The 72,089-nt window shown below is 39.2% G+C and overlaps 1 protein-coding gene across 4 annotated transcripts; it reads left to right on the top strand.

Annotated features, from left to right (window-relative positions):
* The first annotated feature begins 5,525 nt into the window (after positions 1-5,525).
* LOC114307942 (E3 ubiquitin-protein ligase COP1) lies at positions 5,526-56,597 on the top strand. 4 transcript variants are annotated; one of them, XR_003645291.2, is made up of 15 exons: positions 5,556-6,043; positions 45,346-45,423; positions 48,355-48,510; positions 49,400-49,762; positions 50,621-50,778; positions 50,936-51,001; positions 52,426-52,504; positions 53,124-53,279; positions 53,399-53,497; positions 54,311-54,415; positions 54,524-54,703; positions 55,127-55,237; positions 55,318-55,491; positions 55,971-56,052; positions 56,133-56,597. XR_003645291.2 is itself a non-coding variant. In XM_028253431.2 (14 exons), the coding sequence occupies exons 2-13, from the start codon at positions 45,410-45,412 to the stop codon at positions 55,486-55,488; spliced, it is 1,662 nt and encodes a 553-aa protein (XP_028109232.2). In that variant the 5' UTR covers positions 5,526-6,043; positions 45,346-45,409; the 3' UTR covers positions 55,489-55,491; positions 55,971-56,597. The 4 variants fall into 4 exon arrangements, 3 of the variants coding, with proteins under 3 accessions (XP_028109232.2, XP_028109228.2, XP_028109230.2); XM_028253431.2 differs by having other exon boundaries at positions 5,526-6,043; positions 48,351-48,510; positions 55,971-56,597; XM_028253427.2 differs by having other exon boundaries at positions 5,526-6,043; positions 55,971-56,597.
* The last annotated feature ends 15,492 nt before the right edge of the window (positions 56,598-72,089 follow it).

The following is a 72,089-nucleotide window of genomic DNA, read 5'->3' on the forward strand; positions in this document are numbered from 1 at the left end:
CTCATTAATTATCAATTTTATTTTCTAGGTTCTCTTTTACAAATGGTCCTTCATGCAGCCCCCAAGATGTAAACCTCTTCGAAACCCTTGTAGTGTGATATGCGATGAGATGGAAAGTGAGATAAAGAGGGAGAGCCTAGGTTATTGAATTTACATTATTAACTGCCATTGTCCATCTACAGATTTTCGTCACTGTCGTTGTTGATTTCCATCATTTTTGATCTATGAAAGAGAAGGGGAATGACGTAGAAAGAGGATGAAAGGAAATGGCACTATGAGGGAATGAGAGAGAGGTGACAATGAGGCTAGTAGGTGGTTGTGGAACAAGGGCAATAGATGGAAAATGAAGGGGAGTAATGGGAGGGGAAAAGAATAATTAAGTGTAAATTATTAGGTTGAGATGGATGGTTATGATGGTAGATAGAAATGGTTGTGATTAATGTGGTTAGGGTAACGTTGAGGTTCTCATGAAATTAATAGTATCAATCAGTTATTGTATGTGTTTGAAAAAAAATATCAAGTAATTATTGAGTGTTCTTGGAGTACGGTCACGTGGTATTTTAGGAGTGTTGGTGGAGAAGGAAAAATTCATGATTATTGTTGGGTAATTGAGAAACATGAGGAGATATAGTGTATGTTGATTAGGATTTACCTATGTTGGGTAGGAATTTTACATGGTGTAATTCTTTGGAAGGTGAAAGGTGGAGTAGAATTGATAGGTTTCTGTTGGATCCCACCTGGGTAGAAAATTTTAGTTTGAAGTTATGGGGATTACCTAGACTGGTGTCAGACCACTGTCCTCTGTTACTTATGGAAGATGAGAAAAACTGGGGCCCTAAGCCGTTTAGGTTTCTGAATGCTTGGACCCTGCACCCTAGCTTCTTGTCTGTTGTGCAAAAGTCCTGGGTGGATTCGCAGGTTCAGGGGTGGGCTGGGTACAGAGCTAAGGCCAAATTGTGTAGTCTCAAAGCTGAGTTGAGAAGGTGGAATTCTGAAGTGTTCGGTTGTGTGGAGGACCAACTCAAAAAGGCTGAAGTTGAGTTGCATGAGCTTGATCTGTTGGCAGAAATAAGGGCTTTAGATCCTCATGAAGTTGTTAGAAGAAGGGAGGTCAAAAACTTGGTGTGGTCATATAGAAAGAAATTGGATTGGATATGGTTCCAAAAATCTAGACTAAATTGGGCTCATAATGGTGATCGGAACACCAGGTTTTTTCACATTATGGCTAGCCAAAGGCAGAATAGGAACTTAGTGGACTCAGTGGTTGTGGACGGGGTTCGCGTTGAAGATCCAGCATTGGTAAAACAAGAAGTGCTGAGGTTCTTTACAAAGGCATTTTCGGAAGATTGGCCATCTCGCCCAAAATTGTCTGGTAGTTTTGTGCGGATTAATAGTGCTAAGGCGGTGGAGTCTCTTGATCCTGAGTTCACTCAGGAAGAAGTTTGGGAGGCTGTAAAAGACTGTAATGGGAATAAAGCACCGGGCCCGGATGGTTTCAACATGATGTGCATCCAGAAATGCTGGAAGGTTATGAAAAGTGACTTATTCCAGTTTATGCAGGAGTTTTACAAGAACAGTAAGCTGGTTTCTGGGTTAAATAGTTCCTTTATCACCTTGGTTCCGAAGCTTACTAGTCCCTCGGGTTTGTTAGATTTTAGACCAATTAGTTTGGTGGGTGTACTGTATAAAATCTTGGCTAAGGTACTCTCCAAAAGACTGAAAAGGGTGCTTCCAGATGTGATTGGAATAGTGCAGACTGCCTTCTTGGGGGGGAGGAATATCTTCGATGGGGTAATGATTGCTAATGAGGTGGTGGACTGGTGGAAGAAGTCTAAAGAGAAGGGTGTCATTTTCAAACTTGACTTTCAAAAAGCTTATGATTCGGTCAACTGGGATTTCCTGTTTTCCATGATGGCCAATCTCGGGTTTGGGGAGAGATGGCTGGGTTGGATGAAAACTTGTGTCACCACGGCTAGAATTTCAATTCTTGTTAATGGTTCTCCTACAGAAGAGTTCAGTCCACAGAAGGGGCTAAGGCAAGGTGATCCTCTCTCCCCCTTTTTGTTTAATATTGCAGCTGAGGGCCTCAATGTTTTGTTGGAAAGGGCCAAAGTTTTGGGCTTAATTAAGGGAGCTTCTATCGGGTCAGGAAATTTAAATCTGTCTCATCTCCAATTTGCCGATGACACTATTCTTTTTTGCGATGCTGAGTGGGAGGAGATAGTAAATGTTAAGAGGATTCTTAGATGCTTTGAGATTATGTCGGGCCTCAAAATAAATTTCCACAAAAGTGTGGTGTGCGGCGTTGGGATTAGTGGAGATATTGCTCAAGCGTTCGCTTCTAAGCTTTATTGTCTCAGTAAGAAGCTTCCTCTTTTGTACCTGGGCTTACCTCTAGGTGCTAACCCAAGAAGAAAGAAGACTTGGCAACCCGTGGTGGAGAAGGTAAAAGCTAAATTAGCCTTATGGAAGAGAAGGACGCTCTCTTTTGCTGGTCGGCTAACTCTCATCAGATCTGTCCTTGATAGTCTGCCTGGCTACTACCTCTCTCTCTTCAAATTACCTAAAGGGGTAGCTAAGGAAATTGATAAGTTGAGGGCAACATTTTTATGGGGTAGTTCAGAAGTCCGGAGGAAGATTCATTTGGTAAACTGGAAGTTAGTAACTCTTAGTAAAGAGCATGGAGGGTTAGGTATTAGAAGGGTGAGGGACTTTAATGATTTCTTGCTAACTAAGTGGTGGTGGAGATATGGGGTGGAAGATGAATCTCTGTGGAAGAAAGTAATTTTGAACAAGTATGGGGGAGTGGGTGGTAGATGGTTACCAGTGTTGGAAGGGACTGGCAAAGAATCTTTTGTTTGGAGTGATATCCTGAGTGTGTTAAGGGCTAATGCTGAGCTGTTTGAATTCTTTACGTCTAACTGCAAGCTTGTGATAGGAAATGGGTGTAGGATTCACTTCTGGCATGATAAGTGGCTGCTGAATGTTCAATTGAAGGTAGAGTTCCCAAGGCTGTTTAGATTATCTGTGGATAAAGACGGGAATCTGAGCTCTTTCATGCAGAGGAGGGATACCTCAGGAAATTGGAGGTTTCTATTTTCAAGATCACTTCTTGCTTGGGAGGAAGAGGAGGTTCAAAGGCTGCAAGACTTGACTGGAGATGCCCCCAGGATTAATGAGGAGCTGCCAGACTCTATCAGGTGGACTGCATCTCCTTCAGGTCAATTCACTGTGGCATCATTGGGGAAATGGTATGAGGTGATTCAAGGCCCAAAATTGCAGGTTCCCTATCTGCTATGGAGAGGTGTGGCCCCTCCAAAAGCTCAATTTTTGAGCTGGTTGGCTTGGAGGGGCAGGGTTAAAACCATTAGTCTGTTACAGAGGTTTAGGGCCTTAGGTAGTAATGTGGAGAATCTGTGCCTTTTTTGCAAGATGGAACCAGAGTCCGTGGATCATTTGTTCCTGCAGTGCTCGGAGATTTGGAAGGTCTGGTCATCTTTGCTTCAATGGTGGGGAGTATCTTGGGTCATTCCTGCTACAGTAGATGGTGTGCTGTCATGGTGGCTGGGAACAAAATTTAAGAAGTCAGTTGGGAGGATTTGGAGGCTTGTGCCAATTGCAATGTTATGGTCAGTATGGAGGTTAAGGAATGAGTGTATTTTTAAAGGAAATCAGCCCAATATGGAAGAACTTGGTGAAATAGTGAAAGTGAGGGTTGGGTTGTGGGCCAAATTTGGGCTGCCAGAGTTTCACTACTCAGTGCATGATGTAGTGGCTAATCTGAATCAGGTGACGTGTTGTCTATAGGGGTCTGCTGCTGGGCCGTAAGTGCTTCTGGGGTGTGTGTGCCTAGTTTGCTGCCCTCTGTGTAGCCTGCCAATCAGAGTTAGGATAGTCTGCCAATCTGGGAAGTCTGCTAATCTGTTCCTGCTGGTCTGCCAATCTGCGTCTGCTGGTCTGCTCAGGAATGCCAATCTGTGTCTGTGAGTTCTGGGAAGTTTGCTGGCAGATCTGTAGCTGGTATGTTGCTGGCAGCCCTGTTGCTGGGAAGACTCAAGGAGGTCTGCTCCTAGGTTGTTGCTTGTTGCTGGCAGATCTGGTTGTATCAGGTTTGATCATAGGAAGTCTGCCTCATGCTGTGTGCAGCCAGGTTGGAATCTAGGAAGTTTGCTGCTGGGTTGCTGCTGGTTGTTGCCCCTATGCTGCTGTTGGTCTGGCTGTAGGCTTCTTTGGGTGTGTCAAGCTGTTGTAGTGTACCTCTGTTCTGTGTTCTTCTCTTTTCGTTTCTATTTGCTTCCTTTATTGGTTTCTCACCAATTTAGGGTCCTGTGCGATCGGCTCTTCTATCTTTGTTGATGTAAGCTATGTTGTTTTTCTCTCTTCATCAATAAAGTTTTCTTTGGTTGATCAAAAAAATATAGTGTATGTTGATTAGTGAAGAGTATAAATAAATGGGGCTGGAGGAACATCTAATAATTTTTCAAAAATATCTCCATTTGTGTCTTTAAAGGAAAATAGATGAATAATTAAATTGCTATTAATTTAAAAATATTAAAATCTCATAATTTGATTTTCTTATAATTTTTTTTTTAAATGTAACAAGATTAGCATAGTTTTATAAAATAGAAAAAATTACAAATTAAGCGTTCTTTTAAAAAATCACAGCATATACATGTACATGAAAAAATTTATGATTTTAATAATTAAAATTTATAAATTTTATAATTAATTTTAATTTTTTTTTCAACCCTGTGCTGATTTGCTATTTTACCTATAGAATATCCCATTTTCCACTAACATATTATTATCAACTTTACAATTAATTTGAAACTTTTTTTTTCAACTTTACACTTGATTTGTTATTTTTCTTATAAAATATCCCATTTTCCACTAACATATTATTCCCAACATTATAATTAATTTGATTTTTTTTTTCAACTATACACTAATTTGTTATTTTCCTTATAAAATATTCCATTTTCACTAACATATTATTCCCGCTAAATTTTTTGAATAACAAATATTTTTTAATAATTACCAAATAAATTAATTTTCTTACTTCTAAAAAAAATATATATAATTTTGAACTTGTAAACCCCATTTAACTGAGTTGCACATACGTTAAATTCTCACAATGATTACATCAATGAAATCAACACTCTCATTTCTTTTTAACGAGAAAAAGGCCAATTATATTAGCGCTTCTTGAAATTTGGTCCAATTATATTATATTTTTAACGTTTTAGAAATTATATTTTTGCTTTTATAGTTTATAGTCTTATTTTATAAATTTCTTATTTATATAAAAGATAATAATTTTTAATAAAAAAATAGAAAAAAATTATATTAAAAAAAAATAAAGTAAAAGAAAGGAAAAAAATAAAAATAGTAAATCAAAGTAACAAAAAAAAAAAAAGAATATATGGATTCAAAATTTTTTTTAGAGAGTGTAATTTATCAAAAAAAAAAAAAAAGAAAAAGAAAAAAAGAAAAAGAAAAACCGAATCAAACGGAAACCCCCGCCTAACGTGGCCCGTTTCCACCCTCACGAATTTGTCTTCTCTCTCCTCAGCAGCCACCTCTCTCTCTCTCTCTGCCTAAACACACAGGCGTCTCTCTTTCTTCTTCCTTGACTTCACTCGTACGGAAAAACTCCCATCAACACAAATCTCAACCACCACACAACGCACACAGATATTTTTTATAGAGAGAGAAAGTGTGGTTTATAGAGAGAGAAACGAGAGAGATGGGAGACAGCTCAATGGGGGTGCTGGTGCCCTCCGTCAAGTCGGAACCGATGTCCTCCGACGCCGTCGCCGCTCCACTCCCTCCGCCGGAGACGACGGCGGCGGCGGCGGAGTTGGACAAGGACTTCTTGTGTCCGATATGCATGCAGATCATCAAGGACGCGTTTTTGACAGCTTGTGGACACAGCTTTTGTTACATGTGCATTGTGACTCACCTTCGGAACAAGAGCGATTGTCCTTGTTGCAGTCACTACCTCACCACCAACCATCTCTTCCCTAATTTCCTCCTCAATAAGGTGAATCAAATCTATTTCCTTGCATTTTTGTGGTATGACTATGCGTAAATCTTTTGAGTATGCATTGTTTGGTTGTTCGGAAAATGCGGAAATCATTTGATATGTGTTTTTTTGGGATCTTACTTTCTTCGTTACATTTCCTCTGTTTTCTCATAATCGATCGTTAAATATTTGTGTAAGACTGGTGCAGTTTAAATTTTGATTAACCTGGATTGTGTCATTGATTTTAGCAATATTAGCTTGCAATCGGTGTAAGGAATTTAAAAATGATGGTATTTAATAGGTCAATTATTCTATTATTTACCTTTTTTGGGGAAAAGATTCAGCAGATTTATTGAGTTGAAGTGGAACTCGTTAAAGTCCATGAATGTATCGATGTGGGTTTATACAAAGGGACCATATTTCAGTATTAATTTACTATCTTGGCATTTGGTGCCCTTACACGATAATTTTTTGTGCTTCGTCCCTTTGCATATAAGGATGGGAATGAGAATGGAACTTGGTACGTCCCATGCCCTAAATTGTGGTACGATAGGGATGGCTTGTATGGGTCGCATTATTAAAACGCTCTGTACTTTTATACTAAGAAACACGAACAGTTCTAATTTTCTAAACACGGGAGCAAATTTCTTTCAAACATACATCTAATAATTTTTTTTTTATTAATTTTCAAATTAATCATGTAACAACATATGTCTGGACATTATGACCCCGTTATTTTACATTTTGTATTTCCAAAACACTATCCTCTCTAGATTTTAATTTATTATGTTTGATTTTTTTTTCTTCTACAAAAAATGTAAAGGAAATAAATAAGAAAATATTTTGGGATTGCTTTAAATTGCTAAATTCACCGTTTTAAAATGAAGGTATACCGTGTTTCGGAATATGCATTCAAAATGGTAAATCACTTGGATATTAACGTTTTTTGGCAGGTTTAGAAAAAATCAGTGTAGGTGAAAATTACAGCCGAACATGATGTCGAAATTTCTCTAATGCATGTCCTTTTGTAAAATATTGCAACTATTTATGCTCACTAGAAGAGACAAAAAATCATCTTTGTCTCGTAGTTTGCAACCCAAAACAAAGCATTTCTCTTTCTCAAACAAACACATCCATGAAGAGATGCAAACTCATCTCGTTTCATTGTTGTTGCTTTTATTTTGTGTCACAACCCTATCCCAATCCAAACTAAGACAAAGCAGTGACCTCCCATTGGCCATTGACTATTGAAGGCCTTACTAAACAAACATGTAGTCATGTAGTATTTTGGGTATAATTTGATTAGGTTGTGGAATCCATCAATTTTCTTAAGATTATTATCCCACAAACATCTATTTAGAGCAAGTGCATAAGTAAATGAAATGAAACATTCATGAACTTTCATTATACCTACCTAGGCTCAAAACTATAAGATTTTACAAAGAGAAGAACAACTTGTTCTTCCCAAAGCAGAATGTGTACAAAGCTCTGAAACATCTAGCCTTCCATTCAATAGCTAGGCATACAAGCCTCCATGTCTGTTCACATATGCACATAACTTTAAACACAACAATCATGCTTTATCATCATCACCTACATATAAATGGAAGAGGGTTGAGCCAAAGCTCAAAGACTAGGATATCTCCATTTCAAATAATCATAAGTAAACCAAAAGTTTAGAAGCTTAATTTTCATTTGAAACATATCTTATGCAATTTTATTCCCAAACATAGTGATAATGCCCATCTAAAAGGTGTGAATCATAACATAACAAAACATAACCGGGCTGACTTTGATTATGTCAAAACTACAATCTAGTGGTAGAGCTCATCATAACAAAACTATTATGCTGTGTTTGGTTAGGGGATTTGTGGAGGGATTTGGAAAGGGAAAGGGAAAAGGTGTGTGAAACTATGTGAAATATAGGCATGATTTATTCACATTTCGCCTACTTTTTTCATTTCCCTTTCCAAATTTCTCTCCAAATCCCCCAACCAAACACAACATTAGTATATTGGGTTGAATAGATTTTACTCCCTTGTGGTTTAGCTGGCAAAACACATTACCTCCCTTTGGTCTTCAAATATACATATAACCTCCCTGTGGTCTGGGGTGAAGCGCAAAAGTAATGGATTGTGTCAAACTTAATTGTGTGTGGGTAACACGCACTAAATTATGTGCATGTGACCATATATGATTGAATAAATGACACTTTTGCCCCTTTTCCCTTATTTTCTTCATTTTCTTCTTCTCCTTCCTTCCACATCCTTCCCTTCACGGCTTCACTGCTGCACAGTTCACCCTCCATCTCCCCTCTGATCTCATGTCTTTCTCTTTCATTTCCTCCAACAACCCAAGCCTGCATTTGCGAAGACCACCCTTTCTCCTTATTATTACACACATTATACATAGGCACTTACACACACACAACCCCCAACTTTCTTAATCATGAACCCCAAAGGAGCCAATACCTGTCAATTGCACATGTATATGCACACTCAACACTGCTGGGGACCCCCAGCACCCCCACCTCCGTGTGGGGGGCTGTGAGAGCAAGCCTAAAAAAAAAAAAAAAAAAAAAAAAAAAAAAAAAAATATTTACACCAATCAAAAAACACTGGGGGTCTAAGTCTTTTTCCATGCACACTTGACAACTTTCTCTTCAACAATGATATGCAGATAAAAACGTAGAGAAACAAAGTTTTTTTTCTTCTTCTTCTTCTTCGAGAATGTAAACTAAACCCACAGGAACAAGTTTGAATGCTGCTGTTGTTCATATTTGTATAGTTAGAAATTCAAAATGTTTCTTGGTTTATTGGATTTAAGCTGTATATTGAAACCCAAAACCATCAAATCAAAAAATGTACCTTTTGCAGAAGTTCTAGAAAATGCCATTAGTGTCTATATGGATTTTTTCATAAGGAAAATAAGATGGGTTTGGGTTTGGGTTTGGGTTTGGGAAGTGTAATTTGTGTAACTTGCAATGGATTTGGGTTTCGTAAGAGTTTGGAAAGTGTTTGTGATGCTGTACAATTTCTAGTGAGAGAGGAAGAGAAGTTGTAGTGATTGTGGCATAAAGAAGAAAATTGGAGGAAAAAAATAAGGGCAGTATAGACTTTTTGTAAAATTCATTAATAGAGTTAAGCTTTACATTTTACCCCAGGTCACAGGGAGGTTAAGAGCGCATTTTTAAAGTTCAAGGAGATAATGTGTTTTTGGGCAAAATCACGAGGGGGTAAAGTGTAATTAACCCTCGTATATGTTAAGTCCCATAGTAGCCACTTGGACCAAAACCGTAGATGGCATCTTTATACATTAAACAGAATAGACATATGATATCCTTGAATGATAAAACATTTCATATTCGAAGAATATAGCATATATTTAAGTTCTAGAAATGTTTTGCTGAAAATAAACTAAAATATATCACTGCTTACCTCTTTTCTCCTTTAAGTTAGTTCCACAAAGTAGTTAAACCAACATGAGCATGAAAACACAATGCAATTGATGCTTCTTGCTCTATACTTGTAAAATCAAGTGTATATACTTGTTAATGACTTTTTCCTTTAAAACAAGTCTTTTTGGATAATCATTAGTTTCAGAAATCTCAGTTTCTAACTTATTTTTTTGGTTTGATTTTAAGTGCTGGAATTGAGTTGTGCAGGTCATAAAGTATTTAAAAAGAGCAACAAAAAAAAAAAAAAAAAAAAAAAAAAAGGAAAAAAAAAGAAAAAAAGAAAAAATTCTGGATACTACTTCTTGAGTTTGGGTGATGTCCGCTTAAGCGGACTGCTCTAGCTTTGACAAGTCAGTCCATTTTCGAATTTTTTGCATCTCTTTTGTTGTCCTAATTCAAAACCAACATTCTAAAGGTCTAAAATCATGTAATAAAGCACTCTAAATGAAAATGAAGAAAGCCCCATACTTCTCATTGAGCTTGCAAAACTTTAGGGCTTTTCCATTCAAAAGCTTGGATTAAATGAAAACATGTTTCAAAACTTAAGTTCTTTAATTCTTTCTTCAAAAACCATTTCAATCAAAATCAACCAATTAAAAGATTATGAAGTATAAGAACATGAATTTTAGCTCAATTTCAAGTTTGAACCAAGCTTAAGTCAAGAACTAAGAAGCACGGATACGGATATGAAAACGGATACGGATGCGGACATGGGACACGGCAATTTCAAAAAAATGGAGACATGGACACCAAGGAGACATGGCAATAAAATATATTTTTATTTGCTATTTACATTAATATTACATCCATAAATAATCAATATTAGCAAAAATTACTCTGTTTATATATATATATATATATTGCTGGAAATTTGTGATAATGTATATAATATGATAGTGGTGTTGGTGAAGGATAGTGGCATGTATAGAATATGATAGTGGTGTTGGTGGTAGATAGTGGCATGTATATAATATGATAGTGGTGTTGGTGAAGGATAGTGGCATGTATAGAATATGATAGTGGTGTTGGTGGTAGATAGTGGCATGTATATAATATGATAGTGGTGTTGGTGGTAATATATAATATGTAAGTGGCATATAATGGGTTATAATGATGTTTGTAATATCTCCTATATAAGGAGTGTCATTTGGTCTTGTAAGATAAGAAGTTTTGAATATAACAGAAATATATTCCTTCTTCCTCATATTTTCGGAGTTCTTCTTCCTCATATTTTCTAAGTTGGTATCAGAGCCACAAAAAACACAGCAGCCCTAAAACCGTCATAGCCATGTCGGAAGTCACGTCTGAAACCACTTCAATCCCTGCCGCTGCCATTCCGGTGAAAACGTCCAACTCTCACTCTGTCCAAATCACCACCATTCGCCTAAATGGTGATAATTTTCTCCGCTGGTCACAATCTGTCCGGATGTATATCCGTGGGCAAGGAAAGATCGGTTACATCACTGGTGACAAGAAGGCTCCTACTGTTAATGATCCGTTGTTCGACAGTTGGGACGCTGAAAACTCCATGGTTATGACATGGTTGGTCAATTCCATGGAGGAGGATATAAGCTCTAATTACATGTGCTATACTACTGCACAAGAATTGTGGGATAATGTTAGTCAGATGTATTCTGACCTAGGAAATCAATCTCAAGTTTTCGAATTAACTTTGAAGTTGGGAGAGATTCGTCAAGGAGATGATTCCGTCACCAAATATTTCAATTCGTTGAAAAGGTTGTGGCAGGATCTTGACATCTTCAACACATACGAATGGAAATCGGTTGACGACTGCAACCACCACAAGAAAACTGTGGAAGACAGCCGTATTTACAAGTTTCTTGCCGGCCTCAACATTGAGTTCGATGAAGTGCGAGGAAGAATTATTGGCAGACCTCCTCTCCCATCCATTGGCGAAGTATTTGCCGAAGTCAGAAGGGAAGAGAGCCGAAGGAGCGTCATGCTTAAGAAAAAAGGTACTGGTGAATCAATTGAAATTTCTGCTTTAATTAGCGATGCTGCGGCCAACAAGGCTGCAAATTACCAGCGCAGGTTTGATGATAAGCCACGGGTCTGGTGTGATTTTTGCAACAAGCCTCGCCATACACGCGAAACGTGTTGGAAGATCCATGGCAAACCTGTCAACTGGAAAAGCAGCAAACAAGGAGAGAAAAATCGTGGCTTTCCTACCGCTAATGAAGCCGATTCAGGTCCCTTCAACAAACAGCAGATTGATCAACTCTTAAAGCTGATAAAATCCAACTCCTCATCCGGTACTCCTAGTGTTTTGTTGGCACAAACAGGTAGAAATCCTAAAGCCTTCTCTTGCCTAAACTTCTCTCCGTGGATCATAGATTCCGGTGCCTCCGATCACATGACTAGTTTTTCCCATTTATTTAGTACCTATTTCCCTTGTTCTGGTCATGACAAAATCAGAATAGCCGATGGTAGTTTTTCACCTATTGCAGGAAAAGGATTTATTAAACTAACTGAGAAAATTAATCTCAATGCTGTTCTTCACGTCCCCAACTTAGCCTGTAATCTTTTGTCTGTCAGTAAACTATCTAAGGATTCTAATTGTCGTGTTACATTTTTTGAATCCCATTGTGAATTTCAGGACCAGAACTCGGGGATGATGATTGGGCGTGCTAGGATGCTTGAAGGTCTTTACTACTTTGATGAAGTACCTGCTAGTAATAAAAAAGCTCAGAGCTTTAATAGTACTAGTTCAATCTCTGTTCAAGAAAAAATAATGCTATGGCACTATAGGCTGGGACATCCTAGTTTTCTTTATCTGAAACATTTATTTCCGGAATTATTTAAAGGGATTGATTGTTCTTCTTTTCATTGTGAAAGTTGCATTTTTGCAAAATTTCATCGCTCTACTTATTTGCCAAAACCTTACCAGGCTTCCAAACCTTTTTATTTGATTCATAGTGATGTTTGGGGCCCTTCTAAAATCACTACTCTTTCTGGTAAAAAATGGTTTGTTACATTTATTGATGACCATACCCGCTTATGTTGGATTTATTTGATGAATAAAAAATCTGACGTGAAAAATTTATTCACAAATTTTTACAATATGATTGAAAACCAATTTCAAACCAAAATTGGTATTTTACATTCTGATAATGGAACAGAATATTTCAATGAGCAGTTGGGTGAGTTTTTTGGAAAAAAATGGAATTTTTCATCAATCTACATGTCGGGATACCCCTCAACAAAATGGCATTGCAGAACGAAAAAATAAACATCTACTTGAAGTAGCACGTGCTATAATGTTTTACATGCATGTTCCTAAATATTTATGGGGTGAAGCAATTTTAACAGCCTCTTATTTGATAAACAGGATGCCTACAAAGGTGTTAACATACAAAACACCTTTTGATTGTCTCAAAACTTTTTTTCCTGACACGAGGTTGTTTTCTGATTTACCCGCCAAAGTTTTTGGATGTACTGCCTATGTTCATGTTCCCAGTCAATTTCGTTCAAAACTTGACCCCCGTGCTATCAAATGTGTTTTTTTGGGTTATTCCTCAAACAAAAAGGGGTATAAGTGTTTCGATCCTCAAACCAAGAAATTTCATGTGAGTATGGATGTGTCATTTGTGGAAACAAAATCCTATTTCCCCAACACTTCTCTTCAGGGGGAGACAAGTGGAGTAGAAGACCGTTTTTGGGATATTTCTATCCCGCTCCCCAATGTCATTTATCCTACACAAAAACCACATCTGTCTGATAATGATCACTTAGGAGAACCAAGTTCTATAGTGCCTAGTCAAGAAGATTCTTGTTTAGGGGGAGAAGTACTACAAAATGATCTAAATCCTGAGCTTCAGGTTTATACTAGGAAGCGATTTCATCTGAGGAATAATGACCCGAATGTCCATCCTAATGACCCGAATGTCCACCCGAGTTCTGGCATCGAAATTTTAGGTCATCCTATTCCTTCTATTTCTGACCTTGATGTTCCTATCGCAATTAGGAAAGGTGTCCGAAATTGCATTAAACATCCTATTGCAAATTACCTCTCCTATAAAAGACTGTCTAAAAACCATAGAGCTTTCACATCTAGGATTTCACACTTGTTTGTTCCAAGGAATATACAGGAAGCATTGGATGATCCGAATTGGAAATTAGCAGTCATGGAGGAGATGAATGCTTTAAGGAGAAGTGGTACTTGGGAGATAGTTGATCTACCCAAAGACAAGAAAACAGTTGGGTGTAAATGGGTGTTTACGATAAAATGTAACGTAGATGGAAGCGTTGAGAGATACAAGGCGAGACTGGTGGCTAAAGGCTTCACTCAAACTTATGGGATCGACTATCAGGAGACGTTTGCTCCTGTTGCTAAAATAAATTCCATCAGAGTACTGTTATCTCTTGCAGTAAATTCAGATTGGCCTCTACATCAACTTGACATTAAAAATGCATTTCTCAATGGTGATCTTGAAGAGGAGGTGTTCATGAGCCTACCGCCGGGATTTGAGCAGAGACTTGGAAGCGACAGAGTATGCAGATTGAACAAGTCATTATACGGACTCAAACAATCACCAAGAGCGTGGTTTGAACGCTTTGGGAAGGCAGTTATCAGTTGTGGCTTCTCGCAGAGTCAAGCAGATCACACAATATTTTATAAACATTCAAAAAACAGTAAAATTGCAATTTTGATTGTTTATGTTGATGACATCATTTTAACTGGTAATGATGAAGCAGAGTTAGCAGCCCTCAAAGAGAAACTCGCAAAAGAATTTCACATTAAGGATCTGGGAGCCCTCAAGTATTTCCTCGGAATGGAATTTGCAAGATCCAAGGAAGGTATATTCGTTAATCAGAGAAAATATGTTCTTGATCTCCTTGGAGAAACAGGTATGCTTGGTTGTAAGATGGTGGAGACTCCGATCGAGCCTAACTTGAAGTTACAAGCTGCTAAGGCTGAAGAAGTCAAAGAGAGGGAACAATATCAGCGACTTGTAGGGAAATTGATTTACTTGTCTCATACGCGGCCTGATATTGCCTTTGCAGTCAGCATGGTAAGTCAGTTCATGCACTCACCAGGGGCAGAGCACTTTGAGGTCGTTTATAAGATCTTAAGATATTTGAAAGGAACTCCAGGGAGAGGCTTACTGTTCAAGAAACATGGGCATCTTCAAGTTGAAGTATACACAGATGCAGACTGGGCAGGAAGTGTTACAGACAGGAGATCAACATCCGGATACTGCTCCTTTGTAGGTGGGAACCTAGTTACATGGCGGAGTAAAAAACAGAATGTGGTAGCTAGAAGTAGTGCAGAAGCAGAGTTCAGAGCTGTTGCCCATGGAATCTGTGAAGTAATGTGGATTAAAAGAATTCTTGAAGAATTAAAGCTTTCTCACCCGACACCTATGAAGGTCTATTGTGACAACAAAGCAGCTATATCTATAGCTCATAATCCAGTTCTACATGATCGCACAAAACATATAGAAGTGGATAAACATTTCATCAAGGAGAAAATCAATGCTGGCATAATCTGTATGACCTACCTTCCAACAGGTGAACAATTAGCTGATGTGCTAACAAAGGGACTACACAAGAAGCAATTTGATAAGCTGACTAGCAAGCTGGCTATGGAAGATATCTTCAAACCAGCTTGTAAGAAATAATGTATAGAGAAAGAGAGAGAATAAATTGTATGTATTATTATTGATTGATATATTGATTGTTGTGTTACAAGATTGATAAATTCTGTATATTACAATTCCTATATATAGAGGAGAAGATGGTAGTGGAGTGTGTGATAGTGGAGGTGGTAGGTGTGGAGAAAAATAGTGGAGGTAGTAGGTGAGTGGTATAGTGGAGGTGGTAGGTGTGGAGAAAGATAGTGGAGGTAGTAGGTGAGTGGTAAATTCTAACAGCCCCCCGCAAACTCAAGGAGGATAGAAACGAACCAACTTGAGTTTGGAGAGAGGAGCAAAACAAGAAAATACATAAAAATAAAAAAAAGATAGGAGACACTGTATGGTCGTGGCAGACCGTTGGGGAAGACACTGTATGGGGTGTCATAACGTTGTAGAGGACACTGTATGGTGGTGTCAGACCGATGTAGAAGACAGTTTATGGGGTCATGTCGGACCGTTGTAGAAGACAGTTTATGGGGTCATGTCGGACCGTTGTAGAAGACAGTTTATGGGGTCATGTCGGACCGTTGTAGAAGACAGTTTATGGAGTCTTGCTGGACCCTTGTAGAAACTAACCGGAATCAATGTCGGGACAGTTTACAGAGTCTTGTCGGACCCTTGTAGAAACTAACCGGAATCTATGTCGGGACAGTTTACAGAGTCTTGTCGGACCCATGTAGAAACTAACCGGAATCAATGTCGGGACAGTTTACAGAGTCTTGTCGGACCCTTGGAAAAGCTAACCGGAATCAAATGTCGGGACAGTTTACAGAGTCTTGTCGGACCCCTAAAAAGTCGCACCCTCAAAAGGTGTGCCCAATCTTTCAAAAGGCGTGCCATCAAAAAGGCGTGCCCAATCCATAAAAAGGCGTGCCATCAAAAGGCGTGCCCAATCCATAAAAAGACGTGCCATCAAAAGGCGAGCCCAAGTCATAAAAAGATGTGCCGGACATGATGGCGAGGCACGTGAGTGCCTTGACTGGCGCGCCCGTTTGTCGTCTGGCGTCAAGTGGCGCGCGATACGCGTGGCTGCCTCGCTATTTAACCAAGGTTGATGCTGAGGCTGAGGCAGACAAAAAAACTTCTGAAAATCCTCTGAAAACAACTCTTCCTTTGCTGAGAAAGAAACTCTGTAATACTCTGTAACTAACCCGTCTCTGAAACACTCAGCAACATGGCCTCTTCTTCCCGTCCAGCTACCCAGAACATGGCCTCCTCTTCCCGTGGTCTGCTCACGCTCTTTCCAGAACTGAACGAGTCCACAAGAGAAATAACTGGGGCGGTGGCCAGTGAACCTCAACCAAACACCTCTGGTTTTGCTCCGTTGAACTTTCCGATGCGGTCGGTGGAGCAAAAAATGGCGGTGCAGTCGGATGTGGAGGCCAATCAGTATACCTTGAAGTCATGTGTGGAAACCATGACTGCGGTTACAAATTTGTCGAACCGGCTGCAGAGTAGGACAAATGAGGTGCAGCAGTTAAACGCCCAACTGGCTCTGCTCCAACGCATGTATAAGGATGCGCGAGCAGAGATAAGTGTGCTAAAGGCGGAAAACAAGGAGCTGAAGCGGAAGGCCAGTTTTATGTTCCGATTTGGAGGGCCGCCATATGCTGCAGTGGAGGAGCAGGGAGTAGTGATCATGCCCAGTGGAGTGGGAAACACGGAGGCAACACCGGCAAGGGCCGCCCAAGATGGTGGCAAGAAGAAAAGACCGGCGGAATAGGCGAGAAGAAAAATCCCACTATTCCGATTTGTGTTGGTTGTGTTTTGTTTTGTTTTGTGTTTTTTTTATTTTATGGTGTAAAATGCTGATCGGGGTTGATCCCCGGCATGAAGAAATGACAAGTTTGTAAAATGTTTTTTTTTTTTTTTTTTTTTGTTTTGGGAGTGTTTTGTTGAAAAAATAAAAATAAAATGAAAGAAAACAAGGGAGAAAGAAAATAGATAAAAAATATTTATAGATGGATTATATGAAAAACATCAGTGCGATTGTTTCAAAATAAAGTGGGGTATTTAAAAAAGAGGAAAAGTGACTTGGAAAAAATAAATAAAAATAAGTGATTTTTGAAATCAAATGGAGGAGAGAGAGGGACAAACCCATGTGATAAAGTGGAGAGAGAGTCGGTGAGTGGGGTGTAAAAGGTGAAGGAGAAATGATGGATTGAAAATGGTTTGGGTCAAAAGTGGACACTGTTAGTGGGGAATATGAGTGCATTGATTATTTGATATAATAATAATAATAATAAAAATAAAAAGTTAGAACAGTTGGAGAGAATGAGTGGAGTATGGTAAGGGTTTCATCCAAAGCCAAAATTCCTGCAGCGAATCACTTCGCAAATCCTAGCATGAGCTTTTTCTCTTTCCAGGCTTATTCATGAATTTCCTGGTGATTTCAAGAGCCTCTGGTGGCATTGTGGCAGAGAACACCCCAACCTGGATTTTGGGTGGCAGCAACTGGAAAATATCATAGATCTGATTTTTAAAAACCTCGTGACAGCATTTCATCAGCTTCATCCAAGACAAACATTTTGATGTAAACAGGGCGAAGTGATTGTCTCCGCAACATGTTAAACACACGACTAGGAGTACCAACAACAACATGAACCCCACTGGAGAGAATGCGCTGATCTTCGCGCACACTAGTCCCTCCAACACAAGCATGAACCTTCACACTTTGCTGGGCAAGTTCAAGAGTGGGTGGAAGAACCAAAGCTTGGCACTCAACCAAGCTATAATCTAGCTGCTGCAGAATTCCAGAGCAGAATGTTGCAGTGTTTCCAGTTCCAGACTGTCTCGTCATATGAGGTGAAGAATTCTTCTCCATCAGCCTCACACATGACTACAGTTGCACAAATCTTTGTTGATTTTATCAGCGGAATAGGTTGAGGTCCGGCGGGCGGCTAAGGTGAGGTTGCCGCCCGCCGGGGAAGCGAAAATACTAGGTTTTAAACCAGCTCTGATACCATGTAAGAAATAATGTATAGAGAAAGAGAGAGAATAAATTGTATGTATTATTATTGATTGATATATTGATTGTTGTGTTACAAGATTGATAAATTCTGTATATTACAATTCCTATATATAGAGGAGAAGATGGTAGTGGAGTGTGTGATAGTGGAGGTGGTAGGTGTGGAGAAAAATAGTGGAGGTAGTAGGTGAGTGGTATAGTGGAGGTGGTAGGTGTGGAGAAAGATAGTGGAGGTAGTAGGTGAGTGGTAAATTCTAACACAGCTTGAGGGGGAGTGCTGGAAATTTGTGATAATGTATATAATATGATAGTGGTGTTGGTGAAGGATAGTGGCATGTATAGAATATGATAGTGGTGTTGGTGGTAGATAGTGGCATGTATATAATATGATAGTGGTGTTGGTGAAGGATAGTGGCATGTATAGAATATGATAGTGGTGTTGGTGGTAGATAGTGGCATGTATATAATATGATAGTGGTGTTGGTGGTAATATATAATATGTAAGTGGCATATAATGGGTTATAATGATGTTTGTAATATCTCCTATATAAGGAGTGTCATTTGGTCTTGTAAGATAAGAAGTTTTGAATATAACAGAAATATATTCCTTCTTCCTCATATTTTCGGAGTTCTTCTTCCTCATATTTTCTAAGTTATATATATATATTTTAAAAACAAGCACTTTTAAATTAATACTTACAGTCTATATCTTTTTTTATGAATGATCTATTAAGTATTTAAATCTAATAAAAAAGCAATAAACATTCAACATTCATCAAAAGTACTCATGAAAATAGAGGAAAAGACAACTTGGCATATCTCTAGTGTGTCTCCGAAGTGTCCTCTAAAAATAAATTAATTAAATAAAGGGACACGCCATGTGGCGCTTGTTTGTTTAAGAGAAAGCAAACTTAGGTTGTGATTAGGTTATTGCATCTTTTTATATTAATAACCAGAAACTTACATAAGATGCCCTTAGGCTAAATAAGGAAACATACAGCTAATGACAATTAATGACATAGCGTACAAGATAATTAATAAAAGATAAGAAAAGATAAGAAAAGATAATGCTAACACTCCCCCTCAAGCTGGTACAAAGATATCTCTCATACCCAGTTTGCTAAGAGCATCATAAAACGGGTTATTCCCAACTCCCTTTGTGAAATATTTGCAAGTTGTTCACAAATTTTCACAAAATGAGTAAATATAGTGCCACTAGTGAGTTTCTTCTTAATGAAGTGGCGATTAATTTCAACATGTTTCGTCCGGTTATGCTGAATTGGATTGTGAGTTATGTTGATAGCAGTCTTATTGTCATAATATAGTCGCATGGAATTTGTCTGATCAAGTTCCAGATTACTCAATAACAACTTGATATATAAGAGTTCATACACATCTTGGGCCATGGCTCTAAATTATACTTCTACACTAGACCTAGCCACCACATTCTTTTTTTTTTACTCCAAGTAACAAGATTATCCCTAACAAAGTTACAATATCCCAATGTGGACCTCCTATCAGTTACTAAATCTGCCCAATCAGCATTTGTATAAGCTTCCACCTTAAGATGATCATGTTTAGAAAAATATAGTCCTTTTCCCGATGAAGACGTACCTAAGAATTCTCATAAATTCATCCATGTGTGTTTCATGAGGAGCATGCATGACCTGGCTAACAACACTAATAAATAGATGAGTTTATCCACTAGTCTCTGATATCTTCCCCCATTAATAGTAGCTCCTATAGTATCATCACTAAACTTTTGATTTGGCTCGAGAGGTGTGTCACACGTTCTACTTCCAAGCATTCCAATCTCTTTTAGCAAGTCAAGAACATATTTCCTTCTACAAATAAAAATTCTGTCCTTGGATCGGACAACCTCAATATCCAGGAAATACTTCAGAGTTCTGAAGTCTTTTATTTTGAACTCTCTTGCCAAATATTCCTTAACATCATCCCCTATAAGCACTATGTCATGCCCACATACAATGAGAGTTGTAGTTTTACCATATGAGAAATGTTTAATAAGCAAATTGTGATTAGCCTGACTCTGTTTGAAGCCATATCTAAGCATCACTTGAGTAAATCTGTCAAACCAAGTCCTTGGGGACTGTTTGAGACCATACAATGACTTCCAAAGCCTACACACCTTACCTTTTGTTTGAAGGTTTTCAAAGTCAGGAGGAATGTCCATATACACCTCTTCTCCTAGATCACCATGTAAGAAGGCATTCTTCACATCAAACTGGTGAAGAGACCAATCCAGATTAGCTGTAAGAAAGAGGAGAATCCTGATTGAATTCATCTTTGGAATCAGAGCAAATGTCTCTTGATAGTCAACTCCATAGGTCTGAGTAAAGCCCTTTACCACAAGTCGAGCTTTATAATGCTCAATTGAACCATCTGCTCTGTGCTTCTCGGTATACACCCACTTTCATCCCACACTTTGTTTGGCCTTAGGTAGCTTTGTCAATTCCCAATTGCCATTCTTATGAAGAGCTTTCATTTCTTCGATTATGGCAAGTTTCCACTCAGAGGTTGCCAGAGCATCTTGAAAATGATTAGGTACACTAATAGAGGAAATCTTTGACATAAAGGCTCTATATGAGGAGGACAAATTAGAGTAGGATACAAAGTTAGAGATAGGATATTAGGTACAAGACCTCACACTCTTTCGTTTGGCAATAGGAATATCAAGATCAGTAGATTCAGGAGAAATAAAAAAAATCAGAATTATTTGGACTCATCAGTTGGAGGAGATGGCAGGGGAAGATTTGAAGAAGTGATCTTTTGGATTCAATTACAGTCCTATCTTTCTTTATCCCTGACATAAACTTTCCCTTGCTCCTTGGATATATCTGGTTTTGTATTCCCAACAGCTGGTTCACATTTAACATCCTCAACAACTGGTAACGGTCCATGAATCATTCACACCAAGGCTCCCCTTGAAGGGATGACTGGGAAACCAGAGATGATGGGTAGTAGGATTGGGACTCAAAGAATGTGACATCTATGGATACAAACCGCTTATGAGACGGATGAGGATAACACTTGTGCCCCTTTTGAGTAGGCGAGTTACCAGCAAAGACACATCTAATGGAGTAAGGATCTAACTTGCCATGAGTAGGGGAACGATTGTGAACAAAATAGACGCACTCAAAGACTTTGGGAGGAATGGAAAACATGGACTGAGAGCCTAATAACACCTAAAGAGGAGTTTGCTTGTGCAAAACTTGGGTAGGAAGTCGATTGATGAGATAGGTTGCTGTAAGGATGGCTTCTACCCAGAAAGACTGAGGCGCATGCATAGAAAAAATCATGCGGTGAGCCATATCAAGAAGATGACGATTCTTGCGTTCCACGATCCCATTTTGTTGAGGGTTGTTGGTGCAAGATGTCTGATGAGTAATGCTATGAGTGCAAAAATAGGCTCCTAAATCAGAATCAATATACTCACCCCGATTATCAAAACATAAAATTTTGACAATTGCACCAAATTGAGTATGAATCTTCTGATGGAAAGCTTTTAACGCAAAGAAAACTTCACTTTTTCTTTTAATAGATACACTCAAGTGGTACGAGAAAAATCATCAATAAACATGACAAACAATCTATGGCCCTTTAAAGAGACCACACGAGATGGACCCTAACATCAAAATGTATTAATGAAAAGGAACTAAACTTTTATTAAAACTCGAAACATAAGATGCTCAGTGTTGTTTGCCAAGTTGGCAAGACTTACAATGAAACTTAGAAACATTATTGTGCAGAAAAAAAAAGGAAATAAATGCTGAAGTAATAAAAAAGATGGGTGTCCAAGACGTTGATGCCAAAGCCAAATGTCTTCCCCAGTCGTTGGAAGGTAGATGGCATGATGAGCAAATTTGTCAACCTGATCCAAGATGTAGACTATTTTCTGCTCTACCACTGCCAATCGTCCTCCTCGTGATAAGGTCTTGAAAAACACAATGATTAGGAAAAAAAAGTTACATTATAGTTTTAAGTCTTGAGTAATATGACTTACGGACAAAAGATTAACAAAAAATTGGGAATATATAAAACTGAAGATAAAGGTAGAGAAGAGGTGGCATGGATTAAATCTTTCCCTGAAACGGAGGAAAAAGTACCGTCAACAATCTTAACTTTTTCCGACCTGAAGAGGGCTTATACTTAGAGAACAGATTAGAAGATCCAGACATATGATCTGAGGCACCAGAATCAATGATCTAAGGTAAAGACTTGTGAGATAGGAAAACACTTGCAGAAGAGGCCAAGTTACTTGAATGAGAAAATGAAAAGGTGGATGCACCTGTAGGGGTAGTGGAAGAACGCCGATCTAGCAAGTGACGCAGAGCATCCTTAAACTCAAAGGACATATTGGATACGTCACCATTGGGTTGAACAACTAGAGCGGAGTCATGTGTATCAACTGCACTAGTATGATGGGCATGCAGATTAAAATCACGTCCTTTAGTCTGTCTAGTCCAGATCGGCCCCCACGACTGTTAGAACGATCACCATGGGTACCAGGTGGAGCACTATGGAGCTCCTTACACGTCTCACGAGTGTGTCTCGGCCGGCGACAGTAATCACAAAATAAATTATCCTTCTTAGAAGGATTGTGTGTACTACAGGATGGGCGATCCCTATCTCTCAGAGAAGCAGAAATTAAGGTTGAACGCTCGGTGGAAGCATAGCAAAACAGAGACTTTTCTTATTCTACACGCAAGTGAAAGGCTCCTGAAGGGAAAGTAGAACATCCATGCCAAGAATACGACTCCAAACTGGATCATACTCTAAGTTGAGACCCTCAAGAAATTTAAAGACCCTCCCTAGTTCAATGAATTTGTGGTACCCCACATAATCAGTTGGGCAAATTGGTTTTTAGTCCTGAAGATGATTGAGGCGCTTCCAGTCATTACTGAGGAGATGTAGTACTCAAGGACAGTCATCTCTCCTTGTACTTAGCGCTTAATTGAGCGGCGCAACTCAAATTTCTAAGGCCTCATTTGGGAACATGCTATTTTAGTAATTTTTTGGCTAAAATATGAGGTAAAAAAAACTAGTATGTTTGGAGTGGCTTTTTGGCTTTTTACGAAAAGATGTGCAAAAAGTAGAAAGAAAAAGAAATCTTTGACTTTTTGGTATAGGTTATAGGCTTTTTGGCTTTTTTAGTAACTTTTTGACTTTTTGGCTAAAATGTCAACTTGCCAAATGAGGCCTAAGAAAAGTTCCCTTTCTAGGAATAGGTAGTGGCCACGGTCTTCCAAATATTCTTAACAGTATCCATGGATAAGTATCCCTCACCAATATCAGGTACCATTGAATGGATGAGTCACCCCATAATCAGAGAATTCACAATCTCTCATTAATCATAACCAGAATTAGAGGTGCTAGGTGCTTTTATTTTCCCATTGTCATAACCTATCTTCCCTTGACTTTTCAAAGAAAGTGTCAGTGACCATGTAGGATAATTTTGACTATAGAATAGAGGTGGGGATTTTTAGGCTAGGATTAAGGTTTTCGGATGTAGTAGTAATAATGGGACTCTCTTTTTTAGGTAGTTGAGAACTAGTTGTGGATTCACTTGTAATGTCAACCATTTTGTATTCTACTATCCAAACAATAACTTGCAACAATCACTACTATTGGAAGGAGGGAAAAACAACCTGAACCAAGGCACATACATACAATATCAACCACAAACCATGAAGGGAGTAGTACAATCAGAGGCATATACAATATCAATCGCGAACCATGAAGGAAGCAGTACAATCAATCAAAGCTGAGCATAGATGTCAAATCGGGATTTGAATTGTGAATCGAAATGGTATTGTACCGAATTGCGAATCGAATCGAATTGTGAATTGTAAAGATTCGGTCCCCTTTTTTTAATTACATAGAAAATATATCTACGCACTTGGACATTAAATATATCTAATAAATATGAAATATTTAGACTTAGATCAATAAAAATATTGTTTTAAATGACGATCATGTGGTCTGGGTAAGAAGTTAACACCAGTTCCCATGTTTACCACTTCACCTTTTCCCTTTTAGATACTATTTCTTATCAACCGTTCTTAATAAAGAAAGCAAGCAAAGCTAAACTTTCAATTTCTAAGTAACAATAACTCAACAACAATGTTTTTTTACTTTATACAAGGTTTAAAAACCAAAATCTTCAACTTTTTCAAAAATCTCACTTTATGCCTTCAAAAAATTCATTTTGTAAATGCAAGTACTTAAATAAAATTGAACATGTAAGCCTAAAATATTGTAGAGAGAGAAAGTTCATTTTTTTTAGGGCTAAGGTTTGAGTATTTGAGAGTAAATAGGGAGGAAGAAAGTCAAAAGATGGCATGTACCTTAAAAAGGTTGTGGGAACCATTTTCCAACAATAAAAAACCAAAAAAGAAAACCAAACATCGATTTTAGCAAATCGAATCGATTCACGATTCATCGATTCAGTTCACCGATTCACGTACGATTCATAGCTATTTGAGATTCACATAACCTATTCGAAGTGATTACCTATTGAATCGAATTGAATCGATTACCTATTGAATTGAATTGAATCGAATCATATGATTCGTATCACGAAACATACGATTCTAATAACAGAAATTGAGTAATAGGGCCATATATTGACCCAAAAAAATAAATGAAAAACTAGAGAAGAAGTACTGTCAATCAAAACAGGGGGCTAAAATAGTCTTAGTAAAGAAAAGAAACTTGCGGCAAAGGAGGAACTAAGAACAAGGTGGGTAGATCATCATAGGCTTGATCGAGTGGGCTCATCGGGGCTGGGTGATGTCGCGAAGAAGAGTAGAGGTGGCTGAGTGAGTAACGAAGTAAACCATAGGGACTTAGGTGGGTCGCGACTCTTAGCGAAGCATCAGAGGGTGTCGAAACACAGTTGATGGGTGTCGGCTGGTGCTAGGTGGCCTCTGAATGGTGTCGAGTGGTGAGTGGTGCTATCGGCTGATGAAGGATGATAAGGTATGAACCTTAGGACTTTGATACCATGTTTCTTTAAGAGAAATCAAACTTAGGCTGTGTTGCATGTGAAGCTTGGGTAACCAGCTTAGGGTATGATAGAAGATCACCCCTTATTTATAAATGAAGATTAGGGTTTACAAAGAAAACAATTACAAGATCCCTGAGGGTATAAAATGATTACAGACCCTACTCACTTTCGGCTAATATAATATGCCAAACACTTTCGGCTAACATAATATGCTAACACTCCCCCTCAAGTTGGTGCGAAGATATCTCTCATGCCCAGCTTGCCTAATATGTCATGAAATGGTTTATTCCCAATTCCCTTGGTGAGAATGTCAGCAAGTTGTTCACCAGACTGGACAAAAGGAGTACAAATGGTACCACTAGTGAGTTTCTCCTTAATGAAGTGGCGATCAATCTCAACATGTTTTGTCCTGTCATGTTGAACGGGATTGTGAGCGATGTTGATGGCGGCCTTATTATCACAGTATAACCGCATGGAGTCCGTCTGATCAATACCTAGATCACTTAACAATAATTTGATCCATAAAAGTTCACACACACCTTGTGCCATAGCTCTAAACTCAGCTTCTGCACTTGACCTGGCAACCACATTCTGTTTCTTACTCCTCCAAGTAACTAGGTTGCCGCCAACAAATGTGCAATACCCTGAAGTTGATCTCCTATCAGTTACTGACCCAGCCCAGTCAGCATCTGTATAGGCCTCTACACGAAGATGATCATACTTTGAAAAATACAGACCCTTACCAGGAGCAGACTTCAAATACCTCAAGATTCTCATGACAACCTCATAGTGAATCTGATGAGGAGCATGCATAAACTGACTAACTACACTGACAGCAACAGCAATATCAGGACGGGAGTGAGATAGGTAAATGAGCTTACCCACTAATCGTTGATAGCTCCCCCTATCCACAACTTCTCCTCCTTCATCATCCCCCAATTTCTGATTTGGTTCCAGTGGAGTGGCACATGCCTTGCAGCCAAGCATCCCAGTTTCCTTCAACAGGTCAAGCACATATTTTCTCTGTGAGATAAATATCCCATCTTTAGAGCGAGCAACTTCAATTCCCAGAAAATACTTCAAGCTTCCCAAGTCTTTGATTTCAAACTCGTTGGCTAAATATTTCTTCAACAGAGGTATTTCCCCACTATCATTGCCTGTAAGAACTATGTCATCTACATAAACAATAAGGGCTGTAGTCTTACCACGTGAGGAATGTTTCACAAACAATGTGTGATCTGCCTGACTTTGTTTGAAGCCAAATTTCAACATAGCCTGAGTGAATCTCTCAAACCAAGCCCTTGGAGACTGTTTGAGACCATATAATGACTTCCGAAGTTTGCATACTTTGCCTTCTGTTTGATGATCCTCAAAACCCGGAGGAATGTCCATATATACTTCTTCTTCGAGGTCACCATGGAGAAAAGCATTCTTGACATCAAACTGATAAAGCGGCCAATCTAGATTAGCTGCTAGAGAGAGAAGTACTCTGACTGAATTCATTTTAGTCACGGGTGCGAAGGTCTCCTGATAATCAATGCCATATGTCTGAGTAAACCCTTTTGCCACAAGTCTTGCCTTGTAACGCTCAATAGACCCATCTGCTTTGTGTTTCACAGTATATACCCATTTACATCCCACAGGTCGTTTGCCCGTAGGTAACTCAGTCAATTCCCAAGTGCCATTCTTCCTAAGTGCTTTCATTTCCTCAATCATGGCTAGTTTCCACTCAGAGGTAGCAAGAGCATCCTGAAAATGGTTAGGAATGCTAACAGAGGAAATATTGGACACAAACGCTCTATATGAGGATGACAAATGAGAGTATGATACAAATTGTGAGATAGGATGTTGAGTACAAGATCTCACACCCTTCCTCTTGGCAATAGGAACATCAAGATCAATGGTCTCACGAGATTCAAAGTTACCTAGACTCTCATCAGAAGCAGGAGATGGCAGTGGAGTAGCAGAAACGGTCCCGTGTATCCAGTTAACTTGTTTTCTGTCTATGTCCCGGACATAAACATGCTCGTCCTTATTCTTGGTGACAGTGGGTTCTATAGTTTCAGTAGAGGGAGGTGCAAGAACAACTGGTTCCACCATAGGAAGCACAGTAGTAGAGGGTGGTGCAAGAGCAACTGGTTCCACCATAGGAAGCACAGTAGTAGAGGGTGGTGCAAGAGCAACTGGTTCTTCCATAGGAGGCACAGGGCTCACTTCACACCAAGGCTCCCCCGGAAATGAGGATGGTGACACCGGAGAGGACAAGAAATAGGACTGAGATTCAAAGAAAGTGACATCCATGGACACAAACCACTTACGAGAAGAAGGGTGGTAACATTTATACCCTTTTTGAGTAGGAGAGTAACCAAGGAAAACACACTTGAGGGAGCGAGGGTCCAACTTACCACGAGAGGGAGAGTGATTATGGACAAAACAGACACAACCAAATATTTTGGGAGGAATAGAAAACAAGGACTGAGAACCGAGGAGGACGTGAAGCGGAGCCTGTTTGTCCAAGACCTGGGTAGGAAGACGATTAATAAGATGGGCAGCGGTGAGAACAGCGTCGCCCCAATAGAGTCGAGGCACATTCATAAAAAAACACATGCACCGAGCCATGTCAAGAAGATGCCGATTCTTGCGTTCGGCCACCCCATTTTGTTGGGGGGTATTGGTGCAAGAGGTCTGATGGATAATGCCATGAGTAGAGAAATATTGTCCTAACTCAGAAGCTATGTATTCCCCGCCATTATCAGAACGAAATATTTTGATAGTGGCCCCAAACTGAGTACAAATCATCTTATGAAAAGTGCGAAACACAGAGAAAACCTCACTCTTATCTTTCATGAGATACACCCAAGTAGCACGAGAAAAATCATCAATAAATGTAACAAACCAGCGATGACCGTTCACAGACAGAACACGAGAGGGACCCCAAACATCAGAATGTATTAATGAAAAAGGAACTAAGCTTTTATTCAAACTGGGAGCAAAAGAAGCTCTATGTTGTTTTCCAAGTTGACAAGACTCACAAAGAAAGTCAGACACATGATGATTTGCGAAACTAGAAGGAAATAAATGCTTAAGTAAATGAAATGAGGGATGCCCAAGACGCCGATGCCATAGCCATACATCAGCGGAGGTAGTAGAAGACGTAGTGGTAGAATAAGCAAGTTTGTCCGGTTGATCTAGGAAGTAGAGACCATTTTCTGCACTACCACTGCCAATCGTCCTCCCCGTGACAAGGTCCTGAAAAAGACAATGATCAGGAAAAAACGTCACACGACAATTCAAATCCTGGGTAAGACGACTTAAGGATAATAGATTGACAGAAAACTTGGGAACATGGAGAACAGAAGATAGATGTATGGTAGGAGTGACTTGGACTAAACCTTTTCCAGAAATGGAAGAAACAGTTCCATCGGCAATCCTAACTTTGTCCTGACCTGAAGAGGGCTTATAGACAGAGAAAAGATCAGAGGAGCCAGACATATGATCTGAGGCACCAGAATCAATAATCCACGGCAAAGATGGATGACACAGGAAAGCACAAGGAGAAGATGCTAAGTTACCTGAGCGGGCAAAGGACGAGGAAGCGGTACTGAGAGCAGTAGAAGATCGGCGGTCCAACAATTGGCGCAAAGCATCCTCCAGCTCAGTATCAGAAGCTTGGGTAACAGAAGTAGAATTAGAATCAAGGGTATCAACGGCACTAGACTGATGAGCCCGGGAATAGGAACTACGGCCCCTAGATTGACCTGACCGACCTCCTCGCGAACCAGACCGATCACCGCGACCCCCAGATGGAGTCCCATGAAGCTTCCAACACGTCTCACGAGTATGCCGCGGCTTCTTGCAATAATCACAGAATACAGACTCCTTAGCAGCAGACGGATGAGGCAGGCTGAGGCCATCTCGAGGAGTAGACAGTAATGCGGAACGATCAGTAGAGACAGGGGACATCATAGCAGACCGGCGACTCTCCTCATTTTGTACATAAGAAAATGCCTCCTGAAGTGAAGGAAGAGTATCCATACTCAGAACTCGACCCCTAACTGGATCATACTCTACATTTAGGCCGGCCAAAAATTTAAAGACCCGTTCCCGTGAGATGAACTTCTTGTACCCGACAGAATCAGTAAGGCAAACGGGCTTATAGTCTTCCAGGTGATCAAGGCGTTTCCAGCCGTTGGTGAGGAAAGTGAAGTACTGAAGAACAGTCTGCTCCCCCTGAAGTGAGCTCTCAATAGAGCGGCGCAACTCAAATGCCTGTGAAAAATTCCCTTTGCAGGAATAGGTAGCAGCCACAGCCTCCCAAACGTCCTGGGCAGTCTCCATAGATAAGTAGCCCTCACCAAGTTCTGGAACCATCGAATGGATAAGCTAACTCATAATTAAAGAGTTGGTAATCTCCCATTGGTCATAACCTGAGTCAGTGGTACTAGGTGCCTGTATCCTGCCATCAACATATCCCATCTTCCCTCTGCTCTTCAAAAACATAGTCAAGCTTTGAGACCATGCTAGGTAGTTTTGACCATTAAATAGAGAGGTGGTGATTTTCAGACTAGGGTTGGGGTTCTCAGTCATGGTAGTAGGTAGAATGGGACTTTCACTCTTTGGTGTTTGAGAAGAAGGGGACGCACTGGTGGAATCTGTCATGGATACAATACTACCGAACCCGCAACAAAACTAGTAGCAATCACAAACCTGGAAGGTGGTAATGATATAACAGGCACAATGACCACTATAAAGATATAACAAAATTTAAGAAACCATTTTTTTTTTTTTTTTTTTTGTTTTTTTTTTTTCGGTTTTTTTTTTTTTTATATATAAATTGATATCAGGATATATACATGGATTTATATATAAATATAAATATATATATATCAGGCTAGTTTTATATATATATTAATACATATATATATTTATATATACACTAGGTCTGAGATCATACCACAGTGAGGACGACGAGTGACGACGACGATGAGGGGTGAGGAAGACGAGTGACGAACGTCTGGAGGAGCTGGACGAGTGACGAGCAGAGGGGCTGAGGAGCTGAGGAAGACGACGACGAGCTGAGGAGCTGAGGAGATCGACGAGCAGAGGAGAAGAACGAAGACGAAGAACGAAGACGAAGCAGATGGTCCAACCGGTTGATGAAGACGAAGCAGCGTGACAACAGTGACTGAAGATCGACCCAGTAGATGATCCAACTAGGTACGTTTTTGAACCCTAACCCTAGAGGTGAAGCTCTGATACCATGAAGCTTGGGTAACCAGCTTAGGGTATGATAGAAGATCACCCCTTATTTATAAATGAAGATTAGGGTTTACAAAGAAAACAATTACAAGATGATCCCTGAGGGTATAAAATGATTACAGACCCTACTCACTTTCGGCTAATATAATATGCCAAACACTTTCGGCTAATATAATATGCTAACAGCATGGACTTGGCACTTTGGGGCGAAGTACCCGTGTCGACACGACACGACACGACACGGGTGCGGGTGTGGAATCTATGTCGGATTCGTGTGTTCTCTCTCGGACACGGCTCTTTACAGAAAGCAAAAGAAATGAAAGAGGGAGAGAGAAAGAACCTGGTCGCCTGTCGAAACGACGAAGACATCGGTCGTTGCTTCGACTGCTTCGACATGCTCGATGCTCGATCTCCATCTCCTGCTCTGTCTTCTCGCGATCTCCTTCTCTGTCTTCTCTCTCCTCTCTCGATCTGTCGATCTCTCTTCCTCTCATTTCGTCTCTCGATCTCGATCTCCGTCTACTCTCTCTCTCGGTCGCCGACTTTTTTCTTCTCTTTTCTCTTCTCTCGATCTCCCTCTATTTTCTTCTCTATTCTCTCTGTCTATTTGCTTCTCTTTTTCTTTATATTATATTAGTATATAATACAAATTTCATTAATATAATAATATATATTATATATTATATTAGTATATAATATAAATTTCATTAATACAATAATATATAATATTATTCATCCAAAAAAAATTATATAATATAATATATCATAAATAATATGATTTTTATATCTAAAATAAAAATAACTTATTTTATCATGTATAATGTAATTTATTTTATATCTAAAATAATTTTTATAATTCTTATTTGTTATTTATATAAGATAACTCATCTTCATATAATAAATATTTTAAAAAAAAAAAAAACTATTAATGTATCCCTGTACCCGTATCCAAATTTGGATACATATCCATGTATCCTTAATTTTTAATTTTGAAGTATCCGACCCTTAGATATGCACCCGTACCTGATACCCGTATCCGAGTCCGTGTAACCTAGAGCTTAGGTTGTGATTTGTTATCACATCCTTTTGTATTAATAACCAAAAACTTACATAAGAATCCCTTAGCCTAAATAAGGAAACATACAACTAATGATAGTAAAAGATAATTAGCAAAAGATAACACTAACAGCGTGTCCCTGCTGTGTCCGTTTGTCCGGCATGGATACGACACTTATTTTGTCAGTGCTTCATAGGTCAAGCATCAAGCTTTTCCCTTTCTTCTTCTTTGCCCCTTCTCTTTTCTCCCTTATTTTTTTCATTGCAAAACACTCTCTCTCTCTCTCTCTCTCTCATATTTTGTTTTTATTTCAAGAGAGACTTCAAATTTCTATATATATATGTAAGAATTGCTTTGGTACACAAGGCTTGTATATTCATTCCTATTTTACCCTTGGTAACACAATTGAATTACTCCTAAGGCTTGTATTTTGCCATTTCTTCCCAAATTGGCCTGCTTTTTGTGCTTGAATAACTGACTTACCATCAAGGCTTGGGACCATTCAATTGACTACTTTCTTGTCCTTTATCAAGTAAGAATATTATAACTTTGTCTTGTCCCTATTGTCATTTTCGTTGTTTTTGGGGTTCTTCATAAAATTTTGACACTTTATTTCATGAATTTACTACTTTGACCCTATTGTATGCGGTATGTAGACCTCATCAAATTATTTTTTGGTAAAATATATGATAATTTATCTATCATCATATGTCACAATTGCATTATAAAATAAATATTAGTGATAGAAACACTATAGGCCAATGCGATTATGATACTAGATATGAATACTAAGGAAGTTGAGGGGATCGCATAGAATGTTTCCGGTAAAGGTGGAGAGCGGGCTATGCAGGCAGATTTTCTTCCTAGGAGGCCGATTGTTCGAAATGGAGGAGGTAGCGGTGGACCAGATTGGACGTCGACGGTTGTTTATTGTGGAGCGAGAGCAAGGTCTACGGCGGGCAGTGGTGTTGATTGGGTATGAAGTGTGTTGGATTGGTTAGAAAATGAGAATGGTGTTGCGCAATCTAAGCTATCAAACTTTTTTGGGTCGTCTCTATGGAGGTTGACGGAGTGTGGCAGTTTGGGGATCATGGAAGTATTTTGTACCTGTATGGGTGGAGTTGAAGCCAATGGTTGAAGCTGTTTCACTGCCGGTGGGGGTGCGAGGTGGTGTTCTACTGGCGAAGGACAGGCAAGATTTGGTGCAAGTTGATCGGAGAGATTGGTTGGATCTAGGGATTTGAGGGAATCAGCAATGATTTGGGGGGATTTTTAAAGAAATGAGTTTGGAGGTAGGACGTACAGGGATGAAAATGGGGAAGGCTACTCAATATTTGGGCCCAAATCTATTTAGTAGGGACCCTTAGTTAGTGGAAAAGCGTGTTGCTAGCCCAAACCCATGTGGGCCACTTCCAGTTAAGTCGGGTCAAAAGGTGTAACACCCCGAAATAATTCAGCATAAATAAAATGCATCAACCCATATACACTAGATCATAATCCCGTCACACAAGTGATGCTGGAAGGTCGTATTCACCATGTTCCATTGCATAATTTCAAATGTGTATACAAAAGTAATTCTCACATGCGATTATACATCATTGAAAACTAGTACATGAATCTATAGCATGTGAAATCATTTAATCAAAACAAATAAAGGCCCTCAAGGGCTCACAATTTCCAAGGCATGAGCTTGGTTACACCAAAATGGTCCATCGGATCCATACATGTTTAGCCCTTGGCTTTACAAAATTTACAACAAAAATAAAAGAGCAATCAACTCTTCACAAAATATATCCACGCCTTCAACTCGGCGGGATCACCACATCTTTACCTGCACCAAAATCCCATAGGGGTGAGCATGAAGCCCAATAGAGAATCCTTACAAAGTATATATAGTTATGCAAATTTTCCCTAATCATTAAATGCAAATGTGATGCCATGCAAATTCCATTAGCAGAGGAAAATTTCATTTCATGCACTACTTGAAAATCACCATGTTTTCAATAATATTTGCAACCTCATAAATTTCAAACTTTCAATTTTCAATCAATAGGGGCGGTAAATACGACACAGGTAATTCCTAGGTTGGTGTCTGCAAGTAGACTCAACAAGCACTACCAACAACCCTACTTTACCGGTTGCTAACCGGAAGGGAAGTGGTACCTCCTCCGCGCGTGTTTTCGGTCTTTCACCTCGGATACTCAGGCCAACTTATCAATTCATCTACACCCCCTAACCGGACTTACCAACGTATTTACCCCATGTCATTTCCATAGTTTCAATCACAATATTTCATTCTTAATGGAAGTTCCAATTTTCAAAACCAATTTTCATGATATGCAAGATGTTCATAATGCCAATGCAATAATTAACTATACTATGTGTTCTTTCAACATTTGATCATTTCAAACCATAACAATATGCAGATGTCATCTTCATGTTCCAAAATCTTTCCTATGCTAAGAAACTCTTCATTAATGTAAATATATATGTATAAGCATCTGTATATAACAAAACATTTCTTATCCTCTTTGTCTATCGTGGCACAATTCATAACAAATTAGTCTCTTAAAGACTACATGTGATGTTTTCAACATTAATCTCCAAGAATTTACAATTTCCACAATCCATGGTACCCACCAATTTGCCACTTCTCAACTATACATGTTCATGTGTTTAGTAATAATGTTAAAATAATTTCTTATTGGTCATATACTAAGAAGATTGTTATTTAACGAAACATATGATAAAATCTACACTCCTTCATTCATTTAACACAAGAAAGAAAGAAAGAAAATCTATAGGTTATGTCCATACGTCCCAAAATCCCCAAATTTCTAGGATTCTTTATCAAAAACAAAATATCTCCCCATTTCTTGGTGAAACCCCACCCAAAAACATCTTTCTTAGATTAATAAGATGAAGCCCTCAAGGATTTACTTAGAAACATTTGAAAGTTTAAACCCTTTTTTAAAAAATCTCTACACTCTTGAGCCACAAACCCAACTCTCAAAATAAATTCAAGAGAAACATAAAATCAACATTTAATCTTGTAGAACATGTATATATAGCGTAAGAAAGTCCCTACCTCAAGGTTTTGGAGGAGATTGAGACAAGAAACCCTAGAATCAAAAGAGGAGAGATCTTTGATTTCCACCACACAAAGTGAAGCCCTAGCTTTGATCTTTATGATTTGAGAGAGATGATGACTCTATGCCCAGGGGAGGGCAAGGAAAATCAAAGAGTTTTAGTGTTTGAGGAGGGTTTTTAGAGGGGAGGAGAAAAAGATGTTTAGAGTGAGAGGGAAATGCCCAAAATGTGATACACACTCGGCCAAAAAGAGAAAAAAAAATAGAGATTCGGACTGCCCAGATTGCTGCATGTGCGGCCCTCACCCCCGTACGTGCGGTGGTCCTGCCGCACCTCAGCCCGCGCCTGCCTTTTAGGCAGTGTGCAACCCTCAGAACCTCACCTCTCCCTGCACGTGCGGCCTAGGGCCTCGCACGTGCAGCCCTGGCCCAGTAGCCCAGAAATTTCTGGTTCGATCCTCAGGCACTCCGGACCTGACCCTGCACTCTCTGAAACAAGTCAAAGTCAATCACCGAAAGACAAGAACAAGGTTTTTGATTGAGAACCAAAACTTCTGGACACTACAACCCAATGGGAAACAAAAGAGAACGGAGCGAATAATTATTCCCGGTCATCACAGAAGGCAAACCCACCTGTCGAATGGGTACTCGAATCATTGTGCAGCAGCATTGGGTTATGACATCAGTGCGATGGTGTAGGTGCATCGAAGTCACTTAGGGAGAAGCTGAGAGGCTCGTCGGAGGGTTGCAATACTCTGACAGTGATTTCACCTTGTGGGAAGTCGGCGAAGATGGTTGGGTCGCCACACTTGAGTTTGAGAGGTACGCCGATAAAGGAGGAGTCTGTTTGTTAGATGGAGACTATGGGGAGTCAACAGGGGTCTGGGATGGTGAATGAGGCTTGTTGGGCAGATTTGGGTGATAGTTTGGCTTTGGTGCTTCGGCCTCTTGCAGTGGAAGTTGGAGAGGTTGCTTCGAATGTAGTGGAATATGATATTGAAGAAGACCTAGAGCCCGACTTCCAAAGGGAGGAGGATGAAAAATTGAACGCCGACTTCCAGGGGGTCCAGCCATCAACTTCGGCAGAGGTTTTTGATTGGGTGTTGGCCTAGATTTATGAGGTTAGTAAACCTTTGGGAGTTTCAATCGAGCGTCATGAGGAGGAGGCTCTGAAATTGTTTTATGCTATTGAGGCATCATGGCAAGGAAGTGCACCCTCTTGGCAGGAGCTGTAAATTGTTTGACAGAAAGGGAAGGGCGTTAGGGAGCTACATAGCTTGGAGTGCTCAGTTAACTATGATCGGAGTACAGGTAGGGGTGACTGCAGGGCAAGGAAAGGGCGTGGAAATCAATTGTTATTGCCATGCATCTAAAAGTTGTCTTGGAATATGTAGGGTTTGAATGATTCGGGTAAAAGGGTGGTGGTCAAATCCTTATTGAAGAGTGCTAGGGCGAATGCGGTATGTATTCAGGAGACAAAGATAGAGTGTGTGTACGGAGGGGAGGTAGGGAGTTAGTTCGAGAGCTGTGGGGGGGACGACATGTGGATTGGGCATTTTTACTAGCTATAAGGGTGGTAGGTGGTGTTCTCCTCTACTGGGATAGTAGGGTAGTGGTAAAGGAGGGGGAAGAGGTGGGGGGTTTCTTGTTATCTTGCTTGTTTTGTTGTGTTGAGGATGATTTCCGGTGGGTGTTTACAGGGGTGTATGGGCTAGTGAGGGGTTTAGAGTGAGTTGCCTTTCGGGAGGAGTTGCAAAGCATTGCATTTTGTTGGGAGGTGCCTTGGTGTGTCGGGGGTGACTTTAATGTGGTACGGAGTGTGGAGGAGAATATGGGGGTGAGTCAGGCGGTGGATACTACGCGGGATTTCTCTTCATTCATTGATGAAATGGAGCTGATTGACTTGCTGTTATAGGGAGGCGACTTCACATGGTTTGGAGGCTGGGCAACTATGAAGCATGGGTACTTCGAAAAATATGCCGTACCCGTACCGGGTACTTACTGGCGTACCGTACCTCGTATGGTACTTCTGCATACGTACCGGGTACACGAAACACGTATCCAAGTTTTTTCTTCTTAATTTTTAACGTACCCAGACGTACCTAGTATATATCCAAGCCGTACCGTACCTCAGTTGAAACAATATATTCCTTCTACTACAGAGATAAAACTCATTTCACTAGATTTCTTTTTCAGTTTTTGTTTTATGCTTAGCATGATTTTAAAATTAAACTATGGTTTGTAAGTTGTTTAATATATTGATATTTAATTTTAATTTATACTTTTCATTTTGGCATTAAATGTTAATTATAGGTTGGACCTTAACAAATTAAACCATTTAATTATTTTTTGCATTACTCTAAATTAAAAATAAATATTTTTTTACAAGCCGTACCCGTACCCGTACCCGTACCCTATTTTTTTTGAATTTTACCGTATCGACGTACCCGTATCGTACCAGTACCAGTACTCGTACCCGTACCTATGCTTCATAGCTGGGCAATGTCCCGGATTGACAGGTTTCAGCGTACTAGGGACTGGGAGGATCACTTTTCTCAGATGACTCAAATTAGATTGTAGCGCTTGGTTGCTGATCATTGGCTGATTTTATTGGACAACGAGGGGCTTAGAGTGGTCCGTCATCGTTTTGTTTTGAGAATATGTGGTTACAATCAAAGGGTTTTGTGGAGAAGTGGTGGGTGGATGAGTTACAGTGTGGTGGGGATGCCTAGTTGTTGTTTGCCTCAGAAGTTGAAACTCCTTAAGGTAGACTTAAATGGTGGAATATGCAGCTGTTTGATTCTTTAGAGGTTCAAAATGTGAACATTTTGGTAGTGCTGCAGCGGTTGGATGCGAAAGAGGTTGGAGGGGGCCTGTCTGAAGAGCATTTGGCTGTAGGCGGGATGGGCTAGGAAGGAGTTTGGGTGGGTTGCTCGGATGGAGGAGATCATGCAAGATTTAATGTATAAAAATATAGAGAGAATTGTATTATTGATAGATTGTATTGAATTGTGTATATTACAATTACAAGGATTCCTATTATATAGGAGTGTGTTTGGGAGTAGGTGGAGAGGTGGAGTAGGTGAAGTGGAGGTGGTAGTGGTGTAGTGGGTTAGGTTTAGTGGAGAGGTGGAGTAGGTGAAGTGGAGGTGGTAGTGGTGTAGTGGGTTAGGTTTAGTGGAGTAGGTGAGGTGGTAGTGGTGGTAGGTTTATGGTAAATTCTAACAGCCCCCCGCAAACTCAAGGAGGATAGAAACTAACCAACTTGAGTTTGAAGAGAGGAACAAAACAAGAAAATACATAAAAATAAAAATAAAAAAAAGGATAGGAGACACTGTATGGTCGTGTCAGACCATTGGTGAAGACTGTATGGTTATGGCAGACCGATGTAGAAGACAGTTTATGGGGTTATGTCGGACCGGTGTAGAAGACAGTTTATGGGGTCATGTCGGACCGTTGTAGCAGACAATGTTGTGACAGTTGTGGTGACAGTTTACGGAGTCTTGCTGGACCCTTGTAGAAACTAACCGGAATCAATGTCGGGACAGTTTACAGAGTCTTGTCGGACCCATAAAGGAGCTAACCGGAATCAATGTCGGGACAGTTTACAGAGTCTTGTCGGACCCATAAAGGAGCTAACCGGAATCAATGTCGGGACAGTTTACAGAGTCTTGTCGGACCCCTTAAAAAATCGCATCCTCAAAAGGTGCGCCCAATTCATAAAAATGCGTGCCATCAAAAGGCGTGCCATCAAAAGACGTGCCATCAAAAGGCGTGTCCACTTTATCAAAAGATGTGCCATGAAAAGGCGTGCCAGTTTGTCGGGCGTCAAGAGGCGCGCGATGCGCGTGGCAGCCTCGGCTATTTAACCAAGACGAAGGCAGAGGCTGAGGCAGAGAAAAAACTGAGAGAAACCTCTGAAAAATCCTTCGTGTTGCTGAGAAAGATAGTTCCGTTTGCGGAGAGAGATAGTCTGTAATACTCTGTTGCCCAGAAAATAGTCTGTAACACTTTGTTGCCCAGAAAATGGCCTCGTCTTCCCGGAGTCTGCTCACCCTCTTTCCCGACCTCAACGAGTCAACAAGAGAGAGAACTGGAGCGGTGGCACTGGAAACTCAACCAAGTGCCCCGGAGTTTGCTCCGTTGAACTTTCCGATGCGGTCTGTGGAGCAAAGAATGGCAGTACAGTCGGATGTGGAGGCCAATCAGTATACACTGAAGTCATGTGTGGAAACCATGACGGCGGTCACAAACCTGTCGAACCGGCTGCAGAGTAGGACAAATGAGGTGCAGCATTTAAACTCCCAGCTGGCTCTGCTCCAACGCATGTATAAGGATGTGCGAGCAGAGATAAGCGTGCTAAGGGCAGAAAACAAGGAGCTGAAGCGGAAGGCCACCGTGATGTTCCGATTTGGAGGGCCGTCATATACTGCAGTGGAGGAGCAGGGAGTAGTGATCGTGCCCAGTGGAGTGGGAAACACGGAGGCAGCACCGGCAAGGGCCGCCCAGGACGGAGGCAAGAAGAAAAGACCGGCGGCAGAGTAGAGAAGAAAAATCCCACCTGTGAATGTGGTTGTTTCTTTGTATTTTTTTTTTTTTTTTTTTTTTTTGTATGTGGAAACATGGTGATTGGGATGAGTCCCGACATGAATAAAATGAGTTTGGTGTGCAGATCTTCCTCTGCGCTTTTTTTTTTTTTTTTTTTTTGAAAATAATAATAATAAAAATAAAATAAAAATAAAATGAAGTGTTGGAAGCCAGTGGAATCAATGAAGGCTAGTATAATATATTTGAGTGGGAAAAAGAATGATGGGTATGTGGATTATATAATAAAATAAAAGTGGGTGGATGATATGGTGCAGAGTGGCATGTATTGGTGCCTGGCACCCTGTCCGAGAATCATGCACTGGTGGGGCAAAAGTGGGTGGTGGATGACCCAAAGTGAATTGGCATGCTCTGCGTAACAGTTGCAACCCCAGTTCCACCACTGGTGCCAAAAAGAGAACCCTGAGACTGAGAATAACAATAATCTTCACATTAACCCATATAACCGTGGGTGATGGCCAAGAAACCAATTACCTGCAACATTAATGTCTTACTTCTTCCGGTTCTTGTGTTTTACTTTGACAATTTTTCGACCAGACTTGTCAGTGGTCGCACCAGAACCCAATGAAAAGCTGTCTCCAGCACCAAATTCTAGACTACCCGATGACTGAAATAGAGATGGATTTTGCGGAGCGCTCTGATTTGGTTGTTGGCTACCAAATTGAAAGGCGAGCCCTGGCGATGGAGCGGTTGAACCAAACATCATAGGGGCACTGTTGGTAGCAGCAACAGAAACCGAGGATGCTCCAAAGGAGAACCCAGTTGACAGAGACACAGAACTAAATGTTGAGTTAAATGAAGGCTTGGTGGGCTGCCAAGTGGAATTAAATAAGCTTGAAGTGGCACCACTGGTGCTAATGGAGTTCGTCTCCGAAGAGGAAGCTGAAGAACTGAGACCAAAAACAGTGCTTGAGCCAAACACATTAGGAGTTGTCGAAGAACCAAATACAGAACTACTAGTGAAGAAGAAATGAAGGAAATTTGGGTTTGTCCGGCGGGCGGCCAAGGCGAGATTGCCGCCCGCCGGTGAAGCGGAATTACTAAGTTGTTTAACCTTGCTCTGATACCATGCAAGATTTAATGTATAAAAATATAGAGAGAATTGTATTATTGATAGATTGTATTGAATTGTGTATATTACAATTACAAGGATTCCTATTATATAGGAGTGTGTTTGGGAGTAGGTGGAGAGGTGGAGTAGGTGAAGTGGAGGTGGTAGTGGTGTAGTGGGTTAGGTTTAGTGGAGAGGTGGAGTAGGTGAAGTGGAGGTGGTAGTGGTGTAGTGGGTTAGGTTTAGTGGAGTAGGTGAGGTGGTAGTGGTGGTAGGTTTATGGTAAATTCTAACAGATCAGCTTTCGTCGAAAATCCAGATGTTTGTGGTTAAAAGATGGGGTCGAAATACGAAGTTTTTCCATCGAATGGCAAATGCCCATCAGCGGGCGAATCAGATAGGGGGGATAAGGGTAAATGGGGTGGTCTTATTGTCGGAGGAGGACATCAAGGCTGGCATTGTGGATTTCTATCAGCAACACCTATTTTGGGATAAGGGGGACGTATGGAGGTCGGGTCTTGATGGGGTGTCATTTTATGTTATTCCAGAGGTGAATAGTTCGACGCTGGAAAGTTTGTTTTCAGAGGAGGTTCTGGAAGCGTTGAGGAGTATGTCTGGGTATAAGTCTCTAGGGCCTGATGGTTTTTCTATTGCGTTTTCCCAGTAGTATTTGGGGGGGGGGGGAGGGGGTAGTGAAGGAGGAGATGATGGCCATGGTTAAGCATTTTCATCAGACAGGGTAGTTTGAGAAGAGTCTCAATGTGACCTTTATAGCGTTGATCCCAAAAGAGGGGGGGGGGGGAAAGGACATTCGGGATTTTAGACCGATCAGTCTCTTGGGTAGTGTCGACAAATTGTTGGCCAAGGTTTAGCTAATAGGCTTCGGGCTGTTCTATAGGAGGTGGTGTCAGAATCTCAGAACGCTTTCCTGAGTGGCTGTCAGATTTTGGATGCTGTGCTTGTGGCTAATGAGTGTGTGGACTCGTGGCTTCGGCAAGGAAATGAGGGGATTATTTGTAAGCTGAATATCGAGAAGGCATATGACAATGTGAATTGGCAGTTTTGCTGTATGTGCTTCAGCGGATGGGTTTTGGGGATAGATGGAGGCGGTGGGTTCAGTTTTGTATCTCTACTGTGTGGATGCCAGTTTTAGTTAATGGGACACTGGCGGGCTTTTCCCTTATGTGGAGGGGTTTACGTCAGGGTGATCCTCTGTCTTCTCTATTATTTATTTTGGTGATGGAGGCTTTGAGTCGTTTGTTATTTAGAGCGGTCCAAAGGGATTTGGTGCCCTATTTTTAGGTGGGGACGAGCCTTGCCACTTTGGGAGTTAATCATCTTTTTTATGCTGATGATGCGCTCATATTTTGTGATGCTGATGGTTGTGTGCTATTGTGTTTTGAGGCTGTGTCAAGGCTCTGTGTGAATTTGGCAAAGTTGGAATTGATTCCAGTGGGGGTGGTTGCTTGCCTTCTGGTTTTGGCAGCTATTCTAGGGTGTAAAGTGGCTACACTGCTTGTTTACTATGCGGGTCTTCGTTTGAGGGGCTACTTTTAAAGCAAAGGGTGTGTGGGATGGGGTGGTGGATCGAGTGCAATGGCGGCTGACGGGGTGGAAGCGACAGTATCTGTTCATAGGGGGACAAATCACGTTGATCAAGAGTGTCCTGTTGAGTATCCTGACTTACTTTATGTCGATGCATGTGATCCCTGTGGCAGTTGCAAAGCGGTTGCAGAAGTTGCAACAGGACTTTCTGTGGAGTGGAGGGGAGGGCTTATTATTGTCATTTGGTGGCTTGGGAGAGGGTTTATACTCCTAAGGAAAGGGGATTTGGGAATTAGAAAGTTGGTTGTGTTCAATCGGGCTCTTTTGAGGAAATGATTGTGGCGATTTGTGGAGGAAGGTGGGGATGGCCAAGTATGGGTTAGGAGGCGGGGTCTACGAATGGGGTGCGCCAATCTCATGTTGGCTGGGTCGGGAGGAGTTTTGGGGCAGGGTTCGGCTAAAAGTGGGGGTAGGGGATAGGGTTCGCTTTTGGCAGGAAAGTGGTATGATGGTTTGTCTTTGGCAAGGATGTTTCCTTTGATATATGCTATCGTAGTTGATTGTGAGGAATTGGTGTCTTTTGTTAGGGTTAGGTAGGATAATTGTTTGTTCAGAATGTTCATTTGTGCCGCAATTTTCTGTATGGTGCACAATCCCCGCCCCGGGGGGGGGGGGGTTGTGGTGGATTTTTTGGTGTGGGATTGTCTAAGATCTAAAGGGGTTTTCTCGGTGTCTTTGTTCTGTTGTGCGGTTGTGGGTGTTGATGTTGGTGTTCTCCCTTTGGAAGAATATTTAGGTGCCAGGGGTACCATCTAAGGTTTCTTTCTTCGTTTGGACGGCAGTTTTAGGTCGTATTTTGACTATTGATAATTCAGTGCGTCATCGGCATGTTTTGGTGAATTGGTGCTGTTTGTATTATGGAGATGTGGAGAAGCCGATCATTTGCTTATTCATTGCCCGGTTGTGTCTCAGCTTTGGATGTTGATTGTTGCGACTTTTGGTTTGGGTCACGGTATTGATTGACCTTGATATTCTGGCTTTTGTAGATTTTGTGGATGCCTTGATTAGCTAGTTATGTTTGTGCCCTAGAAGGGTGCTATATTCTTTGTATCGCCTTGATACTTTTCTAATAAAGTTTGATTATTTATGCCCCAAAAAAAAAAAAGAAGAAAATTATGATACAAGATATGATAATTAAATTATAATATACAAATATGATCATTATAATATTATTGATGAATTATTTATGAGTTATAACTAACATCACAATGAGTCTTAATCAAATCAATAGGTCATCACCAAAAATCACAAACATCATAATTGGGGCATATGGTACACATGCCAAAATGACCACAAACATCATAATTATGACATGTGATACACATCCCAAAAGGCTTCTTATTATTAAAAAATAGCATGAAGTTCAACTTTGAACAATTCAATGAGGTTACACTATCCGATTAGTTTGTTTTTTGGTTTTGTTTTTTTATGAATGATATGCTCGATAAACCTTGCAATATGAGCTGTTTGATTTTTTTAATCTTCTACTCCATTCAATTCCTAGAAGAAAAATCTTATTTTGGAGTAATAATCTCCAGTAATATTTAATTAATTAACAAAGGCCAAATGCCATTAAATTTAGTGAAATGGAATGATGTTATTATTTTTTAACCTTCAAAAGATCAGCATTCCATTACATTTTTCCCATTAAAACAATACTACCTTAAAGTCAAAAAGTGAAATCAAAATTAAAAAAAAAAAATGTGCAAGTAGCCTGTGCACGACGGGCCTATTTGACTAGTATATATATATATGTGTATATGTATATGTATATCTACACAAGTATGAGGTGGCACACTAATTATAATATTAACTTAATTACTTGATATTAACACTAATTAAGGTAGGTTAACACTAATTAATCAAGTTTAGGACATCACACTTAACCTAGGTAATTATGATTAGGTTTAATTAATCACGATTAGGTCTACTATTCATGTTTAATTGCCACTAATCCCGATTAAGTTTTGCGCATAACATATAAAAATGCAAGGCACATTAGATGAAGTTAATTAAGCGCCTTGATTAGGGAAATATGAACAAGTATATTATCCTTTTGTTAATTATCGCAACTGTTTGCATTCACAAAAAGAGACAAAAGTTATCTCTATGCCTCATAGTTGCAACTTAAAACAAAGCATTTCTCTTTCTGAGACAGACACATACATGCATGAAGAGATGCAAACTCATCTCTTTGTTTTATTGCTGCTGCCCTTAGTTAGACTAGTCTCTTGATTGTCCAATGGTTAACATTCTGCCCACTTGTACTGCTCATATAGTCATATTATTGTATGGAGGACCACACATTTGGAATTAATCAACTACCGTTCTCATTCAAATATAGAGGTGCCTAGTTTCACATTCTGGACTTTCATAAGCTATTGAAGGGAAGAATTGGATCTCAATATGTAAAAAATAAGAAGAGATGTTAAGAAAAGTAGTAAAGAACTTAAACAGTTCATGTACTATATTTTAAACACCCTATTCATATTACCATAGTCTTCCGAGTAGGACTTGTCATCTATAGGGATAGCTTCACATGAAACGCCCTAATTTAACTTCCCTAACTCCAACTTAGCAGAAGGGGCACCTTCTCAACCCTTACTTAGCATAGGGTGCATTGTTCATGCCCTTTTTGGTTCACCAACTTTCTTGTTTTGTTGCTTAGTTGCATCACTCCGGCCTGATCACACGTGGGAAAACACGCATTGGCAAAGCTATGCCTTACAAGAAGTTTCGCCACCTGACACAAAACCAGTTGGAAAAAGTAGAAGAGCTCCAAACTCTTTAAGTTTCTTTGTATCAAAAAATGATTGGTTAAACTTGTGATACCTCTGCCGCTCTGTTTGGAATTCATTACATCCTCTTTCTCTTCAATTTTGTGAGTTTGCATACTTCTAACAGGATGTCATGTCCGTGTTTGACATTGACACACTTCCTAATACACATCCTATTAGATTTTAAATTTTGTAAGAACTAGACACGCTTCAGACATAAGGCTCTAGGTTGGTTTGGTTTGGACAACTAGACGATATATATGTTCATAGCTTAGGCGGACATTGAAGCATATCTGAAGTTTAATGCCTAAAAGTTCCAATTTGTTTATGATTAGACTTTCTAAAAGAGGTATTACGAAATTTTCAATTTATAGAATGTGAAAAATGATTTCTTATTATTTTAATATTTGAAGTTGTAAACACACTTGTAATGTAAAAATGAAGAAATTATTATTATCCACACATATATATAAAAGTATATAATTATTTATGTGTGTCTCTGGTGTGCATCTCCTAACTTTTTTGAAAAATGTGGTGTTAGTGCATCCATATTGCATCATATTTGTGTTTCATCCTTAGGAGTTCAAACTGACATGCGATGATGCAATATCTGAATTCAACTCTGAAGATGTAAAATTGCTAAAAAATGTAATTATGAAGTAGTGGAACTATATACGTTAGGGTGTTTCTTTAAATTTTTAGCATATCTTGCAATTATCTGCCATGATACTAAGCTTATTGTGAACATTTTGTCAAATTTTGTAGTTATTGAAGGAGACTTCTGCTCGTCAAATAGCAAAAACTGCTAGTCCTTTTAAACAACTTCATCATGCATTGCAACAGGTCAGTTGTTAAATTTAGGAATATTTTGAAAGAAATGCCTTTGATTATATTACTGTTCAATACAAAATTTTGAAGTACTTTTTGTATTGCACTGCTTTGTATATGTAGTGACATTTTTTTTGCAATATGTGGTGTACTCCATGGGACAACTTACATTTTATGCTATAATGTGTTGTGTGATAATGTAGATAAATTTATTTATACGTTGAATTATTTTTTACCTAAAATGACTGGACTTGATGCTTAAACTGTTTGTTTATAAGTTACAAGTGAAGTGCTAGATTGCTTAGTACTTCAACGAGTGCATGTTAATGTGCTGAAGTGTGTTGGGGCTAACATGATGTCTGCAGCGCATCACTTGGCTTGCCTGAGGTGGCTTATGACATATCTTTCGAAGATATGTTGTCATCACAGTGCTAGGCTTATATTTAAATAACTTGTGTCTACATATGTATAATGTATATGTTTTTGCTATTGCTTCACTATTATAACATATCTATAATTCAAAATAATTTTGGAGGCATTTTTTAGGCTTCCTATAGGGATTTGGGATTTCTTGGCATTTGTTGTATCTTTATTTTCGTTTAAGGTATTTTAATATCATATTTGATAGTTTTAGTTAAACTTTTGTTGTAGACCTCTTATGATATCATTTTTAACAAAATGTCAATGGATTCCAGCCATCCTATTGTGGGTGTATCTATACTGCACTCTCAGTATGTGGCAAGCCCCATGGGTGCCACGTCAGTGCCACCTCGGCATCATCATCTCCATGTGGCAGTCCTCTTGAGGCACCATGATGATCTCGAGCAGACAAATTGGGCTTATATGCCTAGCCTAAGTGGGGGCATATATACCATTCAGTATGGTTGCTCAGTCCATTAACGTGCTTGCCTTCCTAGCGCGTTTGTTGCCTTACCGCATCCACCGTCCGAGAGCTAAAGCAGCAAGTGAACAAGTCAAAGTATGAAGAGCCGAACGCATCAGTTGCAACACTATGTGGTGGAGCCAAGCTTACCTGCTCGACCATAGCCTACTCGGCTGTTCAAGGTTGAGTCGAGTCGAGCTGAGCCATAGGTTGTTCAAGTTTGACTTGAAAACTTAACAAGTTTCAAAATGTGTTTAAGCTTGTTTTTTTAATTTTCAAGTCAATCTCGAACATATTTTAATCAATCCAATCACTAGCCAAGCTTAAGTAACTTGATTTTTCATAATGCATATAATTGAGTCGTGTCTAGCAGGTAGATTGTTCAAGCTTGGTATGATGACTTAACGAGTTTTAAAATCTGTTTAAACTTTACTTGTTTACATAATGAGTCGATCTCAAACAAAATCTTTAACGAGCTGAACATGAGTAGCTTAGTTCGTTTTACATTCTTATGTCTACCTTGTGCACTTACCTGTTTAGTTGGGATCATTACTTACTTGTTTAGTTGGGATCATTACTTACTACTATCATGGCCATCACTTGCCATCCTAGGCTGGGAGCAGGACCTAGACATCAATTGCTTGGGATTGTTGGAGGATTGTGGATTGGATGCTAAGATCATGGGCTTGTTGAGGTTGCTCAACTTACTTCCTAAGAGAAGACTACTCCTGACCAGTCTCGGAGAGAGGGACATTGACCCAACACTTGACACCTGAAGAGAGATATCATACTTACCACCACATATGTCATGCTATGATACACCTTCTGATGCATCATACCTACCTCTGCAGCTTCCATGATACAGCCTCCGAAGTTTGAATCATAGGACACAATGATAGGCCTAATACCTCCGCTTTGTCGAACCAAGGAGCGTTGACAACCTGTCCATTAGTGAGTCGGCCTCCACCGGTCTTGGTGTTTCAATAGGGAGTATCAATGCATGTAGAACACAATCACAAATTTGGCTATCATCTTCCATAGCTCTGGTGATTGAGGGCTCTGACTGTCACCCTCTCTCAATCTAAGGCTTCCTTGGTTCTCTCATTTGCTACCTCCAATGATCTGTGGCCATTGAAGTGTTGGTCGTCTTCCCAGAGGTCCATGACCAACCACCGCACATACCTAATACCTACAACATACTCCATTGAAGTGTCTGACCAATACCTCAAACGAAGAGCTAACCTCTCGGCCGTCCATCACTAAGTAACTCCGCTTATTACCTAAGAGTGTATTGCAGCAGAACCAATAGCTCCCTGTTGACTCTGCTGGAAGCACAAAGAGGAGTCATCACTAAGTAACTTCGCTTATTGCCTAAGAGTGTATTGTAGCAGAACTAATAGCTCCTTATTGACTCTTTGGTGGCAGCACAAAGAGGAGCCATTCTTCCCTCCTTCCTTCATCATCCCAGAATGTCGCACCAGCTCTGACTAGCTCAGACGTCAAACCCTCTCCTCAAAATAACTTGCAGGCCTCTACAACAGGAGAGTAGCCTGTTGGCCCCCTCCATTGGCCTCAATTTTAAATGAAGCTTATGCACCTCAGATGGTTCCTGTTGTGGGAACTATTATTGTGATGGCTTCAACACATCCTCCACCTCCTCTCACTGAGCAACCTCTTACACTTAACATGGCAAAGGAGCACATACTGATCCTCTTTCAGATGAGCTAGGGATATCTCCCTATTTCACACGAACTGGACTGTCCTCCTTTCCCACTTGGATATGTCCCTGGACTTTGACTGTAATCATTTGCAACACTGTAAAGTGTGATTCATTTCATGTAGAACCTAGATGACTCACAACAATAAATGATTATGCAGGACAGATATATCAATAAATGTTGCCTCTGGACAGCATCTCTTTTCCAGTTGGGATCTAAGTAGAATTAATCATCTTGACTCACTTCTCTAACTGTAATGGTGTATGTATGCACGTTTTGTCTTTCCATCCATTCTTGACGGCTTTCATTTGTTAGAAAGTGACTTTTTTTGTGGTTGTTAGACAGGGTTGTGATGTGTCAGTTAAGGAGCTAGACAGTCTCTTGACTCTGCTTGAAGAGAAAAAGAGAAAAATAGAACAAGAAGAAGCTGAGACAAATATGCAGATTCTCCTAGACTTTTTGCATTGCCTAAGGAAGCAAAAGCTTGAAGAGCTCAATGAGGTTCTTGTACTTGACTCACTTTCTGGTTTTCTTATATTTTCCTGTACAAGCTTGTAATGATGAAAATATATACATATATATGTTTTTTGTTGTATAAACAAGCAAGAGAGGGAGACATAGCCAATAATGGGGTGGAAGGGGGTACCATTCTCTAGAAGGGGTACCTGCTTATAAAGTCATTTGTGGGTTACCTTGTATAAAGACCATACCTAGTTGGCTGTCTGTGAGCATCCATCATGTGCAGTTGCATATAACGGATTATCATTCAGCAGCTAAAAGAGGGGTAAAAAATACCAACAGCCACATATAAACAAAGAAGTTTTTTGTATAAGAAAGTTAGGCTGATGTTGGTTGGTACATTAGTAGTGACTGTCCCATGGTCAAACAAGAGTTTGTTGTGCACAACGTTTTGATGTTAAAATAACTAAATTAGCAAGTTTCATAGAAGCTTATGAACTCCAAAACATTGCAATCATTTTGCAGAAATTCCAGCCTATATATAGACTTGTAACATAATGGCAGAATAAGGACCCCATGTTTGCTTCTTTTGGCATCCTTTCTTGCAGAGATATGTTTAGCAGAAATTCTTGGAGTACTCCTGATTTTGATTTATTTTAATTTTTGTAAGTGACGTGGATTATAGTGTCTACTGCCTAGACATATGTGATTTGGGGTTCATAAATAAAAATGTTCATAATGTAAGTTGGCCTTTTCATGAGATATCTCCAAAATGAGACCCATTGAGTGGCATGTTTTGGCAACGTGGCCTCTTTGTCATTTAGCTGTTGGATGGCTGCATCATGGCCTCAGGGTTAACAAAGATAGTGGTAACTATTCTAATGGAAAAAGATTTAAAGCCAAATTTGATGGTCTCCTGCTTGTTATGTAGATACAAACTGATCTCCAGTACATTAAGGAGGACATAAACGCTGTGGAGAGACATAGAATAGACTTATATCGGGCAAAAGAGAGATATTCAGTAAAACTGAGGATGCTTTTAGATGATCCTTCTGCAACGAAAGCATGGCCGTCATTGATGGATAGACGTAGATGTGGCATCCTTTCTAGTATCCCCCCCAGTCCACAGGGCCTACGCTGGATGAATGAAGGCAATTCACAGAACAGGAAAGTTGATGGAAAGGCTCTTGTAAGCTCTCAAATGGTGCAAAGAAAGGATTCTTACAGTGGGTCAGATTCACATGTTACTCAATCAGGGCTTGCAGTAGCAAGGAAAAGGAGGGTCCATGCACAGGTCAGTACTCTTGTGAAATTCCTCTAAATTGGGGCTAATCATATTATTCATGCTTATCAATCATGTAGAAATATATTTGTTCAAAAACAATCATGTAGAAATTTATGAGATGGTTCAATTTTATTTTATTTTTTTAATTTTTTTCCTTCGTGGGGATTAAAGGGATCATCAACCAACAGTGTAACATCCTACTGGTCACTGTCTGCATGCAGATTTGGGTGATGCCAAATCCTTAATACTCCATCCGTCCCAAAATATTAGTCCCTTATTCCATTTTTTATTGTCCTAAAATATTAGTCCCTTTTCAAAAATCAAGGAATAAAATAATATGAATTTACTGTTTTGCCCTTTTAAATTCAGTAATAACATAAAAAGTACAATTATGACAATTGATATTCCCCAAAAAATATACTATCAAAGGATAATTTTGAAAAATTAATATTTTTAAAATATGGTAATTGTACTATAAAAAAAAAATTGAATTCCCCAAAAGGGACCATTGTTTTGGGATGGAGGGAGTAGTATTCTGCACCAAAAGTACTTATCAAAAAGATAATAATATAGGCCATGTGTTTAGGAGCCACGATCATACCAGTGGAGGGTCTAGATCCTGATTGTGCTTATTTGTGCTGGCTGTCTTCTACTGTTGGCTAGCTACTCTTGATCTCCCCAGTTGGTAATTTTAGCGTGTCAGTCTTCAGTAGAGTTCTGCTGAAGCGTTGGAACACTACATGGTGAATAGCTCAAGGCTGTCTGGCCAACCTGAGACATTGTGTATTGATCTGTAGTTTTGTGTTGATTTTTGTTGTTTTTATTTTGTTGGTTCAAATAGTTCTTTAATATTTTATTTTTCAACAGTTCAATGACTTACAAGAGTGTTACTTACAAAGGCGACGGCATTGGGTCCGACAGTCGTATAAACAGGAAGAAAGGGACACAAATGCCATGAATGGAGAAGGTTATCATGCAGGACTTGAGGATTTCCAGTCTGTGCTGTCTACCTTTACACGATACAGGTTTTTTATTTTTCCATTTTTGGTCAATAAATGTTGGTTTTATTTCAGGAAGCTTCTTGGCTTTGTTCCTATTTCTTAAGTTTGTCTGTGTGCTGATGCTAATTTGCATACTTCTCTTCCATATATATATATATGTATATATATTTTTAATGAATAGCCGATTGAGGGTCGTTGCTGAACTTAGGCATGGAGATCTTTTTCACTCGGCCAATATTGTATCAAGGTGAGTTAATTTTGGTACAATTACATATTTATCCAAGAAAAAAAAAAATTATTGTATATTACATAATTCAGTTCAAGTACAACTCCTATCTCACAAACTTTGTACTCAAGTGATTGATCAGTCATCAAAGACCTGTTGATTTCCACTACTTAAAACTATATTCGTTGATTGATTATTGAAATTATAAAATACCATATTTTGTTCGAGTGTATGGTCAATGGAATTCAAACCATTTCCCTAGTTTTGTATGTATAAGCTACAAATTGCAAACCTTTCTCTTAGGCTGACATTAATGCTAGACTCTGCTTGGTGGATCCTAAATAGTTTTGTATTCATAAGATGTGACTACGATTTTACATTGGCTAGATATGTTAATGTAATTAATGACATCTATCTTGTATTAGTAATTCATGTGAGAGCAATTGAAGGAAAGACAAGTAGAAATAGGCTCATAATCTACCATTGGTATTAGTTCTTTATCATTTTATCATTAGTTATGGATAATTTATTAGGCATATAGATAGAATGTGCCAAAGTATATGTTATTTGAAATAACATGATGTAAGCTGACCAAGCTAGAATCTGTGGTAATTCATTTCAAACTAAATGTATGGACAAATACCTTAGAGTTTAGGGGTTTTAGGCTAAGTAAGACTAAGAATGATTGTGGTGTAGCTTTAGTAAAACTATAGGTAGATAGAGGGCATAATAAAACTTGATAATGAGATAAATTAGAATAACCATTTACAATATTTTGAATTAGCTATTCAGACAAGGAAGGGGAGTTCAAATTGTATTAGTAAAACTAAGTGGATGAATTGGATAAATGGTTTCAGAGGATTGTGGGATCGAAGAATTCCTGCTAAATGAGGAAGTTCATAGTTTTTCAGTCCAACCTGTGGGGGGAAATACCTCAATAAGATATTACTCAATTCAAATCAAGAAGACTTAGACGTAACTGGGGTTGGCTACATGGATCCGTCTTCTTGCATTGGGTTCTTTGTGAATGTTAAATCCAAGGTAATCATGGGGTATCTTGCAGCTTCAATAACAATATCATGTTTGGTATAAAAATAAAAATAAAAATAAAAATAAAAATAAAAAATGTTTATGGCAAGACCTTCTAGATAAACAAGCTGATCTAGTGTTGTTCTAGCTGTCTGGATACCTTGAAGAGTGAAATTGACGGCAGCAATTATTTGTTCCTACTCAATATAGACATATGTTTATAAATTTTCGAGAGTATTTAAGCTTCCTTCAATTTTCAGATTTGTATTCCTATGAAGTAAACACATAACATTTTGCATCTGAATTAAAATCCATCAATCATGTGACCCCTCTCTCTCTCTCTCTCACACACACACACACACATGTTTCCTTGGTTATCAGATTGATTGTGAATTAATTTCCTTCTTTTTTTGCAGTATAGAATTTGATCGAGATGATGAATTGTTTGCTACTGCTGGAGTTTCAAGGCGCATCAAGGTTTTTGAATTTTCATCGGTAGGTGTTGAACAAAAAAGTTCTGTTTAAGCAACATTATTTTTTATTGGTGAAGTTACCTTGACTTGCAAAAATGGGTTGGGCAAGTACTTGGGACGCATCATTTACTAAATCAAATCTGTATGAAAACATTCTGGTTTAAGCAGCGTCATTTCTAATGTCTCTGCTGGCATCATAGCCTTTCTATAATGGTCCTAGAGGCATAGCTGGCTTTATTGAATTTTTTATCTAATTTTTTTCTCGATGTTTTTTGTTCTTTTGGAGCTGCAAGTTTTATAATGATTTGTGGTCTATTTGACATTAAAAGCACATTTTTATGCTTGCCTTTCATAATGATTTACCCTAAGTTTGGCAGTTCCCAAATGCAAGTCTCATTCATATGGCCTTTTACATGTCTTGTTTAACAAATTTTAAGAGCTTTGGCCAAATGAGCTAAATGACCAATGCCATTGAATTTCAAATGTTCACCAAAGAAATACACTTAAATATATATATATATATATATGATATAAAACTTTTTTGAGTTAAAATCTTTTAAAATGAAGTTTGTTGATAAATATGGAAAATATTTTTATTCCAAGTATCACAAGGTAATAATTGTTGTTATCTTACTTCGCAGTTGGTGAATGAATCAGTAGATGTGCAATTTCCTGTTGTGGAAATGTCCACACGCTCTAAACTTAGTTGCTTAAGCTGGAGTAAGTGCACGAAAAACCATATAGCCAGTAGTGATTATGAGGGAATAGTGACTGTTTGGGATGTAACTACTCGTCAGGTTGTTGCTCTTCTCTAGAGTTCTCTATTTTTCATTTTCTTTCAGATCTTAGTATGAGATGTACTCACTGAGATATGCAACACTCTTGACCTATTTTAGCCCAATCTTGTCTTTTTCAGAGTGTGATGGAGTACGAGGAGCATGAAAAACGAGCATGGAGTGTAGATTTTTCACGCACTGAACCTTCAATGCTTGTATCCGGGAGTGACGACTGCAAGGTACTTGGAACACAAGAAAACATAGTTTTCTTCAACTTGACAAGCAGCACCCTAATCTACGACCCAAACAAGAATTTTTTTATAAACATAGTAGTTACAGATGCTTGAAAGTTGAGGTAGAACAAAGAACTCGAAAGTTGAGGTAGAACAGAGAACTATCTGGAAAACTTCTGAAGTACTGAATATAAAATCAGATGACAGCTTTTGGCAAGGAGATTTTATAAACATATAAAATCTGTTTAAAAGAATTTAAGGGGCTTTGAAAATATTTAAAAGTTTTGCAGGAGATTGTTTTCTCTGTTCTAATTCCAATGATGCAGTTGTTTTAATCTGAGGGGCTTTCCAATTGGACCCCATAGCTTTTGGCAGTCCCATTTTGTGTCAAAGTTTCAAAATTCAAAAGATTAATAATCACTTTTCCATATACATATAATTAAGTACAATCCCAATTCCCATAAAAGTTATGCAAATAGGGAAAATAGCATTTTTTAGATCTCTTATCCAATGAAACTTTGCTTATATGTACATGGTCAATCGTTCCACACAAAATGGGACAGAGTAAAAGATAAAAATTTAGTTGGTGCCATTTATGTGGCGAGAGTTTGTTATTTATTTGTTTATATTTCAGTATCTCGATAGGTCCTTTTTCAGAAATAATAATTAAATAGAGAATTTCGACACTATTCAAAAACTAAAGGTTTGATTAATTAGTATGTGCTTTTAACAGCTCATGGAAAGTAACAGGCTAACTTCCCATTTTGTATTTATATCTTATATCAGTTGCACTATTTGTGTGCTCTTTATATCCAACAGGTCAAAATTTGGTGCACAAATCAGGAAGCAAGTGTTCTTGATATTGACATGAAAGCAAATATATGTTCTGTCAAGTATAATCCGGGATCTAGCTTTTATGTTGCAGTACGTCCCTCCCAATTTTTGTTCTCTCTGGGCAGTAGTGAACATAGTTATGATCTAGTATGATTGAGTTAAAATCATTGACTTGAGTTTATGATGCATGTTTGGCAGGTGGGTTCTGCAGATCATCACGTTCACTATTATGACTTGAGAAATGTTAGCCAACCGCTGCATGTTTTCAGTGGACATCGAAAAGCTGTTTCATATGTAAAATTCCTGTCCAGCAATGAACTTGCTTCTGCATCTACTGACAGCACATTGCGATTATGGGATGTTAAAGAAAATCTGCCCGTAAGTTTTAATGCCCATGACAATTCAGTTTCTTTTGTAAAATAAAATGTCAATTTTTTTTTCTTGATGTTGACCATTTATTGTAAATATGATGGCAATTGAACTGGAAATAGAGTTTTTCTAAGTTAGTAGAGCTTCCTGATCACCTCCTATATGTTTTTGAGGGAAGAATATGCTGAAGTTTATTAAGTGCTGGAATGAGAATGCTAGAATGTATATGTCTGAGAAAAGGCAAATCAATGTAATTTCTATGGAACATTTATAAATTATTTACAACTGTCCATTCCCATTATGAAATGTGATTGCATTAGCTCCAATTTGGACTGTGGCATTGAGGAGAACACTTTGATTTATAGATCTAAAGTTTTATTATACTGCAAATCAATTAATTTGGTTGCCTTTCCTTGTTTTTAAATCTCTCAGCTGCGCACTTTTAGAGGCCACACGAATGAGAAGAATTTTGTCGGTCTCACGGTAAACAGCGAATACATTGCTTGCGGCAGTGAAACAAATGACGTTTTTGTCTATCACAAGGTTGTTATATACTTGATAAAGTTGGTATGTTCATTATCTAATCTTTCTTATTCTAATTCAGTTTTGGGGTTCACTTGCAGGCTATTTCTAGGCCTGCAGCTTGGCATAGGTTTGCTTCTTCAGATTTGGATGATGTTGACGATGATGCAGGATCATATTTCATTAGTGCTGTATGTTGGAAAAGTGACAGTCCAACAATGCTAGCTGCCAATAGTCAAGGAACAATTAAAGCTCTTGTACTTGCTGCTTGAATGGTAAATTGAATTTCCTTTTGTTTGCATGAGTCTGTGGATGCATTTGATTTGGGGATGGCTATTGCCAGAGGAATACACAATAACCCAGTTCTTAATGTACAATTGATAAAAGCACCGGTCGCTATGGGGAAAGCCTGTGGTGCTTCGGCAATAGAGCTGGCATTTCATTTTAGTTCAATATTTTCAATTCATATTCCCCACAAAATCCAATTTTTGAAGCTCTTGACTATGGCTTCAACTTCAGAGTACAGCGCCGTGTTTTAGTTTTGGGAAATGTGCATTTAAATGAGAATAATTCAAAATAATTGCACTTTCATAGAGGTGCAAGTGAGCCTGTGTCCAGGGCAAGTGAAATTTGTGGGATGGGACAGCTTTTCATTGTTGCCCACCGAACATGGCTGCTTTGTTGTTTCACTTGTTTGTTAATTTGAACATTTTGCGAACACAACCCTCTTATGTCTATGGAATGTGGTTGGCAGACGTATGAAATAATCCCAGTGGTGGAGGAACTAACCTACTAGCTCCTGTGATCCCTACGTGCGGTGTTGTGACACAGCATTGGTAATGAAGTTTGATCTTGCATTTTGTAACAATTGTAACCCCGTAACTATTGTTGGGTAAGTAGCTGCACGTTCATTCAGGTATTTTATGGTCGTGAAGTCAAGTTCGTTCCTGCAAACAGGTCAGAGCCTTCTTTAATGGCAGTTATTTAGATGAATAAATGTAAAGCCAAGAAAGAAAAAGAGGGAGATTGAAGAAAGAAATGTGTGTGAAAGTCAATTAGGAGGCTTGAAACATTGAGAGCATCAAGAGCCACGCTGCCACGGTGAAAATGGCTATGGAAATTCCATGTTACATAGTAATATGTTTTGTGCATAACCATTGATTGTAAACATTATTTTCAGGTGAATCTTCTTTTTTTTTTTTTTTGTGCCTGTTTTAACCTATCTTATACCAGGTACAGAGATGTGAAATTGTCATTAAGTATGTATTTTGTTAACGTCTGATCTCTACCAATTGTGTACTATTTGGTTCCAAAATGGAGATGTTCTGATCTGAAAATGTCATTATTTATAAAATTTTCATAGCACACCCATTACCAATTATTTACTCTCGTGCTGGACTTAATTTGAATTTTTCAAATGGGTATTCACACTAGTCTTCGAAACCCATTTTGCCTTTTGATTTTCAGGCTATTGCGAGAACAATAAATAAGCTTCTTGGGTTCAACTGCAGTTCTGAACAGTTTTAACCCAAAAACCAAAAACAAAAAAGGGTGGATTTGATAATCGCAGCATCTGCACTTTTTATGAAAATTGTGAAAACCATCAAATAGATCCATAATCGTCTGCAAGGCATGTTTAATTTGCATTTGCTAACCAAGTGGATAGATATAATTTGATTTTTTTCAATCCTTCCAAGTTTAGATGGATGACGGATAAGAGATCACCTGACCTAACTCAATTCGTGAGCATGCCTAGTTAAGTGCCACAAAAAGGAAAGGACCTTTTTGCTACCTATAATTTGTATGACTTTAATCCTCTATTTCAACTGTCTTGAATTTGATGTTTTAGGAATAATATTAGTCAGTATGAAAAATAAATCTGGCCATAACTGCAATGATCATATTAAAAAATCAAAGGAATGATGGTTTTTTTTTTTTTTTTCCTTTTTAAATTTTTTTAATTTTTTAATGAATTTTGGTAAATAATTATCATCTTTGTGGGTGTTTTATTTTAAAATGAATAATCTATAGTAAGTGTTGGGGAATTTTCAAAATGATTTTTAAAATTTATAGTTTAGTTTTTGGGTGTTTTTAAAACCTCTTTTGTTTTTCTTTGGAAAGCTTGAAATAAGTTCGGAGAATTTGTCCCACATTGAAAAGAGAGCAAAACGTGGAGCACTCAATAAAGTGCCACATGAAATATTTCTTTGAATATGGAATTGTGGAATGGATGCCCGAAGCAAGGATGGTGCTTCGTACCATCCATACACGGGGCGTGGCGTTTGATGGCACTTAGTGAGGGCGCTTTTCTATTTGCATCGGACAGTGGCATGGAATATAGTCAGCTTCGCGTGGCAGTGATGTGGCATCCATTGGTGATGAGTCAACCAATCGATCGAACGGGTGATGTGGCATCCATTGGTAATGAGTCAACCAATCGAAGTTTGGTACGTGATTAGGTTGTATGGTGATGATAGAGATTATATTGTGGAGGGTTATGTGAAAGTTAATGAGTTAGAAGAAGGCAAAAATTGTCAAAGAATTCATTGCACTTGTCAAAAGTTTAAGAACTTTGAAATTTTATTATGTGGTCATGCAATTAAAACACTTAATATAATGAATGTTATGGAAATTTTTCAAAGGTATATATTAGGTCGATGGAGAGGTATATATTAGGTCGATGGAGATTAGATGCAAAGGGTGGTGAATGTTATGGAAATTCCTCAAGGTATACATTAGGTCAATGGAGATTAGATGCAAAGGGTGGTGAAATTAAGGGAGGGAAAGTTGAAGTGGATGAGAATGATCCCAAGTTAGTGATATCGGCACGTTAGAGGGATCTTTGTCTTGGAATGGTAAAACTAGCAACTCATGTTAAAGTAAGATGAAACAACATTCGCCTAGTTTGATTTGCAAACATATAATTACTTTGATTGATAACATCACTTAAAATAATTGGTATACATAATATTTATTCTTAACTTAGGTACATAGACATATGTATTGATTTTTTTACATAAAAATCAAATATACTTGTTTCAAAGATATTTCAATAAGTTAATGAGGAGTATATGTTTACCAGATGTTAAAAATTAGGTTTGGTAACATAGTGGTTTAAGACTGGGTCTCTTTCAAAGAGGTCCAAGGTCGTAATTTTTTTGGCAGAATATGTTTTTTAATACTAGGCTGCCATTAACCCAGAACACAAGAAGTCAAAACGGTGCCGTTTTTATTGCGCTGTTGTTACTGCTGCGCAGCAGTGTTCTCAATCTCTATTATTTTATTTTTGAAGTTTATATTCCATTACTTATATCATTTTTTCATTAAAATCTACAATTATTTTTGTGATGGAAAAGTTATAAATTAATAAAAGTTTAAATTCAAATAGAATTTCTCAGAATCTTGTCTGTCATCAGATGAATATTTGTCCGTATTTTACTTTGATTTTATTGGCCCAAAATAAAATATTTTTTTTCTAGTTGGAGCAATTCGCACTTTGCTTTGACTCTATGCTAAACAAAAACAAAACAAACACACAACCTCATCATCATTCCACGTACTTAGCCCATCACCAATGGTTGCTTAACTGAGAGATTCCAACCTCTCTCTCTCTCTCTGACTCCGAAAACTTGAAGCCATGGCCAAGATGTGTTTAGATTAGGGTATAAAAGGAACATTAAAGTACTATTTGGCATTTCTTACAAAAGTGTATTTTTTAATCTTTTTTAGGTCACATTGCTTTTTTACTTGTTTACACATTTTTTTGTACAAAAGTCAAAAATTATATTTATTTAGATTATCCTAAGCACCTTCTAAGTGTGTGAAATGAGAATAATAATCTATAATCAAATTAATAAGTATGTGGATGGAGAAATAATGTGTACAGAGATAACTAGGTGTATGAAAATAGAATTTTCCTAATTAATATCTATAAACAGGGGCGGAGGCAGCATAGGCCGAGGGGGGTCACGTGCCCCCCTTAGTTTTGCAATTTGTTTTTTGGTTATTGTCCTGTATAAAATGTATTCTTTTTTTCTTTTTTTTCCTTAACATGTTCTTTGGCTAATGATTTATTATATTGTTCACAACAAGTAGTTATTTGATACTTTGGGAATACTATGTGGTATTATTTATGTAGTAGTTTAAATCAATAGTGTAGCGAAAATTATTATAGATTAGATATAATGAACTCATTATTTTCAAGTAGTTGACATACCACTTAGTGTGATTTGGTTTAATAATTTTCATTCAAAACACATCATTTATAAGCAATGTCATCTCTTTAATATTTTTCTGTCAAATAAAAATTAAATAGATTTTATAATAATTTGTGCTATAAATGATGTGTTTTTATTTTTTAAAATAAGGAATTTTGATCAATAATTTTGTGTGCTAAAATTTCAAACATCATCTCACACCGAGCTATTCCACACTATTATAAAATTTTGATTTATTCTTATTAATAATGAATATGTAATTTTTTATGTTTAAATTTGTCTCATAAAATGATTATTATCTTAATGTTGCTCATGAATTTTTTTTTTTAAATAAAAAATTATGATTAATAAGTGCCCCCTCCAACCTAATTTTCTGGCTCCGCCACTGTCCATAAATGATTGAAATTACACATTTATCCAAAACTTACTAAGGAATTTTTGTACTCCTTTTAATATGTTTGAAGAATCTTATATTTCAAGTTATTCCAAATCAAAAAAATTATCATATCAAAAAACACCCCAAATTTGAATACTTACACCACACTCCAAATAAAAAAATAAAAAAAAATCCATATTGGAAGATTTTATACTCAATGAAAATCAATGTGGACCTACATAATGTTACATTTTTTTTTTGATAGTATGTTTAATGTGAAATAATGTGGACTTGTATAGTGTGACATTGTTTTTTTATTTTTATTTTTTTTCATTTTGTTTTTTGGGTGTGCAAGGCATATTTGTGTCATTAGATTTACTCAATTAAATTTCACAAAACAAATGACTCAAATTCCCACATTTTGAAATGACACATTTGTCCAAAACTTATTAAGAGATTTTTATACTTCTTTTGAAATGTGAAATGTTTGAAGAATCTCACATTCCAAGTCATTTACCAAAAAAAAAAAAAAAAAAAAACCACCTCAAATTTGATTACCTGCACTCCACCCCCAAAAAGATTTTTATATCAGAAGATTTTATGCTTAATCAAAATCAATGTGGACATACACAATGTTACTCTTCTTCTTCTTCTTCTTCTTTTTGTGTGTGTGTGCGTGTGTGTGTGTGTGTGTGTGTGATAGCATGTTTAATATGAAACAATGTGAACTTGTATAGTGTAATATATATATATATATATATATTTGTGGTGTGCAAGGCATTTGTGCCACTAGATTCACTCAATTAAATTTCACAAAGTAATAGGTTGTATATCTTACATTTCTAACACAAAAGAAAAAATACGAAAACATAAGGTAAATAAGGACATAACTATAAATTTAATTTCTAAAGAATATATTAGATCAATCTTTCTAAAATCAATATGACTAATTGATTTATAAGAAAATTTTTAAGACTAAACTGATCACCATTTCTCAAGATGAGATTTATGAATAAATTTCTTTTAAACTATCAATTTATATCAAGGTAAACATTATGTAAAAGATCCATTATATAAATAGTTTAAAATTTTGACATTTGACTTGCATATGAGATCTCCAATGTTATGAAATTCCTCAAACATTTCTCCTACTCAAGTGTAAAATTAAAACAATTAGAAAGGAAAAGGTCTATAATTAATTTTTGAGAAATAAGTTAAGGTGTAAAATGATTTTTTTTTTCTTTTCCAAATAAAATTGGTATAAATATAGAACTGTACGAGCACGAAATAATCTTCTCGAATAATCCTGTCGATCAAGTTTGCGCTCCTCCAAACGTCGTCGCTCTGCTCTCTGAAAACACAAACGTGAGCTAGCCGGCGGGTGTGTGCTGGATACCTCTCCGATGCCTAAATCAGCAAAATAGACAAATAGACAAAAAGTTCTGTGTATTCGAGAATCAAAGTTGTGTTACCTCTTCCATAGGTTCTGTTATGAGCTTTTATAGTTTCCGTGTGACACAATCCTAGTAGGACTCTTACTCCTCCATGTAGAGTCCTTCTAGGAATCACACTCCTGAAAGATAATGCTTATCCTTCAACACCCTCCTCACTGCTTAAACCAAGTGAGATGGTTTTACCTCGGTAGTATGACAAAATGACCGAGCTAACATGGCCATGCTAAACTGGCAGAAATGACCGAGCTCTAACTAGCTCGGTTCTTCCCTTTATTGCTTGTACCTCGGTTTCTCCTGTTGAGACCGTGCTAACCATAGCGAGCTTGGATCGAGCTAATCAATAGCAAGGTCCTGAGTAAAAGCTCAAAATATCTCAGCTAAGAAGGGTATGACTGAGCTAATTGCTACCACTTTAACCGTGGTGTCCGAGCTAACTACAAGGCTCTTTTTGGACCGGGCTAACTACAAGGTCCTTTTACTCAGCCCTTCTTACTGTGGCCTACAGAATGGCCCATTACCCAGCTCGGTCCAATTTGCCTATAAATTACCCTCTCAATTGCCTCTTAATTCCATCTGCGTAGCATGATTGGGATTATTTGTTTCCAGCCGAGCTAAAATTTTAGCCTTTCAACCGAGCTAAATTTACACCGGGCTATTAATCTGTCCGGTCAAAACATCTCTTCAGTCGTTGTAACTGAATCGCTTTCTATTCCATGTGCATGTGGCAGACTCTCATTGGCCCAGCGTAACTGTCACGCCGTCCTCGTACCTCGCGAATTTTGAACAGTCCCGCCAAAAACCAAGGTTTATACAAAAACCCCATTTCTTCAGATCACAATATCTCTATTCATCTTCTCTTTCTCTCTCCCTCTGAATCTCCATTTCCACAACCTTCAGCATTTGCAAAGCTCGTGCTCTACTCACTATTCTTGCGGCTTGGATCTATGTTTTTCTGCCTTCAAACTGTAAGTAACTTATTCCCATTTCCTCTTTTGTTTTCCATTTGTATAGACTAGCAACATGTATCACTTGTATATATATGTTTTTCCACAACACTTTCAAATGGATCTTTCTGTAACGAACAAGAACCTTCTGAATAGTAATCACACCTACTGGATTTGCGAACAAACTGAAATGCGACGTTTTTAGATCCAAAATCACAGTCCAATCGAAGTAGGAAGTTGTTTGTATTAGGTGCGAACCTAGCCAAACTAAACAACCGAACTAAAACTTCACACCATGCTTGTAGTTTTAATAGGTCCAAGTACCTTCTGTTTCATTTAGCCGAGCTAGCGAACTGTATTCGGTTTGCGCAATACCGCACTAGAAAGCCTCAACCACCAACCGAGCTATAACTTGGGGCTAAACCAACTCCCTGACTTAGTTAAAACCGAACTAAGAATGCTGCACCATAAGCTACAACCAGGCTACGAACTTCTCATTTATTTAACCGGGGTAAAGTCCCTTGCTCAAACCGAGCTAAGAATGGATAGTATCCCACGTAGCCGAGCTAAGACAACATTTATTTTACCTTTATTACTTTTAGCACGGTCCACCGGTCTGTGCTTAACACTTTTCCTTTTCACTTTGCAAACTTTTAGGTTGCCCAGGCACTCCTTTGACCTTTTCAACCGAGATACTCAACACCTTCTCAACGTCGAGCTAATTTATACTTAATTTAATTCCATATGGGAAAATACAGATTTTTAGCAAACTCTCCAAGGGCTATGGCCGAGTTCCGAAGGGACTACTACATCCCTGATGATGTTCACCTTAGCTTAGCCGAACTAGACATTACTCCCTGGGGCAAACCGGGCTTCGTTCCCTTTACCCTTCTTTCCATTGTAGAAACCGGCCTTCGATTCCCTGTACAGCCTCTTCTTTGTGAATTCCTCAGACAAACAAATCTCTGCCTTACCCAGCTTTCCACAAACTTATACCGAATAATCAATGGCATCGCCGAGCTAAACCGCCGGCTCAGCCTCAACCTCAGTTTAGCCGAGATATTTCACCAGTACTCCCTAGGCCAAAATGAAGATGGCTGGGTGTATTATTTAAGAATAAGGCGTCGCCGTGAGAAAATAATAAAAAACACCCCAGATAAAGATGTGAACGACGATGATTTTTTCTGGGTTTCTGGGAACTTCGAAGACTAGGAAGCCCAGATCCCAGGCGATCGAATAAACTGGAACAAGGGTGTAGCCGGTATGAATACCTTGGCTCAATTTCATGCTTTTCTTTACTTCGTTGTTCTTCTTTTCAACCAGACTAACCGTTGTCTTTTAAGAACATTATAATAGGATCCATCCATGAGGTGCCTAATTCGGCGCAACATACCTCAGCTGCTTCAGGTTCTTCAATGCTTGGTCTTGGTAGGTAGTCAATTAGTAACGGATGAGGGATGGATGTATCTGCCATCGAAGCAAAGCCTGCTAGTTCGTCCGCTCTACTGTTTTCTTCCATGCTGATCTGCTTTATCCGTACTACCTCAAATTTCATGATCTCTTTTCTGACTAACTCTTGGTACTTAGTCATTCTTTCATCCTTTGCCTCGTAGTTGCCTGAAATTTGGTTTACCACCAGTTGTGAGTCGCTGTAAACCATCAGTTCGGTGGCCTTCATGTAGAGTGCTGATTTTAGGCCTGCCAGAAACACTTCATACTCCGCTTCGTTGTTTGATGCTGGGAAGCCGAGGTTGACTGCTTGTTCCACTATTAGGCCATCTGGTGAGATGATGACTATGCTAAGTCCTGTGCCGTGCCTGTTGGACGCTCCATCCACGAAGAGCTTCCACATCTCTCCAATGAACAACTTCCAGCTTGATCAGATGATGCCTTGGGGTTCTGAGTGTTGCTAGTGTTTTCTTTAAAGTCCATGCTTACTGTTTGCCCCTCACTATTTGATTGTACCAAGCTTTTACTTATTGATGAGTCTTTGCCTGGTGCAGTATGGTTTGCCTCTTCCTGCTTGTCTTCACTCCGGTTTGTTTTGGGATGTGGCTGGGCATCCTGATTTAGGGGTTGCGCGCTTCCTGCGGTGCTTTCCATCCCTATTTCGGTTACACCAGTTAAGTCAACAGGGCAGATGTGATGGCTTCCTGGTGTGAACTTTGCCACAAAGTCTGCCAATGCTTGGGCTTTTATTGCGGTTCTAGGTTGAAACTTGATGTCGAACTGTCCCAACTCCACTGCCCACTTCAAGATTCGCCTAGAAAAGTCCGCCCTCTCAAACAAGGCTTTTAAGGAAAAAGCCGTTAAGATGATTATGGTGTGGGCGTGGAAGTAATGCGACAACTTTCTTGATACCATCATTAAGGCTAAGGCCAGTTTTTCCAATGGTAAGTACCTGGTTTCTGCGCCCAGGAAGGTTTTGGTAACATAAAAGATGGGCAGGTGTTGGATTCCTTCCGCTCTGACCAACATCGCGCTGATTACGTGCTGTGAAACTGTTAGGTACAAAAAGAGCTCTTCTCCAGGTACTACGATTACTAACAAAGGTGGAGAAGACATGTATTCTTTCAAGTTCTCTAGGGCGTGGTCGCATTCTTCATCCTACTCAAACTTGGCTTTTAATGCTTGGAAGAATGGTCGACATTTGTCTGACGATCGACTTATGAATCGGTTGAGCACAGCTACCATGCCAGTGAGATGTTGCACTTCTTTTACTGAGTTGGGCCTCTCTAGGTCCTAGATTGCTTTGATCTGAGAGGGGTCTGCCTCTATACCTCGGTTGGTCACCAGGAAACCTAGGAATTTACCTGATCCTACGCCGAACGCACATTTGGATGCATTTAGGCGCAACTTGTTCTTCTTCAGTATCTCAAACATTTCACCAAGGTCCTTGAGATGGTCCTTCTCATCCTTGCTTTTGACCACCATGTCGTCTATGTAAGCCTCCATTGTTCTTCCTAATAATGGTGTAAACATTTTGGTGACCATCATTTGGAATGTTGCCCCTACATTCTTTAGGCCAAAGGGCATGACCTTGTACCAATACAACCCCTCTAGGAGTTGTAAAAGATGTGACCTCCTGGTCTGGCTCATACATAGCGATCTGATGGTAACCTCTATGCGCATCAAGAAAGCTAAGCCGGTTGTGTCCTGCTGTCAGATCTACCGGTTGGTCTATCCTTGGGAGGGGAAAGCTATCCTTTGGGCATGCCTTGTTGATTGTTTTGTAATCCACGCAGACACGCCATTTTCCATTCTTCTTTGGCACCATTACTGTGTTGGATATCTCTTTGATAGCTCCTGCCTCTAGAAGGTTTCCCACTTCTTCCGCCACTATCTCGGCGTGGTGGAGTGCTGATCTGCGAGTGTGCTATATAATTGGTCTGGCAGTTGGGTGGACGTTCAATTGGTGACAGATGAAGCTTGGGTCAATGCCAGACATGTCATACGAGGTCCAGGCGAACACTTCGATGTTAGAGGTTAAGAATTTTATGACCTCCATTCTCTTAGTGCTGCACATAGATGAGCCGAGCAAAAAGAACTTTTTTGGGTCTTTTTCATCTATCCTTACCTGTACCAAGTCTTCCACCACCTTCTGTTCGGCTACCTGGCCAACATCCGCAAATAGTTCATTGCTCTCAGGTTCTTCCACCATTTGTACATATCCTTTGGCAGCACGGCTGCCATTTACTATGACGAAGCATTGCTTGGACATGATCTGGTCTCCAAAGACCTCTTCAATTACCCCGGTTTCATTGGGGAACCGCAATACTTGATGGTAGGTTGACGCTACCGATCGCATGGCGTGCAACCACGTCTTACCCAAGATTATGTTGTAAGTAGAAGGGACTTTCAATACCCAAAATTCCACCTGTTTCGTCATGCTTACTGCCCTGACTAGGAGGATTATCTTGCCCACTGGCCACTCTGGCATTGAGTTGAATCCGATCAGGGGAGATGTTGCAGGTGCAAAGTCTTTGTCCTCCAGTTTCAATTATTTGAAGGTTTCGTAGTACATTATCTCACATGAGCTCCCTTGGTCAATCAAAATCTGTTTAATGTTGTAATTCTTGACGCGGAGAGTAACAACTAGTGCATCATTGTGAGGGAAATATATTCTTGCCAAGTCTTTGTCTGAAAAAGATATGACATTAGTGGCCTCTGTTCTCTCCTTTTTGATGGCGGGTTGTGCACTTAATACCTCCCTTAAGTGCTCAGCCTTCTTAATCATTCCCTTGAGCTCACATACCCTCTCAGGTTCAAATACCCCATGTATTATGTTAATCACGCCTTGAGGTGGGGCGTCGATCGGCATTCCGTTTGGGTTGTCGTGATTCTGAGGGGTTGGCTGTGTCCCTCATTCTATGTACTGGTCCAGGTGCCCAGTTGCCACTAACTCCTCCAAATGCTGTCTCAACGGCGTGCAATTTTCTGTACGGTGTCCCTTTTCATTATGGAAGGTGCACCTGGATCCTTCGTCATAGTCTTTTTGTGCTTCTCCCAACTTAGCTGGCCATCGGACGAAAGGTTCATTGCGTATCTCATTGAGAATTCGGTAGATTGGTTTTTTGAACACCGTGGTAATGGCAGTGCAAACTTTTAGCCACCTTTTGTCTGGATTGCCTCGCCCATTCTTGCTTGGTCGTTCTACCGTATTGACTTTTGTCGAAGTCTTTTTATCTGGCGTTGCTGTTGTGCCAGATTTTTCTTTAGCGCGGGTGCCATCCTCCTCCACCCGAATATGCTTGTGCACTCTTTCCATCAATGCCTCCATTGTGAGGGGTGGCGTCATGGTAATTGAGTCCCTCAATTTGTTGCCGACTGGCAATCCCCGTTTGTATTATGCAATGGCGAGGTTTGTAGGGCAATCCCCAATCTGGTTGAAGGTTTCCTAGTAACGACTATTGTAGGATCTTAATGTCTCCTTGTCACCCATGTCAATGGAGAGTAGCTGATCGATTTTCACTGGTGTTTTGGTATTCGTTCTGAACCTAGTCACGAATGCCTCTGCCAATTGCACCTAGGAGGCGATGTTGCCTTCTGGTAGCCTTTTGAACCAGGTTAAACCTAGGTCGCCAAGGCTAGATGGGAATAGGATGCACATTAAAGCCTCGTTTCGCCGGTATACTGCCATAACCTGGCGAAAGTGGCTTAGGTGCATGTAGGGGTCTATCTTCCCCTCATATGTGGTGAATTTGGGTTGGTGGAAGCTTGAAGGTAGGGGCGCGTTTTCAATTGTCGAAACGAACGGCGAGGTCTGCAGTCTTGCTAATGCTTTGTCTGTCGGTTCGTAAGCAAGGCACGGTATTGACATTCCTACCTCGACGCTCCCATGCGTCCGAGGGGCCAACTGCTGAAGGGCTGAAACCCTACGTGGGTCGCGTGCCCTGGTATCCTCCTTCCATCGTGCCCTCTCTTCAAGCACAGTTCGCAAGTCAGATGATCTGGGCAACTCTGTGTGCCTAGATGATGTTTGGTGTGTGTTCGAGGGCCGATAGGTGCTTCCCTCAGTATAAGACCTCTCTATTCTCGTTCTCTCCGACCTGGAGTAACAACTCCTAGAAGTCCTTGATTGAGTGTCGCCTGTTCTTAGGCTCCTACTCTCTGCTTGTGATGGTGTGGTATGCCTACCACGATCTTCTGAGTGGCGAGGGGGCGTGTTGCTTTTGCGCCCCCTCCTGTTGCCACCCCTTTTCCTTTTATCTGGCGCTTCATAGACTCCATGTCCGTTGCCATCCGTCGTATCAACTCGTCCTGCTCCTTTACGCGATCTTCCAGAACTTGAGGGTCGATCCTCCGCCTCTGTTTTTCAGAACTTTGGGAGCGACGGGGGCTGTTAGTCCGCCTCCCCCTTGCATCTCTCCGGGGGTTCTGTCGCTGGGGCTCCAAATCTGCCATGGGAGGGATAGGAGGCAAACCTTCGCGCCTTCCACCCCCTTCAGGGTTTTGTCCATCGATAGCGGATTGAGGCAAATCTTCGTTGTGTGCCATTGCTTCCGACTAGCGAGGAAAACTTGATCAAGAGGTTTTGTCCGTTCTGGTCTTCCCACAGATGGCGCCAATTATACAAGCACGAAATAATCTTCTCGTATAATCCTGTTGATCAAGTTTGTGCTCCTCCAAATGTCGTCATTCTGCTCCCTGAAAACACAAATGTGAGCTATCCAACACATACACAAATGGGTGTGTATCGGATACCTCTCCGATGCCTAAATCAGCAAAATAAACAAATAGACAAAAAGCTCTGTGTATTCGAGAATCAAAGTTGTGTTACCTTTTCCATAGGTTCTGTTATGAGCTTTTATAGGTTCCGTGTGACACAATCCTAGTAGGACTCTTACTCCTCCATGTAGAGTCCTTCTAGGAATCACGCTCCTGAAAGATAATGCTTATCCTTCAACACCCTCCTCACTGCTTAAACCAAGTGAGATGGTTTTACCTCGGTAGTATGACAAAACAACCGAGCTAACATGGCCATGCTAAACTGGCAGAAATGACCGAGCTCTAACTAGCTCGGTTCTTCCCTTTATTGCTTGTACCTCAGTTTCTTCTATTGAGACCGTACTAACCATAGCGAGCTTGGACCGAGCTAATCAATAGCAAGGTCCTGAGTAAAAGCTCAAAATACCTCAGCTAAGAAGGGTATGACCGAGCTAATTGCTACCACTCTAACCGTGGTGACTGAGCTAACTACAAGGCTCTTTTTGGACCGGGCTAACTACAAGGCCCTTTTACTCAGCTCTTCTTACTGTGGCCCACAGAACGGCCCATTACCCAGCTCGGTCCAATTTGTCTATAAATTACCCTCTCAAGAACAATCTTCATATATTTTCCACGTGTGAGGCATCAATCATATGGAACACTAAGGTTTTTGTGACCCTACCCATGATGTTCATTATCCAATCCATGGACCATGATGCCAAATAGTCTATAGATCTTGAAACATTATTGGTCGGTTTTGGAGCGTTACGTGGTCATACTCTACATCAATTACAATTTATTATGTCTTTTCATATTCTCTAATCATTTAATATAAATTTATGAATTTCACTTTATCTACCTATCACAATACTATTGAAATATCACGTGACGGTACTCGAAGATCACTAAAACTTCTCCAAACTTATGGTGGAATTTTCTAATCTTATGGTGGAGTTTGACCAGAAATATTGGGGTCTAGAATGAATATTCTCTCAATCTAATAAAGTGAACCTGATGCTATCTTGGTTTCAAACTTTTAAATAACTTCTCCAAAACCCCCTCATCGCTCTCTCTCTCTCTCTCTCTCTCTATAGAGTGTGTTGCTCTCCAGCATTTCCTGAAGAAATACCCATCTCATCCAATCCATTTTCTCTCCAATCCAGCTTCTATGTCTTCACAGTACAATTCCAATCACCCCAAAATCAAAATATGCATTGTTATTTGTAAGTAGATCTCTCTCTCCCTCTTTCTCCCCATATATATATATATATATTCCTTTATTTTCTCAACAAAATCTTCTTGTACAACCAAACTATGTTTGGATACACTTCAAGATGGCTATTTGTCATCGTGTTTAGTTCCAACCTTGTAAAATTGAGTGGGTGTTAGAGAATTTTATGGGGAAATTTGGAGGTAAGAAAAAGAAGGGTGGTGTTAACCAAAACCAAGTTTCAGGAACAATCCAATCCCAAATGCTAATGGTGGTGTTGATTTGGATTCTTCCATTTTCTTGAAAAAAAAACCCCATGAGCTAAAAGAAGAAGGAAACATAATATTTCAAAACAAAGATTATGTGGGTGCTCTTGGACAATGTGACAATGCACTTAAACTTACCCCCAAAACCCACCTAGATTGAGCCATGTTTCATAGCAATAGAGGTGCTAGTTTGATGCAATGAAGCTCATAGACTATGACACTGTGATTGCTAAGTGTTCTATGGCACTTCAGGTTTAGCCCCAATTGGTCCAGGCCCTTCTTCGGAGGGCTAGGGCATTATTGAAAAATATGAAATGGTGATGCAAGACGTGCATGCACTATTGGGAGCTGATTCAAATCACGTGGATGCTCTTGAGATTGCCCCACTATTGCGAACCACGCTTGGGCCTCGATAGGAGGCCTAGTAGGACCTTCGAACGTAAGACCTTCAGAGTTGTCCATCCCCGGGGACTCGTAGGCCTTCCACAATTCATGGATCCCCAATTTCCAGCCTTGGATCATGTTTGCCAACAAGGCTGGTGTTGAAGAAGGTAGCGCCATCAACAGTGATTGGTTATTGTATGAGGGTTCGAGGTGAACAGTGATTAGAGAGGTAAACTATGTTAATGGTCCAACAAAGTCAGAATTGCTGGAGAAATGAGTCAACAGAAATCTAGGAAAGTTGGAGCATGAGTAGTTGGGTGAAGGTGGAGCAAATGGTTCAAAGAGAAGAGAATGACAATGCATAAATGGACAGTATCTCCCCAAATCCCCAAAAATCCTCCTTTTGAACTTTGGGAAATGAGTCCTATTTATAGGCTTTTCCTTAGTACCAAGAAGATACTAAGTAGCCAAATAAAGTGAGAACATGTGTTCCTAAAAATCACATGGAATATTCTGTCTTGGACCACCAAACTGAAGGTACCATGTATCCCTTTGCATGTTGTAACGCCCTAACTTTCGGGCCATTAATGAATCAAATCAACCTAAAATTTAAAATTGCAGATTACTCAGAGTCTCAAATATACAAATTGTTTCCATAAATAATTAACACAAATGTCTATAATTTATAATTTATTCAAATCTCCAAAAATAATATATTGTGATGGGCCCAAAAATCTCCAACTCAATAATTCTTTAAATGCTGCAGAAAACAATCTGTTTGGGTATAATTAATTGTAAGTAATTATTTTGATAAGCAAATCAAGTAAAACCAATTGGGTTCAAAACTTAGGATATATTAGTTGATATCTGGAGGGTTTTTGAAATTTTTCGAATAGCGTGGAGTGAGTTTTTAATTTTCAAAGTTAGTGAATAGATTAGGCAAACTTGTTTGAAATTCTGTTTTATCTTAAAGTTACTTTTAACTAAGTTTCGATCTGAACCCATGTCATGAGTAATTTGAGACCTTGAAGAACATGAACTTAGGTATTATTTAAGAGTAACAGTGAGTTGGGTTGAACCGTGTTAGTGTGCTTTAGTTTGGGGTTACTTAGTTTATTATTCCTTTTAGTATGTTTTAATTAGCAGTGACGTGTAGTTTTAATACTTTGTTCAGGGCACTAGTTGGACTTTCATACTCTATTCAAGGATTATATTATTTTGTTTTCAGTTGAGTAGTTGCATGCTACATACTTTTGTAAATGTTCCTCTACCCTGAACTGTTGGAAAATTAAATTATTGTTTCATGAATAAACAGTGTTGATAAATTATTATATTATCTATGGAATTAAGTTATTTATGAAACATGTGTAAAGTTGGCATACTGTAAACTATTTGTTATGGTCTCATGTTTATGATGGTGAACTACCATGTTTTGCAAAACTGAATTGTATTGATTATCGAGACCATTTGTATATTTTAGTCTAGGAAAATTATTCCTCTGTGTGTGGTGACTCTGGCCACTAAGGAACAGATCCGGGTTGAGCTGTGATGACTCTAGTGCTCAACGATTGTAAGGAAAAGACATAGGCTAGGCTAGGTGACCTTCAATCGGATCGTCTTAGAGAAAAGGCCCGGGTTGCCACCCTGAGGATGACTCTTGATTCGATATTGGATCCAACGGGCTTATTGCATTGAGAACTTCGTGGCATGTTACTTGTTATTCTTGGTACCTAGAAAATTATTTGGTGATCATGTTGTAATCTGTTTTAAGTGGAGAATGTCATTTATCATGTTCTTGAGAGACATGAGTATTTT

The sequence above is a fragment of the Camellia sinensis genome, chromosome 9 (genome assembly GCF_055761805.1).
Source record: "Camellia sinensis isolate YWXY chromosome 9, ASM5576180v1, whole genome shotgun sequence".
NCBI classification, from domain to species: domain Eukaryota; kingdom Viridiplantae; phylum Streptophyta; class Magnoliopsida; order Ericales; family Theaceae; genus Camellia; species Camellia sinensis.

Coding starts and splice junctions, on each gene's coding strand:
- LOC114307942 (XM_028253427.2), top strand. CDS start 5,747: ATGGGAGACAGCTCAATGGGGGTGCTGGTGCCCTCCGTCAAGTCGGAA. Junction 6,044..45,345: donor CTAATTTCCTCCTCAATAAG/GTGAATCAAATC, acceptor CAAATTTTGTAG/TTATTGAAGGAGACTTCTGC. Junction 53,498..54,310: donor CCGGGAGTGACGACTGCAAG/GTACTTGGAACA, acceptor TATATCCAACAG/GTCAAAATTTGGTGCACAAA.